Here is a 59,462-nt window from a genome sequence, read left to right on the forward strand (position 1 = left end):
CGCCGCCTCAGAGGTCTGTCCGAAATTAGTTTCTTGCGGTGCCTTGATGTGCAAACGCTGCCTGCAACAAGTCAGATGCCTAAGGTTTCGGACGCAGCCTACACAAGATCAAAGCTGGTTTCTGCTTCAGTGTGAAAAATAAAAACGTCATGAGGGTGAGTATAAATGATGAAAGAATTTAAGGGTGAACTATTCCTTTAAGTGGGCTTGCACCCCAATAATAAGCCTTATGCATTTTCTACATTTCCAGAATGATTCAGATCAACTAAATATCAATCTGCAGGGCTTAACCTGACTCCAGAGGGACTTGACAGAAAATCAAACCGCTTTCATTTGCGTCAGAGTGACTGTAAATCAATCATGCCATAATTTTACTAACTGTGATTTAAGAAGCATATGTAGATGCGCACAGTTGCACACACACACTCTCTGTGGCGTGTAAAGCTCATACCGGCGGACTGTAGAAGCATGTGAGGAATGATGACAGGGTCCACACTTTAATGGGCCCCTGTCCTCAGCCTGTTTTTCTAACTCATCTGGATCCCATTAAAGAGAGGCTGTCTGTCCGCTGCTGTCAGAGAGAAAGAGGGAGGAAAAATGAATGGAAGAAAGTGAAAAGCGTAGTGATAGGCTGAAAGAGAAAGGAGAGAGGGTGATAACGGAAAATAACAGACAAGAAAAGATCACCGGAGAACATGATTGCGGAGAGATTATTTAGGGAAAGAGGTCTTCCAGAAGGAGTCAAAGCGACAGAAAATCTTCTTATAATGGCTTTACACTGAATGAAAGACTAAAAATAAAGCTGTTCATAATGCTTCTGATCAGAAGGATCACACTGATGAAAGTGGACAGTGAAAGCTGGCGCTTTCCTCCGCAGAGAGCGTCTGCCAGGCATTGGTTCTTCTTGGCTCAGTAACTCAGCACTCATGCCATGGCACCAGGGTGAGTGGAAATTTCTCCCAGCTCATCCAAAATCTGCACACTCCCAACAAATCATTTCAAGATGGATGTTTCAGAGATTATAGACGGAATGAAGAGAGCAGGACAGTGAAAGAGAGATAGAAACAGAGCAGCATTTCACTGAATGCTCACTCAGGACGTTTCAATAGGGTTTCTTCTCTTATTGCCAGTTCTGAGTTTAAGAAGAACCTAATTCCCAATTCATAATTCCAACTCATTCTTCTGATCTGTTTTTATTGTATTTTACCTTTAAACAACAGTTAGATCACATTTTTAAATTGGTTTGCCTGAGCCGTGTTCCTAGAGTATTAATATTACTTGCACATGTAGAAAAAAAAAACATGCTTTGATAAATCATGATTATGGCATTATCTAAATTATGAGATATAAGACATAATTACAAGATAAAAAAGTCAGTCAAAATTATGAGATAGAAAGTATTAGTCATGACTTAAAAATATGAGATAAAAAATTGTTGACATCTCATAATTTTGACTTTATCTCATTTTATCTCACGATTATAACAGTCTAAATTATGAGATAAAAAGTAATACTTATAAGATTAACCTTAATAATTGACAAAGTCAAAACTTTTACAATCATTTCTTTAAATCGCACAATTTTATTTTATTTTTAAAATAATGAGATAAAAAGTAATAAATATGAAAAACATTTGTAATTATGACAAAAGTCGAAACGTATTATTTTTTATTATAAATCTCATAATTATAACAGTCTAAATTATGAGATAAAAAGTTGTAATCCTGAATTAAAATTGAGATAAAAATTCATAATTATGACTGATTATGTTCTGACTCCTCATAATTTTGACTTTTTCTCTCATAATTATGTCTAAATTATGAGATAAATAGTAATTATGACATGAACATTAATAATGACAGAAGTCGAAAAAATTTATAATTATGTCTTTAAATCTCTGTTTTATGATTCTTCATAAAATTCTTCGATTCTTCATTTGATTCTTCATCATAATTATGGCTTTTTATAAAAAATGATGACATACTCATAATTATGAGTTAAGAAGTTAAACTTTTTGGATAAAAGTCATAATCATCTTTTGGCAGTGCTGCATCGTGCAAGCTGTAATATTAATGCTTTGTTCATCTTGTTGCTGCTAGTTAAGAGATTATTAAAAAATCTACTCAAATGAATATGAACTCGTATTTGTGATTTTTTTTTTTTTTTTGATGAATAGCCATGTAATATAAAAAAAATGTATGCTCCGTTAGTAAAAATATTTGAAATTAAATGATTAAATCTAGTTCCATAAAATAATTGCGCACGTTCTGAAACTCATTCCAGTCATCAGTGATGTAAATGTGACTGCAAAGGCCCCCGGCTCTTTTACAGCTCTCAGAGTGTACATGTGTCACAGATGAGTGACAGCTAAACTCAAGCCAATTCTGGTTATGCGGGCTTCTTATGCACTGTTGCCAAGCCAACAGCTTTTATGGGTCAGGCTTAATTGGTGACCTAGACGTGCAAGACTGGATGAGTTGAGTGATGTCTGTGTGTGTGTGTGTGTGTGTGTGTGTGTGTGTGTGAAAAGGAGTTTTTAATCCTTGCCCTGATTCTTACTGAACTCCAAGCGCTATACGCATCTCTCAGCAAGTGTGTGTCTGTTTGCACATGTGTGTGTCTTCACAGTCTTCACGAACACTGTCCGGATATTCCACTCTTGCTCTTGTGTGGAAGTGGGTTCTGCATGAGAAATACAATTGAACAGCTTTTCCATGACTCTATGTTCTGGAAGTGTCATGTTTTATAATAAATTTCAAGCCTATGCCTTTGTTAAGATCCCGCATCTTTCTGAGCCCTCATGTTTAGTTTATTTTGTAATGTATGGAGGTGTTTCTGTTTGGATACTGGGTTTCACATTCGGACGAGTTTATACAATTTATCTGGGTTGAGAATTTTCTTTTTTTTTCTGAAAGGCATGCATGAGCACTTCCACCCCATCTTAAAGGGGTCCTATGCACTTTTACAAAGTCTTGGTTTTGTTTTTTGGGGTCTACCAGTATAGGTTTTCATGTTTGATAGTTCAAAAATGCATTATTTTTCACATATTTGACATTATTGCAGCACCTCTCTTCCCAGTCTGTCTCAAACACATTTAGTTCCTGTTTCGATGAAGCCCCTCAAAATACAAAATGTGCTCTGATTGGTTAGCTGGCCCAGTGTGTTGTGATTGGCGAACCACTTCGAGTGTGTTCCGGAAATGTCACGCCCCTTACCATAACCACGAGTTTCATCTGCTCAGGTGTAAATATTAACAATGCCATCAATTTTACCATACCAATTCCAGCCCGATTCAGACCCTGAGAATATTTAGGAACAAGAGGATCGTGCAATACCTTTGCGAGCACGGATTTTACAGGACGTTTCAGAGTGGTAAGTTCCTAAGGATCGGTGAGCAGTCTTATAAAAGCAAGAGCCCCATAGCTAAACACTACATCAACACTGTAATGAACTAAGATAATCGTAATAAACAGCGTCTCTTCGACAGGGCAACATCAACACACTACAGGTTTTCTTCTTCGTCTTCTCTAGCGCAGCTCAACCTCGTTTTTCGTATTCTGTGGGCGGGGATTATTTAAATGAATGACATTGTGACTTCACAAGATCTGGAAGAGGTGCATCGTAGTCCCATGTGTGTTGTAGTTCTTGAAAAGTGTGTTTCTGTTAAAGAGAATATCTCCCTTTGGTGTGTAACCGTACAAATCTTTTTTATGATCAAACAGCAACATTACACTAATTAAAATTGAAAAAGTGAAAACGCATAATAGGACCCCTTTAAACACTGAAAAAAATGATTAGTTGATTTTAATATTTTTTTTTTATCATCAACTAAATTTGATTAAGTTCAACTTAATGCATTTGTTTAAATGTAGCTAAAATCAAATGTGTGCACATTTTTTTTATTAAATTCAACTAATCATATTTTTTAGTGAATATTGTATAGTGTTTATTAGCATTCTGTGGTAGAAATGATAGTAGTGGAAATTACATTTAAAAATGTTTGGGGATAAAATGTAACAAATTACATTTTTACATATTATTTGTATATTTACTCTTTGTTAATTGGAAATTACCAAAAAATATTTTGTTCACAAGTGATATTTTCATTACCTTGATGTCACAACTGAGGGACAGTTTTAATCTTTGAAGAATCAATATTAATCATAATTTATATACATTTTCATATTTTAAGTTTGAAAATCGGAGTATGTGACATGGGTATAGACGGCATTTTATAAGTAGCAAAAATAATCAGGAAAGCATTATAAAACATTTCCATGTTTACTTTGAACTTCACATATATATATTTATTTAGAACTTTATATATATGTAATGTAATATATAATATAGATTTAAATCTTTTAAGTCATAAAAAAATACCCTAAGGTTGAAGCAGCACCCATGAATAAAGTTGTTTTTCTGCATGTTTAACTAATACTCATCACTAATCGTCTTATTTTATCTCACTTGTCTTATAGGTTGACATCCCTTCCTATTTAATTAAATATGAATTAAGCTTTTTAAGCCTTCCAGAGTGTGAATGTGTGTAAAAACAGCAAGACTTCAGCCTTTTAAATCCTCTCATTATTGTGCTCTCAGTGCCGATTTCCTATTCACAGTCACTCCGTAAGAAGTGAAAAGAGACAGAAAACCTTTTAATTAGAGGAGAGTCATGTGCAGGGAAGAAAGAGCTGGTCTGGAAGTCTATAGTAGAAAATAAGCAAACACATTTTGCATGATTAAAGGTTGTGAGGGGAAAAAATGAAATATTCTTCTCTTTTTAATTGGTCTCCTCTGTTTTTTCCTGCATTAAAGCGGTTATCTTCATCCTGCAGGTCGGCTGTGTGGTGTCTGAGAAATAGATTTCTATCAGAGAGGCTTTCGTAATTGTCACTGTCTAGAGTAACTTCTCCTGAGCAGAGCTGTGCTACCAGTCATTAATAATACTCAACGCTTGTCCTTGGGCATCTTGTCTTCCCCCACTCTCTTTTTCCTTTGCTCTTTTCCTTTTTCCTCCTTGCTTTTACCTTCTCCCCTTGGGAAATGTCAAAAGCAAAGAGAAATCATGTTTCTGCTCAAAAATGTCAGTACTGGCAGCCATATCTCAGTATGCAATCGCTCTGTGTGTATATGTGTGTGTGTGTGTGTGTGTGTGTGTGTGTGTGTGTTTACATTCCTCCTTGTCAAAATCTTTTCATCTCTACATGTTTGACAAAAGTAAATATGCCACATACAGCTTTTACGCATTCATCACCATCAACAGCCCAATATTTTTCAATGTTTTTTTAACCTTTCAGTAACATATATACAGCATACACTCACCTAAAGGATTATTAGGAACACCATACTAATACTGTGTTTGACCCCCTTTCGCCTTCAGATCTGCCTTAATTCTACGTGGCATTGATTCAACAAGGTGCTGAAAGCATTCTTTAGAAATGTTGGCCCATACTGATAGGATAGCATCTTGCAGTTGATGGAGAATTGTGGGATGCACATCCAGGGCACGAAGCTCCCGTTCCACCACATCCCAAATGCTCTATTGGGTTGAGATCTGGTGACTGTGGGGGCCATTTTAGTACAGTGAACTCATTGCCATGTTCAAGAAACCAATTTGAAACGATTCGAGCTTTGTGACATGGTGCATTTTCCTGCTGGAAGTAGCCATCAGAGGATGGGTACATGGTGGTCATAAAGGGATGGACATGGTCAGAAACAATGCTCAGGTAGGCTGTGGCATTTAAACGATGCCCAATTGGCACTAAGGGGCCTAAAGTGTGCCAAGAAAACATCCCCCACACCATTACACCACCACCACCAGCCTGCACAGTGGTAACAAGGCATGATGGATCCATGTTCTCATTCTGTTTATGCCAAATTCTGACTCTACCATCTGAATGTCTCAACAGAAATTGAGACTCATCAGACCAGGCAACATTTTTCTAGTCTTCAACTGTCCAATTTTGGTGAGCTCGTGCAAATTGTAGCCTCTTTTTCCTATTTGTAGTGGAGATGAGTGGTACCCGGTGGGGTCTTCTGCTGTTGTAGCCCATCCGCCTCAAGGTTGTGCGTGTTGTGGCTTCACAAATGCTTTGCTGCATACCTCGGTTGTAACAAGTGGTTATTTCAGTCAAAGTTGCTCTTCTATCAGCTTGAATCAGTCGGCCCATTCTCCTCTGACCTCTAGCATCAACAAGGCATTTTCGCCCACAGGACTGCCGCACACTGGATGTTTTTCCCTTTTCACACCATTCTTTGTAAACCCTAGAAATGGTTGTGCGTGAAAATCCCAGTAACTGAGCAGATTGTGAAATACTCAGACCGGCCCGTCCGGCAACAACAACCATGCCACGCTCAAAATTGCTTAAATCACCTTTCTTTCCCATTCTGACATTCAGTTTGGAGTTCAGGAGATTGTCTTGACCAGGACCACACCCCTAAATGCATTGAAGCAACTGCCATGTGATTGGTTGATTAGATAATTGCATTAATGAGAAATTGAACAGGTGTTCCTAATAATTCTTTAGGTGAGTGTATATCAGTAATGTATATAATATAGAGTGTGCATAAATATATTTAATATTAGTAATGTAAAAGCATGTATGTACACAAAACTGCCATTTATATGATGAGCCAAAACATGACCTGTCACAGGTGAAGTGAATATTGTTGATCATCTCCTAAGAAGGCCATATTAAGGTCTGGACAAGATTAGATGGGAAGTTCTCATAATCAGTGTGTTGGATGCAGGAATAAAGATCTACGTCTTTAGTGACTTTGACTAGGGATAAATTGTTATGACAAGGCAACTGGGTCCGAGCAAGGCTTGTGTATTGCTCTTGGTCAGCAGTGGTGAGAATTTCCCAACAGTGTCTGAGGAGGGACAAACCACAAACCACCATCAGGGTGTTGGGCGCCCAAGGCTTATTGATGCACGAGGGCAACAAAGGCTATCCCGTCTGGTCCGAGCCAGAAGGTGTTTTTTTTAATGATGGTTATGGGAGGAATGTGTCACGTCACACAGTTCAGTTCATCACACTCTGCTGCGTTTGGCTGCGTAGCTGCAGACCAATCCGAGTGTCTATGATGACCGATGTCCACCGTTGAATGCAATGGGCACACAAGCATCGGACCTGGACCTTAGAGCAGTGGAAGAAGGTTGCCTGGTCCAATGAGTCCAATTTTATTTTATTTTTTTTACATCATGTGAATGGCTGTGTACGTGTCTGCTGTTTACCTGGGGAAGTGACGGCATCAGGATCACTGTGGGACGACGACAAGCCACTGGAGGGAGTGTGAAGTTCTGCTGGGAAACCCTGAGTCCGGCCATTCATGTAGAGGTAAATTGACACGTCCCACATACCTAAACATTGATGCAGAGCAGGTATACCCCTTCGTGACAATGGTGTTCCCTGGTGGAAGTTCCCTCTTTCAGCAGGATAAAGCACCCTATCACACTTCACACATTGTTCAAGGGTTTGAGGAACATGATGAAGAGTTCAAGGTGTTGCCCTGGCCTCCAAATCTCCAATTAAGCATCTGTAGGAAGTGCTGGACCAACCAGTTCGATCCCCAGTGGCTCCACCTCACAACCTCCATGACTTGAAGGATCTGCTGCTAACGCCAGATACCACAGGACACCTTCAGGGGTCTTGTAGAGTCCATGCATCAGCGGGTCGGCGCTGTTTTGGCAGAATGCGGAGGACCAACAGTATATTAGGCAGGTGGTCATAATGTTTTGGCTGACAGGTCTTTACATGCAATCTGCTAGTAAACTCAATAATAATATACAATATACATATAATATAATACACACACACACACACACATTCTTGTACATCTATCTTTATGAGGACATTCATTGACACAATGCAATCTCTAGCCACTTACCCTAACCTTACCCATCACAACTAAGTGCCTAACCCGAACCCTTACCCTAAACCAACCCTTAACCTAATTATAACCTTATCCCTAAAACCAAGTCTTGACCCTCAAACAGGCCTTTAAAGGGCTCTCAGAAAGTGAGGACCGGCCAAAAATGTCCTCACTTTACTCTTTGTCCTCACTCCAATGGTCTAAAACTCAAACTGGTCCACACAAAGATAGTTGTACAAGTACACACGCGCACACACACACACACACATTATTGTATGGCATCATTGATAAGAGCTAATATTATATTCTGAGATAAATGTTTGTATTTCATCATAAATATGCATGCCTTGCATGTGTTTGGTGAGATACACATGTTGCTGGTATGGAATTTTTGCTTCCTTTGTTATGAGAACGCTCTGCGTCAGGAGCCATATAGCCCCGCTCTGACTGTGAACTCTCTGTTGTCATGGCGACAAGTATAGCCCTTAAACACAAGCTTACAGTACTGCTGTATCTTTATGAGTACAGAAACTGTGACTGTAAATATTAATATGGTTTTCGTAGCTGATATCGTTTTATTTTGATCTGCACTTCAAGTTATTTCAGTGTGTATGGATGCATGAAAGATGAAGCGTGTGTGCATATTTTAAAGAGCTGGTTAACCCCTTTTATAATTCTCCAGTCTTCCAGAAACACCCACTCTAGTGAAGCCTTTGTCACTTTGAATGCGCTGTTGATATTCTGCGCATTGATTCGCTATTGCACAATCCAGAACACATGATTACACTGAAACCTCTTTAACCTTTTCCGTTTCTGGGTTCTTTCTTTATCTGCTCACCGCAGAGCAGTTAAGAAACGTCTTGATATTTCAATCCAACAATCCTGAACAGATATCAAATGTTTCCAGGCACATTTTAGTCTTATTCCTTTGTGTTTGTCTGTTTTTTCACTTCATCTTCGCCACTTTCTCCTCCTTCATTTAGTCCTCCCTCAATACTTAAAAGTGTGTCACATTATTTAATAGGATTGTACAAAAAATAGGCTCTTCCTCATTTGTAGCCCTTTTAAATGGACTCGTGAAAATGAATTGGAGAAGATTTTTTTTTTTTGTGGAGTTAAGCAGCATGTCTTCCCATTTTTATTAATTGCTATTTTAAGCGGACTTGATAATCTATAAATGTCATGAATTAAAGTGGTTACATTGTCATGTGATCACAAGATTTTCACAGCAGACAGTAGAATCTGTCATTAGTTCAAAAGGAAATAAAATAACCACCGCCAGCGTTTTTGACCATTTTCACAAAAGTTTCATCCTACATTAATGGCAGAAGCACTTGAGCTGCACTGAACTCAAACCTTAGGCTATCATATTCTCCAGCATGATTTGTAATGATCCAAAAAAGCATCTTGAGCTTCAATTGGCGAAGAACGCCTAACTGCCTGAACAAAAATAAAAACAAATGAATCAAATTAAAACATGCCAGTCAACCCTCAGTTGTGTGTTCTCATTATTTCTATACCTGCCCCCTGTTGTCAATTGTACGTCAGAGTTATAAAACAGAGAAGAATGTACCGTGATTTGTTCCTGTTTTCAGGAACGAGAATCAGCAAGAGAGCGGGAAGTGCCTCAGTTATTAAGCAGGGCCCTGTGGCAGTACTTGTCCGTTAGTGAAAGCTGTAATTAACAGTGTGTTTTCGTCGGTGTACACCGCTTAATAAGAGGAAGGAAGTCTCAGCGGGAGCGTCAGATTAGAGGTGTGAGGTACAGATGCCCTCTTATAAAGCAGTTAAAATGAGCTCCTGTCTTTTATAGAGATCTGTGGACTGCAATTCTCATATTAACTCCATGTATTAGCTGCTACGCTTACTACATATAGGGAGCTGGATTCTAAGACAGCATCATTACTTTATATATATATATATATATATATAAAAGTCGCTGTTTGGAACTTTGGATTTAAATAGGCAAATGCTTAAGAGTCTATGATTGGATCATTTTTGGAGTGATTATCATGTTTCTATAATGTTATATGTTTGGCAACAGTTCTTCTAACCCCTAAGTGATGGAGTAGCTTTTCATTTCTTAAACAACCATGTAGGAAGACACATCATGGCCATATTCCAGGATGACAATGTCAAGATTCAACAGGCTCAAACTGTGAAAGAATGGTTGTGAGGAACATGAAGAATCATTTTCACACATGAACATGAGTCCAGACCTTAAATTCATTAGCCGCGTTTCCATTACCCTTCAAATTGCGCAAACTGAAACTGTGAATTGAAAATACGGCCAATGGAAACACGTCAATTTCGCAAAAACTCCCATTTATCCAAAAAAGTTTTTACGCTCGCGTGAGGTGGTGTTTCAGGCAATTCGAAAAAGAAATATTTCGCAAATCTGCAATGGAAACAGTTTTTGCGCATTTCCAGGTCACCTGACGTTGATGACGCGGTGTGTTTGGACAGAATACGAGACAGAGTTCTTAATTAAATTCATATAAGACAAAATAATTACAGGAATAATGGATTCTAAACCTCAAAGAAATGCCACAATCAAGACCTCGAAGCCAGCCTAGAAATCTAGACGCACCTTAGCGGCAGCAAAATGTATTTTGCAGCCAGGGCAGTCTAGCAACTCTCCATAGACTTTCGAGCTGCAAAAACCTAAATTGGGTCAGGCCAATCACGTCGCGTATAGAGTATACGGGGCGGGCTTAACATATGACGACAGAGTTGCGACGGTTCCCTGGCTGCTACTTGAAAACAAAGAATGACGGCTGCTCATCGGCTTTGGCCGCGACTCTGGAGGACTTGGAGTTAAGTTTTTCTTTGAGAAAAGAGCCAAGAACGGCACTTAAGTCATTCTTAAAAAAAGGAAGATGTGTTCGTAGTTTTGCCGGCCAGATATGGCAAAAGTTGAATCTATCAACTAGCTCCGCTGGTGGGAAAACGCTCTGGTTGGTTGAAGCGCTGTCCTATTGCGTGCAGAGGGAATTTGAAAGACAGCCGTTTATCCCGCCCCTCGGATTGAGCGTGTCTATGGTGAGTTGCCAAACCAAACATCTTGATGTAGGTCTGGCTTCATTTGCCAGGCTACCTCGAAGCAGACATGAGGGAGAAACACCCAGAAACAGCTCATATGTGCCGCTCACAAGTATAATAAGGGTCGTTCCTTACCATTAATGCTTGGAAAACACACATAACGTTACGTCTCCTTCGATTAATAATAATGGCTAGTGCAGTGGATGGGATATACATAAACCTACCAACGTCCGTTGCGATGGTTTTTGGAATGATTTTAGTTTTAGTCGCATAACATCGGTTAAAGGGATACTCCATTTTTTTCGGAAATATGCTCATTTTACATCTCCCCCAGAGGTAAACAGTTGAGTTTTACCGTTTTAGAATCCATTCAGCCGATCTCCGGGTCTGACGGTACCACTTTTAGCATAGCTTAGCATAGATCATTGATTCAGACGAGTCCAGTAGCATTTCTTTCAAAATGACCAAAGAGTTTCTATATTTTTCCTATTTAAAACTTGACTCTTCTGTAGTTAAACCGTGTACTAAGATCGACGGAAAATGAAAAGTTGCGATTTTCTAAGCTTATATGGCTAGGAACTATATACTCTCATTCCGGCGTAATAATCAAGGAACTGTGCGGCTGTACCATGAGTGCAGCAGGCGTAGTGATATGACGCAGCGCCTGAAAATAGGTCTAATAGGTTAGACAAACTTAGTCCCGGTCACGTTGGAAGAAGTTACCGAGCTGGGGACTATTTTCAGGTGCTGCATCATATCATTACGCCTGCTGCACCCATGGTACGGCCACACAGTTCCTTGATTATTACGCTGGAATGAGAGTAGTTCCTAGCCATATAGGCTTAGAAAATCGCAACTTTTCATTTTCCGTCGATCTTGGTACACGGTTTAACTACAGAAGAGTCAAGTTTTAAATAGGAAAAATATTGAAACTCTTTGGTCATTTTGAAAGAAATGCTACTGGACTCATCAGATTCAATGATCTATGCTAAGCTATGCTAAAAGTGGTACCGTCAGACCCGGAGATCGGCTGAATGGATTCGAAAACGGTAAAACTCAACTGTTTAACTCTGGGGGAGTTGTAAAATGAGCATATTTCCGAAAAAAGTGGAGTATCCCTTTAATGGAAACGCCGTCATTTCGCAATAGTTTTTTGTCGACATTTAGAAAAAATCGCAAACGTTTTGCGCAAATCTGTAATGGAAACGCGCCTACTGAAAGTCTTTGGGATGTGCTGGAGGAGACTTTACAGAGTGCTGGACTCTTGCATTGTCAATACAAGATCTTGAGCAAAATTGATGCACCTTTTGATGGAAATAGCCTACAAATGCTGTACTTTTGAACATTTATCGAAGAATATTTTGAACATTTATCAAAGAATCTTGAAAAAAAAAAAGGGTATGGAAGCCATTAGGCAGCACAAATATTGAATATAATAAGAAATGTTTCTTCAAATCAGCATATTAGAATGATTTCTGAAGGATCTTGTGACTGAAGACTGGAGTAATTATGCATGTATTTTCTCTGTTGTTGAATGGTGAGAAAGAAAGGCAGCTCGCAAGCCCAGGAATGAAATGACCCATGCACCTACTCATCTCAAAAGTCAATATATCTGTTGTCTTGCAGAATTATTTGTTCGGCTCCAAATTATTGATCGTTGTCTTTGCAATTTACCGTAAGCCTGAGTCGTCTCTGTAGATAAGCGGGAGTCTAGAGAGCTGAAATGTCTGTCTCTGTCTCTCACTAACACACTCTCACACACAGGAGCTGCCATAATGAATCATATTACAGAAATTTCGCAATTTTATTTTGGCTCGGTGCATGACAAATGTTGTTTGGGCATTCCCCTTAGAGGCTGTTATTATTATAATGACTCGTATTAGTTTCAGCCTGAAACCCTTCAGGGCTTGAGCTGAAACACAGTCCAACAATACTGGAGCGGCGTCTGAACAGGAAAGAAGAAACATGTCCAAGTGTTCGCTGTTTCCAAAAAACCCAACATGTGTTTATGTACTTTTATGGATCATTTTTTATGTCACCATTGTCTTAGCTGATGTTAACTGCTGTTGTCTTGTGTTTTCCAGGTTGCTTATTTCCACATCCACATGGCTGTTCCCAAACCTTCCCATTACACGGCAGTACAGTGTAAAAAAATATTTTTCGAAGTTGTAAATATAAAATATTATTGAGTATGTTTTACAAGAAAATCAGTCTTTCTACTTCAAAATTTCATGTTTAATTAAATCTTTGCAATTACCTGTGAAATTTACGAGCAATTTCTGAGTGAAACTAGTTTCGAAGTAAAACCTACACCAATCTTTTTTTGTGTGTGTGGATATGTCGTCAAACGCCATGAAATCAAAATTGACAATCCTTATTTTCTTTATTTAATATTGCAGTATTTATTATAAATGATTTGTCCGGGCACATCATTTTTTTTCAAATTCACGTGTCCTTGTAATCTTTGATCACAATAACTTCCCCTTCCACGTCTCTTCTCTGATGATGCGTTTACTGGCGCAAGGGCGGGGCAACCTGTCAATCACGCGAGATCCACCAATAGAAAACCACAACCATCCAATCAATTCCCCATGCACAAAATCAAGTCCCACCCTACATTTGTTCTTGTTCGAGAAGCTGTTTCACTCACATATGTCACAATAGACAAAAAAGACTATTTCAACTTCCATTTCATGACGACTTTGATGTCAAAACCATGCGCATTAATACAGTTTGCTCTCTTTGCTCTCTCTGTTACAGTATACAGCTTTTACTATAGTAGATGTTGGAACATGGCTGCATTGAATTTGCTCCCATTCAACCACAAAAGCATCAATGAGGTCAAGCACCAATGCTGACTTTCCAACTCTCAATCCCGAAGATTCGGGACTGGGTTCACATTAGACCCATGCTGGCATCCTGTGACACACTAAGCACTTAAGTAAGCCTCATTCGACTGAAAATGTTTGTCTAATGAGATTGCATGGCCTGATTGATTTCATTTAAGGGTGTATCTGGAACAGGCAAACCCATCCATTAAAACGGGGTGTCCACATATATTTGGGCCATATGGCAGCATGTATTTTCTTTATGCTTGATTGACTGAAAGCACAGCGGGGCAGTGCATAGATGAGCTCAGGAGTGTAGAGTTGTAATGAACAGTGAGACAGCTCTCCTCCACTGACACTGACAGCTGTATCCAGCTGTGCACACCTCTACCAGATGTAGCCGTCGGCCATGTTGTTGCTAAGGAAATGCTATATTTAAGCATTAAATAGCAAGGTAACATCCTCAGCATATTTTGCTCTATTAATTAGTTGTGAGTGAAGACATAATCAGATATTCTCCTTATGCATTAAAAATGATTCGATTGAGCAATCTTCTCTATGGAGCTGTATTAGGATGTAAAGGTGCATCTGCTGTTTAAAAATCTTCAACTTTAATAAAAATAAATTATGAAAATTTATAGAAATATATCACCCAACAAGTAATACGATAAATAAATACAAATTCTGTAATGATTAAATAATATAATACATTACTAAAATTAATTGATAATAAATAAATGAATAAATAAAAAATATTGTATCACCCTCTGCTCATATATTACATATACTGCTTATACAGTATGAGTCAAAAGACACTTTCTAACCCTCTGGTGCTGTTAGGTCATTTTTTACTTTTTTTTTTTTTGTTAGCATTTTTTACTTCATCAGAATGGTATGAAACTTGATAAAGGCTTTGGCACTTACTGTATGAACAAAAATAAATAAAAATCATAGTCGCGGTCATACAAAAATGACAGAATTGGAAATTAATGGGAGTCGAATTTCATGTATTGTTAACTGCACCCAAATGAAATCTTACTGAAAGCTAATTTGTGGAGATATCAACTTTAAATTTAGAACACAACTTCTTAAGAGTAAAACATGTTTTGGAAAATATATATTTCATATAAAAATTGAAAATGGTATTTTTGGATTTTTCATAACAATAAAAATTGAAAATTTTATACCTTTTTTTCAAGTTCACTTAAAAAAAAAAAAAAAAACTTTTTTTACATTTTTCAAAAATCTGCCAAATCTTAAGTCTGTGATCCAAAGCATTCAGACCGTTTCAGATGGACATTCCATTTTCAGGTCCATGCTCAAAAAGTGGATAAATGGATTATTACTGCATAAATGTAATTTAATACCATAAATCCCCTAAAAATACAAAATATTAAATAAAAAATATTATTGAACTAAAATATAGTATCATTTAAAAAAAAAAAAAAAAATTCTGTCATTTTGACCGACACACGAGCAGCACCGGCGGGTTCAAATGTTTTTGAAAAAAGTCTCTTGTGCTCACTAATGCTGCATTTATTTGATCAGCAAAAAGAGTAATATTATGAAATGATTACAATTTTATATTTTAATATATTTTAATGTAATTTATTCCTGTGATGCAAAGTTGAATTTTCAGCATCATTACTCCAGTCTTCAATGTCACATGATCCTTCAGAAATCATTCTAATATGCTGATTTGATGCTCAATTAGTATTAGTTCACAGTTATTAGTAATGGTTCTTATTATTATCAATAGTTTTTTTTACAGGATTCTGTGATGAATAGCAATTTCAAAAGAACAGCATTTATTTGAAACAGAAAACTTTTGTAACATTATAAATGTCCTCTGTTTCCTTCTATTGCTGAATAAAAGTATTACTATATATTTTTTTATCTTATCCAAACATTTGAATGGTGTTGGTTCAGTTTCTACAAAAATGTGTTCAACATTGATAATAATAATAAATGTTTCTTGAGCGCCAAATCAGCATGTTAGAATGATTTCTGACAAAACATTTACTGTGTACAAAGTGTCAAGTCTTCTGAAACTACACTCTGCGTGCGTGAACAGACACACAAGACAAGACATTGTTAAAAATTCATTCCCAAATGAGAAAAATACAGAAAATAACTGGTCCTTTTTGGTCTCGCCTAACACTAAATGCAAACTGCAGGGTGTAAATCACAGTTAAAGTGGACGAATTGCTCATATTCTCATTACGTCTGGCAACATCGAGCAGTAAACCACACATAAAACTCTGGAAAGTTCATTTAATTGAACTTGAAATCTATGACGAATGGATTTAAAATAGAAATGCAATGCAAGCATATCGTCAAAGCAAGCAAAATGAATTTGCTCTGACAGAAATAATTGATAGTTGCCTTGCAGTGAATCAGAAGACTTGCCCTTAAGAAGGGGACGAGCCATGCTATTCGTGCCCTACTTTCCTCCCATCACCATCCAGGCAGCTCTTGTGAACTGAACGCTGGAGGTATATAGAGCCTTTCTGGCACGCTTGGCCTGTCACAGAGGGTGAAGCACAATGCAGACATGCGAAAAGGGAGGGGTGCTGCTAACATTGTTAAATGAGATGCTTTTCTTATTCAGTTCCCCTTCACACTGTCCCTCACTGTCCCATCATGTCTCTGGAACTGTCATCATTGTCTTAATGATGTGCGTGTCTATCACTTGTCAATCTGAAAGTGTCTTTGTCAGCACAGTGTGACAGTTCGGTTGGTGAGCTAAAGGCAAGCGCTGGAAGTGCTGAGATGAGCTATCTGCTCACAGAGGTGTGCTGTTGCACAAATTGTTATAGTGGAGGTTTAATTTTTAATTTTATTTTTCAAACGAAAAGTGACAGCTTTGAATCATGCTATGCATGAGAGACTTTTCCTGTCGTCTACACTGTAATTTTTCTTAAAAATAATGATATTTCCATAAATGTCTTTTTGTCCATACAGTTGTTATTTTGGACCCCATTGACTTTCCTTATACAGACAACAACACTTGTGGCAGTGTTTCGATTTTGAGATGTCCGAAATTGCAACCGTTGTGAAATTTGCATACATATTATGGTTATGTTTGCGGGTCAATTTGATGCATTTAGCCAAAGAAACTTACATTACATTGAAAGCATACATTTTAATCAGTTCATGCATGTTCACTTGTTTTTTTTGTTACCAGATTTTTGTTGTTGTTGGTTTGTTTGTTTTCATGATGTGAATTGGTGGACTGTATTTAATCCAATTAGGGTTAGTTTGAAATCCCTCATAATCATAATCAGATTTTTAACCAAATACATGGTTTAAAATAATCTTCAAAATATCTTCCCTTGCGTTCCACAGACGAAAGAAAGTCATAAAAGAAAAGATGACAGAATTTTCAGTCTAACACTTTAAAAACCATAATTGATCACTCTTCTTCCCCTATTTACCACAAAAATATCATATCAGATGCAATTCAATACTTACAGTGCTATGCATAAGTTTAGACACCCATGGTAAAGTTGACTAAAAAGAGGAATAAAAAATCATCTTTTGGAAATTGAACTTAATGCCTTAATTAAAAAAATTAGGAAAAATCCAACCTTTAAGGACACCAATTTTCTTTGTGAATGAATAATGTATCATAAATAAATGTTCTTCCTTAAAATACAGGGTGCATAAGTCTGGACACCCCTATGTTAAATTCCCATAGAGGCAGGCAGATTTTTATTTTTAAAGGCCAGTTACTTCATGGATCCAGGATACTATGCATCCTGATAAAGTTCCCTTGGCCTTTGGGATTAAAATAGCCCCACATCATCACATAGCCTTCACCATACCTAGAGATTGGCATGGTTTTATTTCAGTTAGCCTAATAGCTGGTTTGATTTGCATTGAGAGATGATCTTATGGAAAGTACTCCATGCCAATCTCTAGGTATGGTGAAGGCTATGTGATGATGTGGGGCTATTTTAATCCCAAAGGCCAAGGGAACTTTATCAGGATGTAACTGGCCTTTAAAAATAAAAATCTGCCTGCCTCTATGGGAATTTAACATAGGGGGTGTCCTGACTTATGCACCATGTATTTTAAGGAAGAACATTTATTTATTTACGATACATTATTCATTCACAAAGAAAATTGGTGTCCTTAAAGGTTGGATTTTTCCTAATTTTTTTTTTAATAAGGCATTAAGTTCAATTTCCAAAAGAGGATTTTTTATTCCTCTTTTTAGTCAACTTTAGCATGGCTGTCTAAACTTATGCATAGCACTGTATCTCTTTACTCTTCCCAACTCTTAGAAGATGCTGTATTCGCTGTGATGAAAATATGTTCATCATGGTACAAGCTGTTAGCAGGCAGTATTTGTCATAAGTTCCAGTATGCTGAAGTCTTGTCCAGTGGGTATTCTGTTCTCTTTTCCCTATGGGACTCTCAGATCCCAGTGCAGTCAATTATGATATGTCCGCAGGCTCCGGTCTGCATCCAACTGATACGGAGCCTGGCTCATTCAGTCCCACTTTGTCTCAAACTGCCATTACTCACCCAAACTGTGGGCTGGTAGACAGTGAGAAGAGATCAAATTAATAGCACGAGACATGTTAGAAGCTTTATTGTCAAATCAATCTATGCTAATAAGCTGATGAATCACAGGTTCAAAATGGAGGATGAAGCAACTTCAGGGTAAAGTTAGTAGGTGTAGGTGGTGTTCCTCCTATGTACACTACAGAGATTTGTTTCTATTATTATATTTTCCACAGAAGAAAGTCAGTCATATATGGTTTGAGGTTGAGTAGATGATGAATTTTCGTATTTGGGTGAACATCCCTTGTAGATAATATGGCTGGTTATAATTTTTCCCATCTCACTGCACTTAAAGTTGGTGTTTTTTGGCATAGAGAAACTGATCCTAGACCAGAAGTGTTCTTTTCTAAGCAGCAATGTTTTATACAACTATACACACATCATGCCTGTGACCAAATAATAGGCTATAGTAAATATAAGCACTCCAACCATAACCCAAATTTTTATTAACAATAACAAAAATATGATTATTTCCAAAACTCATTTCCCATGCTGTTCTGAACACGGTTGCTAAGAAACAGGTAAACATAAGTACTCATCTCCAAAAGAAGAGTAGTTATTTGTAGAGCTCTTCAGCAATCATCAACAGTGGCACATCCATCTCAATCAGATGGGCAAAGCTAGCTCTCCTAAACAAAACAGGATACATATTTGAGAGCATTAGTGGTTATGCACAATTAGGTTGTCTCATAATAAATATCTTTCAAAGTCTGAATATAATGTAGCCTGGTATACAACATAGATGATGTCCATTACCTGATTCTTGTATATTTGTAAATTGATTATCATTCTTGCTGCCGATTTGATCCTTCTTTGGACACCATAATATGGCTATGCAACATGCAATTATAGAATAAATGTATGTCTCCCACATGCAATTATAGAATAAATGTAGAGTTGTGAAAAATGTATCAGTGATAAACAGCAATAGTTAACTATGTTTACACTCTTAAAACAAAAGGTTACTGGTATCAGTGGTTCCATGAAGAACCTTTAACATTCCTTGAACCTTTCCATTGCTTTATAGTGGAAAAGGGTACTTTAGATTATTCAAATTTTACACTAAGAAAGAAAAGGTTATTTTAAAAACTGCTCACTACAAGTTCTTTGCGGAACCTAAAATGGAATTTAATTCCCCCAAAAGACGTGCGGTGCGGTGTGTTAACGCAAATAATAGGAACAATGAACACGTTCTTCCGGTGCAAAATTATTGTGGTAACTTTTGGAACCTTTATTTTTAACAGTGTAGTTTTTACTAAAAAAAAATTAGTGCACAAAAAATGCAATTAACCATCTCAAATGCTATGGAAGCATTCAGGAATAAAATTTCTTAAAATCAACTGCAACCTTGCAACATTCTTCCTTTTTCAAAGTGGGAATGCATGAGGAACTTGCTTGCTCTTCCGTCCTTTCAGAGGAAGAGAGAGTTTTGACATTTTGATTAAAGGACAAATTTCTTTCATTTAGAATAACATAACCGAATAGCTCACAATAAGTCAAATAGCATGCGTTAAGAAAATAAAAAGGTCAATTTGATTTTTTAAGTTGACTCTGCATACAAATGTTCTGTCTTTCATTGGTGGAAACACACTTTGGTATTGTGTAAATGAAAAATCTCTTTTTGTATTATACATCAGTTTTGCTAGGCAGTTTGGGACAACAAAGCACGATGTATGGTGCTTGTCCTTGTACAAAGCCTGATGGCCCCTGACAGAATGAGGCTGTCTGGAGTGAGTAGAGTATGGAGTATGCAGTATGGAGTATGCAGTATGGATTATGCAGTATGGAGTATGCAGTATGGAGTATGCAGTATGGGGTGGGCTATAGGGAGGGGGTCTAGTTTCCTGTCAGTTTCTACATGTCGTGACCATGTTGAACATTGTTTTCTGCAATAGCGTGCAATTTTATGGGGTGGTGACAGATGGGATCTTTTAGCTGTGAATAATAATTTAGCATATAAACTGCAATAAACAGAGTACAAAAAAGGCTTCTGCTCTCAATTTGTCCAATTTTACTTTCTTTCTTCAAAGGAAAACAAAAGGAGAAATGTTCAGAGCTTTCAAACACTTCAAGACCATGATTGTGAATGAATCATTCAGACTAGTTTGTGAACTGGATCAAATGATTCACTGAAAAGAACTAACTCAAAAGTTATTTTCCAACAAATAATGATTGTTTCGTTCGTCTCACACAGTCACTATCATATGTCTCCAGAAGACTTATGGACCACTTGTTTAAGGTTTGTTTTGGAGCTTGAGAGCCCCAATCCTCATTCACTTTCTGAAACGAGTTACCTGGATATTCAAAAATGCACGAAGAAAGTCATTCAGGTTTGGCACCACATGAAGATTCTGTCATAATTTACTCATCTTCGTTTTCAGGGATGGCTGTGTGGTGGAATGTCTCATGTCTTTTCTTAAGAAAGCACAGACGTCTGAAGTATCCTTTACTGTCCACCCCCACCAGCCATAGACCTCCTACCTACTTGAGCAGTTCAAATCACCAGAGAGCTGACATTTCAATTACATGCAGACGACACATGCACACACACACACACACACACATGCTCAGAGATGTCTCAGAGATGGACTGTCACATGTCACAGTTAAACAACACAGACTTTAAGAGGCACCATCCCTTTGAAGAAATTGTGAGTGTGTACCACGCACCTTACACACTATTCCAGTAATTGACAGATTACTCATATTTCCCAAACCAGTTTTTTTTCCAAGTCAATTTCTTAAAAATAAAACGTCAAAACGGGGGTTTCCGCAGCGATGCCATAGAAGACCCATTTTGGGTTCGCCGAAGAACATTCACTAAACAGTTCTTAAAAAAATAGTTCTACAAAAGTCGCATTGAATGGAATTTTATCACATCTATTTTTGTGATAGGTCTAATTGTGAAAAATTCCTCCATCCAACAGTTCATTTTTTTTCCCTCTTAATGTAAATTTAATCAAAATTGAATCACTGGAACGTCCAGCGAAAAAGATCTTTTGCTATAGTGCTTCAGTTTCATCGCGACTTTAAAGAGTGAATTCATGTTAATAATCTAAAGAACCTTTTTTTTTCAATATAAAGAACCTTTTGTGCAATGGAAACCTTTATTTTTAAGACCACATTCCTAAAAGTTGCATCTACAAAAAAAAAAAAAAAAGCTCTGAACATTTCCACCATTATTGGCCCGGGAGAAAAAATGCATAAATGCTGACCTTTTGACCCAGTAGTGGGGCAAGTTGGAACATGCCCTGAAAACATATGTAAAACATGTGTTTTTAGGGCATGCTAATATATATATATACATATGTATGTATATATCGTGGCATGTGCACTTTAGAGGGGGTTCTGTTATGACAGAAGTTGTGGTCTAGATGTGAATTGGGGTGGGATATCATGTATGCCACAGGGAATGTCAGTGTCACGACCTTTGAGGGCATGTAGTAGACAAAGGGATCGTGATACTTTTCTTATCTGACTCGCCATCTGTGGTGGTGTTGAGGGGGGCCAGCAGGGAAGTGAAAACAATTTGACCATTAAATCTCCGCCCACGAGTAGAAAGAAGCGCTAAATTTGTGTCCTGGGAGGAGTTAGAGAGAATCCTTGAACGCAATATATCATTTCTAATAGCATATCTATTGATTAACAGCAGCAGAACGCTAATAGAGTGAAATAAGTAAACTGGGCGTTGAAGTTGTAGCAGAGAGAGAGTGTCCCTCCCTCCAGGCTGAACTGTATACAGGCTCCGGCGCGCGAGAGGGACGCGAGATTAGGGCAGCAGCAGTTTGGGGGTCTCTGGAATTTATTAGCTGACGCTTGAAGCTCGTTGTTTTTTTCCTGGATTCGGAGCAGATCTACAGGTCCACCAGTTTTTCAGTCGGCATTCATTCACGCAGACTTACAACCATCATATTTGACCTCGTTTCATCTCTGGAGAGCTCAGGACAGCGAAGAAGGACGCGTGTTGTTCCGGATTTTGAGGTGAGATTCTCGGTAAACTGAACTCCGCTGGTGTTTACATGAATGCAAACTTATAATGGCTAGTCACTGAGATACGAAGCTCTCTTTAGAGATTCATTAAATTCAAATCAACTAGAAAACATTAATGTTTCATTCTGTGCCATATATGGTTATCTCTTAAGCAGGGCAGAAAAACACTCATGTGTTTTGATTTGACAGTTAGATGCGAGGGTTCACTCTTTTTGCGCGGTGTACATTTTAATTTTAGTGTAGCCTAACTACTGTTTTGAGACGCTTGAAGGCAGAAAACACTCAGAATTTAAAAAGAAAATACTAGTTTATGTATTCCACATAGCGCTTCTCTTACCCACAAACAAATAGTTTCCTCCCGTTGCTCGCTCGTATTTCACCGATGACGGCGCGTGTCACTATCCGGCGGTTTCTATTAAATCTAATCAGTTGAGTAAAGCTCGGGGAAAGTCTGGGTGGGATGAGGAGGGAAGAGGAGACATCAGGCTGGCGGTTTTCCCACGGGGTGTGACAGCAGGCAGCGTGTGTTGTCCAGGAGGTCCCGTCATAACTGTAGTGTATCCCCCAGATGGAGGTCAGCAGTCCTGCCGACGGGCATGAGTTCAGTGCCAGTCTAAATCAATCAAACCGAGATTCTTATCTTATCTTATGTCTTCAGTTTGTGAGAGAGATAACATGTTCATGTCTTCAGTTTGTGAATGATTTGATCTATCTATCTATCTATCTATCTATCTATCTATCTATCTATCTATCTATCTATCTATCTATCTATCTATCTATCTATCTATCTATCTAATTTAAAGTGTAGCCAATTTCTTCTTTCAGCCAAACACAATCTGAGTTATATTCAAAAATATCCTGGCTCTTCCAAGCTTTATAATGGGAGTGAATGATACCATAGATTTTGAAGCCCAAAACTGAACTTCCACTTTAACATTCCTTTTAACAAAATCCCCATGCTTTGAAACAATGCTTGTGTTAGACATGAATTATGGGGAGTTTCCTTTAAACTAAAAGATGTATGAGTGTTATCTTTGGCCATTTTCCAGAAGTAAAAAACAAACATTGCCGGGTTAGGTTAATGCACAATATAGCTGAATTCTTTTAATCGTGAAATGCACTTTAACCACCAATGTTAATTTTTGCTGTACCTTCAGAAAATTGTCTTTTTTTTCAGCCACATGCTCTTAAAAAAAAAAAAAGACAGGACTTCACAGCCTGTCAAACTACATCAAATATGGTGATATGCCATGCAATCAGATCTCATCTAATCACGAGTCATTGAGAAGAACTTGGAAACCTTTTGAATACATTCTTGTTGTTGAAACAGAAATTCATGATCTCTTTGAGATGGAGGATATTCTTTCAAACAAAGTCCTGCCTTATATTCTCAAGTGGCTATTGAAAGATTTGCAAGTACACAGGCCTTAAATCTTACATTCCAACTGTCTAACTTCATGTGCACTGTAACTTTATATCCATTAGAGGGTTTCTGCGAATTTGTCCACCTATTTCTGGACCCTATTTTTGTAGACTGACATAAATGTTTGCTGCACTTGTTCCTCAAAGCAGACTCAGACCAGTTTTCAATTAGTCAAGCACTTGTGCGTGAAGATATTGGCTCTGAGGGATCCATTAATGCCGGCCTTAGTTGTGGCTTGTAGTTTAGCTAAATGCTGATGTCAGAACTCAGACTTCACACACACACACACACACACACACACACACACACACACACACACACACACACACACAACTCAACACAGGCTTAGAGGTAAGACTAGAGCCTTAACCTTTACATTCCTCTGAGCCATTGCGAGGCATTTTAGGAAAAGCCTTTAAAATGTGGACATTAGAGGCCTAGAAATGATAGATTGACAGATCAATGTGACACCTAATTTGCCCACTATTTACATACTCCTTTTTACATATTCATGGTGTATTGATAAAGAAATTAATCACAATTATTCATAAATTATTAATAGTCACTATTGTGGTGTTTGGTAACTAATTATCCAATGAAAATTCATTTTACAGACATGAAAATGAACCTTTTTTATTGATTATTTGAATGTGTATCAAACTATGCTGAAAAAATCTGGTGTAGTATTTACTTTGAAAACCATTTTCACTCAGAAATTGCTTGTACATTTCACAAACAATTACATAGTAATGGCAAGTTGCGCATTGAATTAAATGTGAAATTTTGAAGTAGAAAGACTGAAAAAGTATTTTCTTGTAAAACATACTCCAATAATAAAAAAAAATGGTGTAGTGAGTGAACTAAAGTGGTTGACTGATGCAGATATGGAAGAGGGAGACTGTTTTGTTCTGCTTGAGCAGACACAGAATCGTTCAGTCGCTAAACCATTAAGCTACTGGAAATGAATATTTGGTTCTTCGTGGTGGGAAGTCTCGGTCGAGAGCAAGAGGCTCGTCTCCAGGCTGTTATATTAATATCAGTTGACATGGCGGCAAATGAACTGGTCGTCAGGGCTGGTTTGATCTCAACCGCAGTTGCTAGATCTCTAATCGGTGCAGGTGATTCATTCCACCCTGAGCTCTTATCCAGCCTCCAGTGAAATGCCCTTATTGACAGCAGAGCTAAGGCCCTGGGAAAAAAGGAGGTCAAGTCATCACTTTCTTCCGAGTTTCAGGCATCAGAGCTACACGAGCTGGGAGTTTGTAGTCTGCAGAGGATCTGGAATGAGATAGAGTATCTATTGCCTTGAAAAGAAAATTGCTTTTCCCCACCATTTGCTGGAGGACTCTCATCTAATGCGTGTGACATGGGGCGATTCACCCAGTAATGGGTTTTGGGGCCTTGTTGCCTCTGAGACGTATGAAATTTGCAAAGGAGCCGTGTAGATTAATTACCATGAAGAATATGTGTTCTTTGCTCATAGATACTTCAGAAAATGAGAGGCTTGTCAAGTATGACCTGCAGAACTTTGAACAAGAACAATTATGAATGCATCGATTTTTTTCCTTATGATTTTGTCCTGTAGACGGCTTTGAGAAACTTTAAAGGATGCAGCTGAGGGTTCCAAAGTTCATTCAGGGATGTCCAGTGACCCTGGTGACTAACAGGACCTCTTTATCAGGAGGAAACAGACTGCTTGTTTGTGCTTGGCATAAGGAGAACTAATTCTTATCTATTATTCAGGAAATTTCCTTCAATATTGGTGTGTCAGGGATATAATGAGGTGAAAGTATGCATATTGCAAGCTGGGTCCTACAGATAGCTGAGGGTCTCACAGTCATTATTTAATCTTTATCCACAATAAAATGCAGATTTGAGATGTATAATGATGAAATTGATTTCTCCACACTCCACTTCTTGAAATGTAGGTTGTATATAGAAGGAGCCCATGTTGCTGGTGTCTCTTTAAAATGTTTCATTTTAGTTGCAGATATAAAAAGGTACAACGATTAAAATGAATAGGAATAGGGAAGTTTGGAATCGAAACATCCTTAAGCTGCTTAAATTTAGAGATTAAGGTAGCTTACTTTTATTTGAAGAGTCTGTATAATGTAGTGAAAGCATAGACGTTGGTAGTGGGCTTAATTTTTGGTTTGAGTATTTGAGAGGATTGAGGAATGACATCTTTTTTCAACTCGCAAACAACATGCTTGCTGATAATTTAGCTGAAATCCCATTAAGCCCATTGCCAGAAACCCACTATATGGAGATTATGGGATGTCTTTTTTGTGCCTTGGTCTATATATTGAACGGGCAATATTTACAGCGCTGCTGGATGGATTACTTGCAAATTCCAGTCAGTTACTGATTCCAAATTACATGACAAAAATTGTAGTTAGTAATGTAATCCATTGTATATTTAAGGTAATGTAATCGGACTACTTTTTGATTACTTTTAGACTACTTCTGATCTTATCACATTGATTTTAATAGGATAATCTTGTACTATATTTTGATATAAAAATACAAAGAGAAAGAAAACATATTCCATACTTTATCAACAATATGAAGTGCATTATGTAAGGGTTTCCTGGTTTGTAAAGGAACTGCAGGGGATTCGGGAGTTTAATGAAAAGCTATTAAGTAATTAAATCATAAAATATTTTAATTAAAATAAGTAAAAACAGTCAAAATAAAACACTAAAAAAGATATATATAAAAAAATGTGTACAGTACGGTACAGTCAAATTATATGTATGGTTTTATTAAATGTAATACTAGTTTTCACTCTATAAGGTAAGGGAATTTAGCCTACATCTGATTACCAGTTTTTACTGTAGCATTAAAAAAATGACATTAAAATTATGAACATATTTACTGTGATAATAACACTGCATTTTGCTGAAAACCATGGCCTGTTTATAATAGCAGCACACACAGTTACCCTTGTGTATCCTGAACTATTGAGGAAAAGGGCTCTGTTGATTCGAGTTGCTCTTTTTATGGCATTTTTGTGGCTTAAACTTTCTCTCTGTATGGGCTCACATTGTCTATGTAGCAAAGGCCTGATTTCCCTTTGACACAGTTAAACTCCTCACTACTCCTGACTCAGGCATATTTGGTGTGCTTCTGATCTCACTCTTTTTCTCTCTCTCTCTCTCTCTCTCTCTCTCTCTCTCTCTCTCTCTCTCTCTCTCTCTCTCTCTCTCTCTCTCTCTCTCTCTCTCTCTCTCTCTCTCTCTCTCTCTCTCTCTCTCTCTCTCTCTCTCTCTCTCTCATTCCAGTAGAAGTTTATTCCCCAGATTTTTTTCCCTATACTCCCCACCTCTGTTTTCCCCGTCCTCTGGGTTTTTGGTTTTGGTAACAGTTCTGCGGTCGCTCCTGTGTATTCAAGTGCACGTAGCAAACTCAGAAGCCATTACTCTACAGACAGACATTCCTTGGTGGAAAGCGCTTGGTAGGTTTTAGTCTTTCTCTGTGTTCAGAGGTGTTTAGACGTTCACTACAGTTTTGTGCTCTTTTGAAATGATCAAGAAACACGTTGTTTTGTCTTTGAAGACCACCCACACATACAAGGACATTAGCATGCGTTCACACAAACACACACTCACATCAGAGTGGAATGAGCACAGCTGGATCAAGTCCATTAGCTCAGTGTGTTTAAGGTCTTTGCCCTCTGTTACAATTTTAATTCAGGATCTTGAATTCTGGACATTGTACGAATGACCTGTAATTTATATACCTAAAGCTGAAAGAAGGTTACAGGTACAATGTTTCCATGAAGTGTGGCTGTATTTGGAGATGATGCTAAAATCACACAAAAACGTTTAGTTTTTTTCCCTCAATATGCTGAGATATGCTATCCTTTCAATACAAACATGATGATGAGCGCTACAGTATGAACCATTTAGACATAAATGGGTTATATACTGTTTTCCCCTAGATTTTATCACCATTATGCGCTTTTATGCATTATGCATTAGGGCATTATAATATTATGCCTCTGCATAACCAAAATGTTTCTGCGTTAGAATTTATTCATGCTTGTAATCATGTTTTCCTGTAATTTCACAAAACATTAGGTCGATGCAAAAAAATAGCTAACAATACAAGCCTAATAGAAAGAGGTTCAACAGACTGCTGAGTGCATTTTATATACATGTACACATCACCAATCAAATGTCTGGACACACTTGATTTATATAGCATATTTAAAAAGAGCTGCGGTTGGATGAGGTCCGGTTCCGCTAAAATGAACTTCTCCATGTGCACTCCACTCACTGACTTCACTCCTATTGGTTGTCGCTCCCGAAAGTCGCTCCTCATTTGCATAAAGTTAAATCACGTCTCTGGACACGCCCACGTCCTGTCGCCAACGATCACTGTCGCTCCTGTCACCGTAAATCGGCTGCTGAAAAAGTGTCCAAGCTTATGACTAGTAGTGTGTAAAAATACATTCCTGTGAACTAGACAAAGAACCACAATGCTTTCAATTAAACTGACAAATCCACAATTGAATTGAGAAAAACATTTGTATGTCAGTGTTCATGTCAGTTATAAAATACATGCCCGATCGTAAAGAACATTTCCCCAGTCTCCTCATAATGTATTTGACAACTTCCTCCTACAAGTCTGCCACATCAGATGCCACTTTAGGCCTGGTGTTTAACAGCAGATTAAGTTGACATGTTCTGTACTTTTTCCGGTACTTTTCCTCATGATTTTTTTATGAGCTGCTATAAATTTTTCAGACAGGCTTCTTTACTCATATGTGGCTTTCAACAGATTTGGTGGGTCACTAACGTTGAAGTCATCTTGTGGCTTTTAGGGGCGTGTTGTGAAGCCCCAGGCGTCATCCTGCAAGACAGCAGTGGCCAGTCAGCTTCAGTTCAATGCAGGACCATGAAGAAGACTGTCCTCTTTAATCACGAGATAACGTGATCACAGGATTGTCTCATTGTGTGGTCAATAAGAGGAAACTGCACGTTTCTACATTCAAGCTGGTGAGGAAATATTTAGGGCAATGATATCATTCCCCACTGATTAGGCTGGAGAATGGATGAAATAGACCATGAAGTCTAATCTCTTCCTTTCCTAATCTCTGCTCGTATTTGAAAACTGCCGGAGGATAAGACTGAGCACTCTTCAAAGGTAGTAAATGCTTTGTGTGAGCATCATTTGCATGTTACTGATTATTTTAACATAAATTGAATGTGCCAGCTTGCGTTTTTGAGGATGGAGAGAACAGGATCGTTCGAGACTGAGGGTTACAAGGTGCTTATTTTGAATTTTGGGCTATGATTGGCAACTTAAATCCTCGTGCAGGTCAAAGCCAGGGAGCTTCAGGAAATAATAAACCTGGGCTTGTGTCCCAATAATTAGTCACATGTTCTTCTGCCAGCGAGTGGCCACATTGCACTGACTTAATTACAACCACCTGCTTGAGACGGTAAGACTGAAAACATCAGACCCTGCGGTTGAGGCAAGTCTCCAGCTGTTTGCGCTTTCGTGATAATCTTTTGATTGGCAAGTTGTGATGTTTTTCTTGGGTCCTGCGAGACCATGGCATCTGAGATGGTGTAAATCAACTGAAAAAGGATAGTTTAGTGCTGTGCTTTTATAGACTTGCCAGCCAACATCTCTTTGAGTCGAATATGAGATGTGCCCTCAAATAAGCTCCATTAAAATAGAACAATAGAAATGGAACCCAGTGGCTTCATTGTTTGTCTAACATTTGGAAAAATGAAGAGGAAATAAACAGAGTTGTAATTAATATTTGGGAAAGTGAACGATTTCTGTTTGCTGTTTGCTAAATGGTTGATTTCTTTATGGAAAAATGCATCCAATATTAGTCTTGAAGTATTGTCTGCCTGTTAAGCTGTGAAAACTTTTAATAAATTTAATATATTTTTGTTTTTTTTCATTCAAATATTGTCTTTCTTTTTCAATGCATGTCAAGACATGATGGGCCTAAACCTAGAATATGGTTTCGGGCCTTTCGTCCCATCCAGCTGTCACCTACAACATTTTTATTCTCATATTTAATTTATTTTTTTATACAGTGTTTTCTTCCATTTTAGTACCTATCCTTGAAACACATTCATCAAAATTGTATTTAAATCATTTTAGTTTATTTATTTATTTAATAAACATTCTAGCACTGAGCAGGACATGCATAACTCATATCTCATTATTCACTCATATCTTTGTCACACCACACTGATCAAAGCTCAATTTTATAGTTTGAAGTTGATGGAATGATAAAGACCCTTTTCAGTTCTGTTCCATAAGCCCTTAACTATTGTGCCCGAATAACTTACCTGGCCTTTGAAGATTGAACACATTCAGTGTCTTTTAAAATACCTTATGAAATGTGATTTGCAGCATTTAAAAGTGCATATCTTGCCTGCTCAGCCTCATTGTGAAGAATATCCAGTAACACTTTCTTTTAATGATCCACTTTAGACATTCTGCTAACTATAAGTAACTTTGCAACTACATGTCAACTAACTCTCATTAGAGTATTATTAGTCTGTCTGCGTAATATCTGCTAACACTTCATTTTAAAGCTCCCAACAGACATTCTACTGACTATAAGTAACTTTGCAACTGATACTAACCCGAACCCTAACACCTAACCCTATTATAATACTCTAATGAGAGTTAGTTGACATGTAGTTTCAAAGTTACTTATAGTTAGTAATGGATCATCAAAATAAAGTGTAAATTTGGGAGCTTGGACAGTGGGCAAGTTTTCCAGTGAATTCTGACTAACTTTGGTTCTGGAGTATTTGGAATATACTGTATTGCATGAGTTGTATAGACTATACCTTTATGATACATTTATGGTCCCTATTAATTTTCCTAAAATGCCATTGTCTTTCTTTCACATTCCAAAGCTTAAAAAAAGACGTAGATGAGTAAATGATGACAGATCTTAAAATTTTAGGGTAACTACTACCTTTTTAAGATTTCATGTTTGAGCATTAATCATAGTTTTTATACAACTATGCAAATTTGGAGAGTAGGAAACTCTAGGAAACTTTTTCCCATGCACCATGCATGATCATTGAGCTCAATGAGAAGCGTCAGTCAGCAGAATGCAGTCCAAAAAGATATTTGGACTGAGTCAAAATGAGTCAGATAATCTGTGTGGCCCTATTTATGCTTTTGGAGGGCAGACACTGAATTTCGAGACTTGGCTAGAGGCTTTCAGAGGCAATTGAAGACATGTGGAACAAGCATCAGCCTACAAGATCAGTTGTAAACAGCATTTTCTTAATGAACAACTGCGGCAGCGTAACACCCAGAATTACACTACAATAGAAAACCAGCTTTAAACCAGCCTTTGCATATTAAATGCAGACAAAAATAAGATTATAAATAAATTGACTATGTAATATATCCTGTTGGTTTCAAGGTACAACTCTGGAATCCTGTTTCAACTTTTTTGACCTGTTTCATCGACATAAAGTTTGATTAATTAATTTGATACCCGTCCAAATACAGAAACTGATATTTTGGAATTACGGATGCCATTTCCTTAAAAGCGAAGAGTAATGTGTGTTGTGATACAGTGAGATGTGTTCTCTTAACTTTCTCAGCACGTTCATTTGTTGTCCCGCTGCTGATCCATCATCTCTTGTGGTGGAAACCAATTGACTTGTGTTCCTATCGAGACCACTTATTGGATGCCCTCCAAATGATCTCATGTTCCATGGTTTCTCTGGCTCTTCCTTATGTGCCATAAATCATTGTGATGTAATCTTTCTCACTGCCGTTCCCACAGCTGGTGAGCTGAAGTGCTTTTTCTCAGAGAGAGTGTTGCGTAGTGACCAGTTAACCTCGGGTTTTACATCCCAGAGCAGAAATGACTGCGTTGACCTCTCATATTCCTCAGATGTGCACACACTGTCTTTATTTCTGAAATGTCCCTTTATTCCACCTGGGGTCTTTAAAGTTATGGACTTTAAAGTAAAAAGACTGAACACATTTTGAGAATTGTAAAATCTCTCAGAGTGTTTATGTCTGGGTTTTGCATTTGGGCCTGAAGATTCCATCTGATTTTCTGAGAGTATTTGTGTTTGTGTTGAGTGTGATCCCTCCTGACGTCTCTGCGCTTGTGCTCCCAAGGCCAGGGGGGAGGAATGTTTCTAAAAGCACTGAGAGATTTTTTTTTTTACGAGACCTTACTGTGGAAAAATGTCTGGTCGTTTTGCCACCTACTCCTCCCGGATAGCCTCCTCCTGAGATCCTGTAAAAAGCAGGATATCTGTACCCTGGGATGTCATGTTCTGTGCATCCTGAGGGTAATGGGATTTGGGGAAATTGCAAAGCAGAAACATTTTATGAACATATTATAGGAAAAATACAAGAGCCCGAGTGAATCCCATTTAGCCCTTAGTTCATCATCTCGTATCAAAGGCTTTGCTTTGAACGGCTAAGTATGTGATTTTCTGTGAAATTAGAGAAGTTAAATAGGTGGAATTAATGTCTTGAATTTTGAAACACCAGATTTATTATAAAGATAGAAAAGCTACGTTTTTTTCAGCTTTTGGATGCAGCCATAGCTTTAGAAAACCACACAGAGGTGTAGGGGTTAAACAAAATGTGCCTGTTTACGAGGAGGTCCCGCTGTTGAGCTTCTGCCTGATGAGGCAAATGATCCTGTTCTAAGGGTTGACGTGCTTATATCCCAGCACGGCTTCTGCTCTCTTTTTTCCTCCGGTCGTGCCCGTGAAATCGGCGCAGTGCAGCATTACCATTCAAGCCTCCAGCTGTGTCAAATCTCAGTCTAGATCAATTATAACATCCAGCTTCTCTTCCAAATCTCTGTCTGACAGATTCTGCGGTTTTATTTGCATGTATCAAAATCTCATATTCATACACGTGAAATCCACTGATTAGGTGTCTTGAGAGGAGGATGTGGGCGGAGAGGGGATTTCGGTCTGGTGTTTTTGTCATTTTTGGTGTATGTTGAGGTGAAAAAATAGATACTGTACATATAAATACTCTACTATTCAAACTTTTCAGGTCTGTAAGGTTTTTTAAAGATAATCAGAAAAGATGCATTTAGTTGATCAAAGGTGACAGTACTTAGATGTAAGTCTTTTACATTGTTACGAAATAAATGCTCTTCTTTTGAACTTTCTATTCATCAAAGAATCCTTAAAAAATGGTCACAACTGTTTTCAATATTGATAATAATAAGAAATGTTGCTTGAGCACAAAACAAGCATATTAGAATGATTTCTGAAGGATTGTGTGATACGTTTCATATAATGAAATTATATGCAGTTCAAATGGGTGCCACCTTATAAGTTGCCGTGTTAAATGTTTAACCATGTTTAATGTGATCTTTTGCAAATCTCAACATGAATATCCATTTTTCATTCTGTAGATTAGACTGTTTGATGCCTACATTCACTTGTAGCTATTAAACTGATTGATTGAACTAAAATGAGTCCATTTTAAGTCAAGTTACAAAGGGAACCGTCAACCCGTGATTTAAATTGGTATCTTGTTGCCCCTTTTCGGTCATATCCCACTCTCATTCTGTTGTCGTGAACTGCCGTGCTGTTTTCCCATGGTGAATGGGATTACACTGACAGCAGAGAATGTTTGGTGTTGACACAGCATGCAGCTTGGATAGTCCTCCAAATCCCCCGCTGTTCCTGAGACCAAACAGCAAAATCTGCTCATTTTTCAGACCAATTGCTCTGGGAATATGAACTGGCTAGAGGAAAGTCCTGTATTTGTGTAAGGAACTAATAGTTTTTCCTCTGGTTTTAATTAAGAAAGACTCAGGGAACCAAGTGCTTCCTGTCCAACAGATTGTGCTTTGAATTTTTACGACAGGTTTTTTCAGCACAACAAAATAAACAATGTACACAAGAGAAGGTTTAACACTGGACTACGTCTTCTCACCAAAGTCACATGCTGCTGCTTTTGACTATTAACATGTATTATTTTCATTTATAATGAAAGAAGGTGGAATAAAGGGACAGTATATGCAACATCCCCAATAATGTTTGGCACATCTTTAAGCAAAGACCTGAAATTGACAACAGATGTATGCACATACTTAAGAAGCTTGTCTGATGCAGAGCTGAATAAATGTGGCGGACCGTGATTAAAATATTTGTTTGCTTAAGAACAGGCAGCAGTTCAGGATTAAATGAATAGATTAATTATATCGCTAACCAAAGGTATTCTATATGAGGCAGGAGCTTATTTGATGATAAAAGGTCATAGGTAATCAATAAGTAATTGATATTGGATTGTTTCTTGGTTGTCCTGTGTTGTTGAGGACTAGTCTCGCATAATCAGAGTTTTCATTGGCCAAGGACCGACCAAGCTGACCAACGTAAAGCAATCAATCATGTTTAGGGGTGTGAAAATGTAGGCCAATATCGATGTCCCTACAATAACAGACCGGTGAACAATTCATTCAAGAATGTCATGCACGTTTACTGCAACAATGGTACTGTGAACTTCACATACTTCACATAAACTCATCGTAAAAAATAGGGGTGTAATAAAATATAGATACCGGTGATGAATATCGTGATGTGTTTGGCGATACTGTATCGATTCTCAAAAAACTGTATCAATATTTATTTGTTTGATCCCTATATTTGATCACGTTATTCCAGAATTCCAGCTATGATATTCATTTTATTACAATGAATGCAGGAAATTGGTAGGGGTGTGCATCATCACTGGTCTCACGATTCGATTCGATATCACAATGCGTTGCATCCTCACTTTTCAATATTACTGCACATGCCTACATTTTTATCAACGAATACAAGCAGTCAGATGTATGAAGTAGTACACTTCCTGAATGTACTGTTGCAAACATCAAATACAACTTAAGTCTGAACACAGCAGACGACAGTACCATTTAGAACAAACACTAGTAAAAGCGCATGAAACTGTCAAGTGTACTTAAGTTACAATAACGCTCACACACACTCGCAAGCACACACTCGCACTTGACTCGCGCACACACACTCGCATACAGCCTCGCGCACACACATACTTGCATGCACACGCTTGTACGCATGCACACACACACTCACATGCACACACTCGAGCTAACATGCTGCAAATTTTTAATTAGTGGGTGCATTTTTTTTATTATTCACTTTTGTGTTTCGCCTCCCTCCACCATTTTACACTTGGCGAAAACACGTAGGCTATGTGGCGAATGACGTCAGAGAAACGTAAGTAGGCAATAATCGGTTATGATTATGATAATGCAACAATTAATTTCAACAACCCTAGAAAGGGGTATACAGCTCAATTTGTAACAGTGCAGTGTCTTTATGGTTATTTTACAGTGATTCAAGATCAAATTGACTTAAATGAAAAAAATGTCATCAATCATTAACTCTTTATTGACATGATCAGATCATTTATCCTGTCTGAATGCTGTTTGCATAACCCTTTCTGAGTGAAAACAGAGGTTCACGGACCTCTTAGCTCGCATGTTAACAACCTTTCTTGTGCCTAATTGGAGAACCCGACCCCCCCACACCTTTAAGCCCTTTTGGCCCGTTCCTACAGGTCTCCTCCCTTTTAGTCGTTGGCTTCAAAGGCTTGTTTTGATGCCCTGAACCTCGTCTCTCCCCAGAGACTGAGGTCTGCTTGGCCTTGGGGCCTGGAAAGGGCAAGAGAAGTTTTAATGAAAGACAAGAACAGACTGCGTAGAGAAAACACTAAGAAAGTGTGTACAGAGCTGGTCATTATCACAGCACTGAGTGTTGTGCCATGGAGTTGTACCATATGACTCTCTCGACACTTTGACAGCCTCCATTTTCTCAAGGGATCGCGATTGCCCTTGTCAGACACCTGTCGCCAGGTCAGAGGACACCTGGATGAGGGAACGTCTCAATCAAATGTATTGATCAGTTGTCTGAAGCAAAGAAGTGGGTTAAATCTGTTTTGAGTTGATACCTGATTGGTTTTTATCAGTATAATTCAGATATTTGGGGCTCAGTCCAGACATCTGTGAATGCCCATCGTTTGATGAAATATTGGAATACACTTGATTAAGTGTTGAAACATTATATCTGCGGTGTGTCATTGTTTTTAAAGTAAATCTCTCAATGTTACTGGAGCTAAACCTAAAAAGACCCCACTAACCTTAGTCTCAGCCTCAGGCATTGCAAAAAATCAGGAATCACATATGTATTTGTTAAACTATGTTTTTTTAACCTTTCGGCTTTCTATAGTCCAATACGCACTTTACACTCAACAGTTTTGTCATTGACTCCCCAAGTGTTTTTAAGTTTGGTTATATGTGCAACGAGTGCTGCTAAGAAACATTAGTCAAGTTTATGGCAAATGTTTGACACTGTAACATTTAGATGGAGAGAAACTGACCACAGTCAACAACTATTACTAATACTAATACTTTTATTCAGCAAGGATGCATTAAATTAATCAAAATTAATGGTAAAGACATTTATATGTTCATGTTTTCCAACAACAACAAAAAATTAAGCAGCACAACTGTTTTCAACATTGATAATAATAAGAAATGTTTCTTGAGCAGCAAATCAGCATATTAGAATGATTTCTGAAGGATCATGTGACACTTTTCATGCTGAAAATTCATTGAATATAATTACAGTTCAAACTGAATGTGATACCCAATTAATAGACCAATAATAACAGACATAAAAACTCAGTGTTTATAAATAATGGTTTAGTTTTGATGAGCTGGACACATCTCTATTAGAGGAAGAACTTGAGAAAAAGCGGCATATGCCTCCAATGACTGGACAGTTGATGAGCCTGGACATCACGTCCTTCCAGAGGGATGGATGTCCTGTAGGATGTGTCACTCATCGCGTATGGGAATAATGTAGCATGATCATAAACTGAGAGGAGAAGAGTGTAGGGAGTGTATAATGACAAATAACAAGCATATCCTTTATTGCCCATCCCTCTATGATCTTCTATTAGCGTTGAACTTTACATCATCCTGCATTGTTCAAATGTTCTTCAGACTGAAAAGGGACCTTTAGCTTGGAGGTAGATAAGCATAATGCAGATGCCCTTTGAGATCTATTGTTTAAACCCCTTGTTGATTCTAGATGGAGAAAACAATGTTTGCAAGTGTAGAGAACACAATCAAAGAGCCAACGGTCCCCTCAGACTTTAGGGTCAGAAGAAACAAATCAATTTACCAGGGAATGATCAATCAATGTATTCTGGTCGATATTAAATGCCATTGAATGCCACTGATTTGGGAGTAAAAGAGGTTTGTGTAAAGGAAGCCTATAGAGTAGATGCTTTGTTTTGTTTTTTCCATAGATTAAAAACAAGATATCTAGACCAAGGCAACCAGCTTTTAGATTATTTCTCAGACTGTTTAAAAAAAAAGACAAAGGTGCAAGATATTTTAAAGAGGAAACACTAACTACTCGTCTCATGAAGCATTGAGAATGACGTAATCGAAGAAGCAACAACAAGAGAATATAGAAATATTAAGTATAATTCATTGTATAGAAGTATAAAAGATGATATATTAGAAGTTTATTGCAGAATATTCAAATGTATACCAATATAAAAGTTGGTTGAGAGTGATGAGATACCGATTCATTCAAAATGGGGTCGGTAAGATTTCTTTATGTATTTAAAAGTCTCTTATGCTCACAAAGGCTACATTTATGTGGTATAGTAAAACAGTAATATTGTGAAATATTGTTTCAATTTAAATTTCAAAACTTTTCAACTTTTATTTTTAATTCACCCTAACTAATTTTTGTTTTATGTTTTAAATATCACTGACCCCAAAACTTTGAATGGTATTAAGTGCATTTTTTTTGCTGTGCAATCTTTGTAAGTGCAATCTCGTTTCAGGATTGTGAGTATTTTATAGTTAAATTCATTTATCTGGTGCACTTTAAGAGTTCAAAATGAAGAGCTCCACCCTATGTTTAGTGTGCAAATTGATCAAAGAAAAAAGTTGGTGAATTGATTTGGACTTGAACTTTGAAAAAGGGTAAACCTCTTTTTAGTTGTTACATATAGTCTCAGTCTACATTACATTTACACTGGTGTTTTAAAAATCCAAACAAATAGTTATTAATAATAATAATACATTTTTATATTATTATTATTCATATGACAGTAACTAACGTCTCATGAAATGCTCTCACAAAAATGTTGGTAAATTATGCAAATGTGAAAATAATGCGTAACTGGTGTCCTCTACGTTTTCCAAATGCACGCTAGTAATGGAGTTCACTGCATTCATTCACTGTAAACTGAGCCTTTCTGAGATGCAAACACACTGAAAAGAAATCTTATGTCAAACTGTTTTCTACCTTTCACCATGAGGGTGTCCTCCTTTGAGCTGTGGCCACAGTCCTGGTAATTAATGTGAAACACTGTGGCTGTTGCATTGTTTTACGGCTTTACTTTCTCCTTCTGTGTGTCTATAGAAACTGAACATAGATGGATGTCCTTACCGCAACAATGTTTGTATGAACTAACTTTTTTTTTTGAGGGAGGCTGTTAGTGGTGGTTGGAGAACAAGGGAATTCTGGTCTACCAGGTCATAGTGGAAACCACACAGAATTTGTCTACAAAACACTTGCCTTCTTAAAATCAGATAAAACATGAACATCCTGGATTTTATTATGTCTCTTTTATGTCATCTTTCTCCCTACATTCATCTATCCTTATTTAGGAGAAATCTGCTAGAGTTTCTGCAAAGCTTTCAGTGCAACTATGTATAATGCTTTTGTGGCTATGCCAGGAACATCACTATTTTAATTGGCCAGTAGCTTATTGCAACTGGGAGACACTTGTGTGCAAAACAAAATGAATAGCAGGAAGTTAAAGCATTTAGGCCTGTTAGCTGCACACGGTTGGTGATCGTCTCCAACAGAGAGAATCAGCTACAGGTAATTACCAAGGAATGCTGTTTCTAATAAATTATTCATGACCTCAGACACTAATCAAGATTAGTAGCACCGAGCATAACAGGCAAAATGCAATCAGTTTGGCGTCGAACAATAAAGAGCAATTAACCAAGCAACGGATCTGATAAGTTACAACAGCCATTAATATTTCACCTGCTTCAGTAGTGGATTTAGTTTGATTAAAGCTAGTGTGATGCTCATTCTGTCCCAGTTCATTTCTTTACTGAAGCTGCAAAGTGAAAAATTCACGCACATGCTGTTTCAGAGTAGTGCACCACAGGGAATGCCATCAATAATGAATCCTCAATCTCGTCGCACTCCAAGATTCGTACTTACAACTTGCCCTGTGCCAAGCTCTCCTCTGAGTCTTCAGTGTGGAGGAGTGCTGCTTTTTCTCTGTCTTGCATGTTTTATTGTGCTTTTGTGGATATGGATTCTCTTAGCTGTTTGTTTGGTGCCTTTAAATATGTGCCATGACCCCTGGTTGTGTTTCTTTTCAACAGTAACAGACGGAAAGAGGGAGCATAGACGCATTATCGTTTGACCTGAATCCTGAACTACATCAAAGAACTCATGGTAGGTGCTTTTGCTTATTAACATAGACAGTCTGTGTGTTCTTAAAGGGATAGTTCAAGACCCATGGCATTATACACATTTGTGTCCTCATAAACCCTGTCTACAAGCGCACACACACACACATAGTGTATCACACAAAGTACCATAAATGCTGTCGATAGAACTTGTGAACTAAATGACACGTCTTCTGAAATCATTCCATATCTCTGTGTAAAGAAAAGACTGAAATGTAGCTTATAATTCACTGAAAATATTTCCAGTTTTCTACAACGCTTAGATTTCACTCTCTGTATATTCAAACACAAAGGTATTTGATGTCAAAGAAAAATTTTAAGTGAATAACAACTTTTTCTTCACACACACATGACATACGACTTCAAAAGACTCTTACGATCTATATTTATGGTTCTTTTATGATGTGTTTTTTTTATCATTTTTTGAGTTTGACAGATATTGGCAAATTGTATAGGAAAAATGCGAATAAAGATTCTTGAGAATTTCTTGTTCCTTTAACTATTCCTTTTAACCGTGCCTCCAAATGCACATTTAGTTTGTGTATTCTGCATTATGTACATACTCTCTTTGTGCTTAGGAATGTGTTTTCTCTTCACCACTATGATAATCATAATCAATACCTCTGGCATGTTATCTGTATAGATAAGATTTGGCCATACATATTAATTGCTTTGTAAATTCATCAGTCAATACAACATGAATCCACACATGCAAGTCATTTTCCAGCCTTATCCACACAGTACACTTTTCTCGCAGCATATCCAGCAGATAGCTTCATTAAAAAAGATATGCTTCGCAAAAATGAAGTGAGTGGAAATGCAGTGAAATCATCTTGTTGACAGCGTTGTTTGGCTGGCGGAGAGCTGTTGGTGCACAAAGCCATTGTGACACTGTCAGCAGCAGGGAGGTGATTGTCTTATACTGAAGCAGAATCTATTATTTCTCTCTGTCATGGCTGGGAGCCGGTCTTTGTGGGGAACTGATTTGCATAAAAATTCAGTGCATTAAGATTCCACACACATACCAGCAACACACATACGCGGTGCTCAAAGTTAAAGGTCCCGCTGACAGAGATGCATCAACCGCTCCGTTCACCCCATGAAAGCCCAGCCTCAAATGCCAAATAAGCAAAATGTTGATGAAGATTTGTGGTTTGACTTTTATTTATGCCCTTTGTGCCGTTTAAGTTGCTTTGGTAAAGAAAGCACCTGCAAAGATGGAAATGAATATCGGCTATCTTGTGCTTACTGCAATTTGTAGATGCGACAAACACAGTTTCTCAAGTTAAACTGATGGTGCTTTATAACAGATGGTTTTTATAACTCTCCATAATAATCATCTGCACACCCTCCATCTATAACAATGCTTTCTGGAGATTGGAGCTCTCAAGTGTCCACTTTTTGCGCCTGTAATTTGAGCATCAATATTTTCACTTTAATCATGTGTTCACTGAAGGAGCTCAAAATACATTTAATTCTGTTCATTTATGATTCTCTGAGATACTTGTCAGGGGAAAAGCAAGGGGAAGTTATGCTGTATATTATAGGCACTTTTCCACTGCGTGGGATGACTCGGCTCGACTCGACTCGCTTTACTTTGGCTCGGTTTGCTTTTCCACTGCAGTTTAGTACAGCTTCAAAGTGGGTGGGATTATAGACTGGTCATTACAGTTACCACGATACAGCCATTTCTTTTTTCAAGTTGTGCGAACAAATGATGATGCTGCAGTGGCTGGTGCTGCCTATCTAAATCTAGCGGGTTTGGTGTCTCGTGTCACAAATCCAATGGCGCTGGTTGTGACGATTCTCTCTGACCAATCAGTGATCTGCAGTGTTTTCACGTCACATTTTAGTATCGGTACGGCTCGCTTGGTGTCTCAACTGAGGTGGTACTAAAAAAAAGTAGCAGGTACTAGGTACTGTACACAGTGAAAAAAAAAAAAAAAGTGAGCCGTACCAAGCCGTACAATGCAGTGGAAAAGCGGCATATGTGTATATATACACTCACCTAAAGGGTTATTAGGAACACCTGTTCAATTTCTCATTAATGCAATTATCTAATCAACCAATCACATGGCAGTTGCTTCAATGCATTTAGGGGTGTGGTCCTGGTCAAGACAATCTCCTGAACTCCAAACTGAATGTCAGAATGGGAAAGAAAGGTGATTTAAGCAATTTTGAGCGTGGCATGGTTGTTGGTGCCAGACGGGCCGGTCTGAGTATTTCACAATCTGCTCAGTTACTGGGATTTTCACGCACAACCATTTCTAGGGTTTACAAAGAATGGTGTGAAAAAGGAAAAACATCCAGTATGCGGCAGTCCTGTGGGCGAAAATGCCTTGTTGATGCTAGAGGTCAGAGGAGAATGGGCCGACTGATTCAAGCTAATAGAAGAGCAACTTTGACTGAAATAACCACTCGTTACAACCGAGGTATGCAGCAAAGCATTTGTGAAGCCACAACACGCACAACCTTGAGGCGGATGGGCTACAACAGCAGAAGACCCCACCGGGTACCACTCATCTCCACTACAAATAGGAAAAAGAGGCTACAATTTGCACAAGCTCACCAAAATTGGACAGTTGAAAACTGGAAAAATGTTGCCTGGTCTGATGAGTCTCGATTTCTGTTGAGACATTCAGATGGTAGAGTCAGAATTTGGCGTAAACAGAATGAGAACATGGATCCATCATGCCTTGTTACCACTGTGCAGGCTGGTGGTGGTGGTGTAATGGTGTGGGGGATGTTTTCTTGGCACACTTTAGGCCCCTTAGTGCCAATTGGGCATCGTTTAAATGCCACGGCCTACCTGAGCATTGTTTCTGACCATGTCCATCCCTTTATGACCACCATGTACCCATCCTCTGATTGCTACTTCCAGCAGGATAATGCACCATGTCACAAAGCTCGAATCATTTCAAATTGGTTTCTTGAACATGACAATGAGTTCACTGTACTAAAATGGCCCCCACAGTCACCAGATCTCAACCCAATAGAGCATCTTTGGGATGTGGTGGAACGGGAGCTTCGTGCCCTGGATGTGCATCCCACAAATCTCCATCAACTGCAAGATGCTATCCTATCAATATGGGCCAACATTTCTAAAGAATGCTTTCAGCACCTTGTTGAATCAATGCTACGTAGAATTAAGGCAATTCTGAAGGCGAAAGGGGGTCAAACACAGTATTAGTATGGTGTTCCTAATAATCCTTTAGGTGAGTGTATATGTTCAAGAGGAAAATGATGTCAGTGGATTAAAAACCGAACAAGACATTTTTATCCTTTTTATTGTGTGCACTGGAGATTCTGGGAGCTTTTTGCTATTTAGAACATCTTTCATCATACAGTAAGTCTGTATGATGAAAAGTCTTCTCTGTGAGCTCTTTGTCTCCTGAGAAGCACATGATTTGAGTTAAGATGTTTATTGTGGCACAAATGCTTCAGAAATGTAATGTTTCTTAAAGGAATGCTTCCTCCTAATAGAGTAATTGTACATTACCATACCATAATGCATACCAAGACTAAATTCCCCTGTATTTTCTAATAACTATATCACTGTCATCTTCTGTCTGCAATTATGTTTATGGCTGTCATCACCAAACATATGCACTAAGGGACTGATTCAACACGGAGCGTCAACAAACTCCATATTTCACGGCAGACCAGAGGTCCTCCTCCAGATGGCATGTTTGACAGGCCTGTGAGTGATCACTCATTAGACAAACGCTAGTCCAAGCTGTGCTCCATCTGCAGAAGGCTGCTGCTTTCCGTGTTTGCTCTGACAGGAACTGGTGTTAAGTGGGAACGCCAGACACCCGTCTAGAAACAAAGAGCTGTCCACCTATCCCAACCCCCACCATTTCAACTTAGATTGGGGAATCTATCATAAAAATATGCTGAAATCCCTCCGAGTTTGAAGTCGTATTTATTCATATTTATGTCCCAGCTAACAGGGAACGTTCTCAGGACTTTGGCTAACATTCTGGCAAGGTTCTTTCAAAGTTGTGAACACACATTCTTCCAGTAACATTAAATCGAATGTTCATTCAAATATATCTGGTCTTTAATGTTCTCAAAATATTAGCACAAAAACATTATTCATCTTTCAGGGAAAGTTTTGTTTTTTTTCTATAAAAGGTTTTAAATTTTTAAATGTTACTACCGGTACTTGTTTTAGAATGTTTAGAAAACATTCAAAAGTAACGTTCCCGGAATGTTTGTAAAATGATCAAATGGAATATTCCATTAACATTGAAAACACATATATATATAAAAACTGGATGTTTTGACCATTCAGGGAATATTCACAAATAACTTTTTCATAGCTTAACGGGAATGTTAACGAAATGTTCTTAGAACATATTTTTTTGTTAGTTGTGGTATTTCTCTCTCTTTAGGTTTTTTGCTGCTTCCAAAATCAGCCAAGACATGAACTTCAGAGCTTAAGTGTGGGGGAGTGTATTGGAACTGTACGTTCTTGAGTTTGTGAGACGTTTGAGAAGAGGTGAGAAGGAGGGGAGAAGATATTTACCCTGTAGGAGATCTTGTGGACTTTTGATTATTTTGTGTTGACATGCCGAACACAGTGTTTGTGGTCAAACTGTCCATATGTGTTTCTCCCTTCACATAACAATTCAGCACTAATGCCAACCTTACTCTATAGGTCAGGTCAGCTTGACCGTCAATGTTTATAGGAAACAAGCTGACCTACACTAAATCACGGGTAACTGTTCTCACTGAAGTCACCATGTGTGTACTGTTGGTTTCTGGAAGCCATTTATAATTGGTTGAGGTATAATGTGGCGAATCACTGTCTGCATTCCCACACGTTGTTACTCATTTGCATACCGTTAAACACTTTTTTTGCATCACCAACAATTGCTTTTGTGTCACCAAAGTTGTCAGTCGCAAACAGTCAGTGAAATGTTCTCTATTCCTGTGCTTGTAAACATGCTGTATCTTTAGCCAGTTGATGAAGACAGAGATCCATTGTAATGGGATTTTAGTTGTGTAAAATGTTTTCTTCCATTTTATTTGAGGTTTTGAGGTTCAAAGTTCCTGGGAACATTCCCTAAATGGAAATTCATTCACTTTTGGACATTTATTGCTCGGCTTATATCAGATTCTTATGCACTGGGGGATGTTTTTGATTTACCAAGGAAATGATTGTGCAACTTCTCTTTCAAGACCAAAAATATGACGTTCTACTTAAAGGGTAAGAACACAAAATAAACGTTTTAAAAGCACGCAACTTGGCAGATTTATTAATAATAATAATAATAAATGGTAAGAAAGAATAAGAGTGTTAGCTAAATAACCACTTACTCTGTACTAGTGACTTAAGGTTTAATTTAATAAAAAGGGAAAGTCCAGTGCCATGGGAAATCCCTAACTAGTGTTGATATGATCACACTCACCGTGTGATGAGGAATCCACACTGTTGAAAGACAGAAAGAGGCTCTGAAGACAAAGACGAAGGACTTCAACCGATCAATGTCTCATCGATCTTGCAGAGATAATGATCTTCTCCATCTGGGATTGATAACTTCACCAGAGAAGCAGATACAAGTATATGGATTGCAGAAGCATTTAAACAGTGTTATTTTATTTAACAACAAAGATTTTTTTCTCGCTTAGTATGTATGTGAAATTAAGTTTTGTATCGACCTCATTCGGCATTGGAATAGTAAATTCATTATATTGAATTGCTTGGCATTCATAACTCATAGAAGAAGTTGCTGGTTGGCAATTTTCTATAGTTTTCCTCGTTAATTTTCTTTACTTGGCCGGCACTGACCGTTTCCCAATTCCACTGGGTTTCTCTCCTCAGTGAATGCAGCATTCACTGACCTACTGACAAAGATGAAGTGGCTTTATTCATCTGAAACCTGCACCTGCATCTTAACAATGATCTCTGTAATGAACTCCATTCCTCACTGCAGAACATTTCAGAAAGCTTATTACACACAATCTCATATGAGATGCTCAGTAACCAGTATCATTGTAAATGTAGTTCACTTGAATAATAATTATTGTTATGCAACAGTCTGTAGGTGACAACTGACTGTCTTTTGAGTGAGTCAGTGAGTTAATCATTCAACCAGTTTGTTCAAAAATGCTTTTAGGAATGAAATAAGTCTTTATGAGTGAGTCATTGCATCGTTCATTCAACCAACCAATTTGTAAAAAAAAAAACACTAGACTGTCTAAATGTATGATTCATTTTAGGGCTGTCACAATATCAGATTTTTCACTACACTATAATCGTGGCCAAAATAATTCAGGATGACGAAATATCACAATATCTATAGAAATCTTTAAAAAAAAATAATGCTATCAGTCATGTTCATCTTTATTTTCTTTATTTTCTTTTCTTTTTTCTGAAGAATCACACCATTGCATACAAAAGGAACAATTACTTAATGGCAACCTGTTTGAAATAACTTCCTTCTGTGAACTGATTTGGCTTCTTATCACAGATAAGAATGTGGCAGAAATTATATTATTTTATAGTATTCTCTGTGATAAAAGCTATGTTGATTCCCATTGCATTATTAATACATTACCCTTATGAAAATACCCGAGATGGCTTGAAGAACACAGTTAAACCATATACTGTCGCAATGGTGTAATTACCTTCATGTTTAATTTGTCAAAATATCTGTATCTGCTAGGGATGCACCGAAATGAAAATTCTTGGCCGAAACCGAAAACCGAAAAAGAGGAAACCAAGGCCGAAAACCGAAAACTGAAACACCGAAAGAAATTATGCCAATTATTAGTACGATTGCATTTATGGCTATGACTTTATAACTATAACTTGACTATAACTTTACTAAAATCAAGGCATTGCAATTGCATAAATTAATATTAAAGTTTCAAAGAATAAATCAATTAAAATTTTATGCAAATATTTATTTAGCACATTGCAAAGTATAAAATTAAATGTTTAACTAGACCCCACTCATGTGTACATTAAATAATAATGTAAAAGCCTACTGGCCTGCAGAAAGGTTTAAAAATGAAATGTTCTCTCATAAAAACAAACTGCATTTAGGTCAATACTGCCATAGCCCATAATAATATCTGCACCTATATGCTCATGCACGTGAGTTGCAAAAATCATAAACAGCTAAGGTAAACACACACACCACTGAGAAATGACGGCTGCTCTGCACACACACACAAGGTCTCTCACTCCCTCTCTTTGCCGCGCGCGCTACGTATGCGCGCTCATGCTCGCTCGCGATTCCGGGAGATTTAAACTAATTTGCGGGCATCAGGGAGCCGCTATCAATACGCGGGAGACTCCCGGAACTTCCGGAAGACTTGGGATGTCTGTGTTTTGAAAATCGCTGTCCGTGGGTCACTCTCAGATATATTGAAATACGTCCACACCGCAGATATGTTGCTTCAGACAAGCACGTGCAGGTCGCGGTATCTGCTGTTTGCCTCATCACAACATTTCGGCCGTATTGTTTCGGTGATAAAAGTATTTCGGCCGAAAACCGAAAATGCACTTTTGGGCCATTTTCGGCCGAAAATTTTCGGTGGCCGAATATTCGGTGCATCCCTAGTATCTGCATGTGGTAGTATCATATGTGAACTATTTATTTTAAATATTAGTTATCGTCAATACCGGTATATCGCAGCACCCCAATTCATTCTTTCAACAATTAGTCCTAGTTAAAAAAAAGCAGAGTAGTTCAGGAACTAAACAGGTGACAGGCTGCATTCAAAATTCACATACTATACAATATGTGAAAAGAGTATTCATAGTATTCATAAAACAGTAGGTATGCGGATGACACACTACTTCTGGCGAGATTCTGAAGTGTGCATCAATGGACGGTTTACTATCCCATGAGGCCATGGGAGCGGAGTTGTGAGTGGCAGTGAAGCAACGCAAATTACGTTGATAGGTCACGAGGTACGTACTTATTAAAAAAAGTACCTACTCAGAGAGTATGTGATTTTTTTAGATGCAGATATGCTCTTTATGAGTGAGTCATTGAATCATTCATTCAGCCAATTTATTCACAAATGACAATTAATTCAGGAACTGTGTGTTGCTTAGTGGTGCTTTGTTTGGATTTGCGTTGGCTGAGCAAAAACAAAGTAACGGGCGACATTGTGCTCAAGTTAACTGCTTCTTGTTTATTGAATTTTTGTATAAAAGTAACATTACACTGGCGATTGTGCTGTTTTCTGAATCTCATCAAGAAGTCATTTTTCTGTTTCACTGGAGGCTTTCTCTAAATCTAAATCAGGTCATTGTTTATGAGTCAGCTGGTCTGGTGAGTGAGCTTTGGCACTGCAGGCCTTTTGTGCCCAATTCAACATTTAAATTCTCCTTCAAAGGACAAGAAATCCATTGGTGCTTATCACTTGTCCTATCCAAATGATCACTGATGAACCACTAAAAGCTTTAGGCTCATTATAGACTACAGTTTTCATTAATTATACAGCCAAATATGGCAATTAGTCATTACTATGTTCCCTTATATATGTGGGGTAACTGTCTTCATGGACATATTGTAGCTACATTAGCTTTTGCAGACTCTAAAGCTGAGAAGCATGTGACTTATTCTGCCCAAATTGGAGGTTCATTAAGGTACTTTATATGCCTGCTGGGTTGACCATGCTGTCATGCCCCTTCCCCGGCACTGTATTCAGTCTCAGCTAGCATGTTATCCAGTTCCACATGTATTATAAAAATGCCTACATGGACAATTAGATTTGCTAAATTCCCTTAAATGGTGCAGTATTGATGTACGCACACACAGACTCACATAGACATAGTGTAGTTGTGACTAGCTATTCAAGCTGTGCATTGAATAGAACAATTAGGAGTCATCTTATTCATTGAGGGTGAAGAAGTTCAGTGTTCTTGTGAATCCTGTGTTTCATGCTTTATTGCTCTTTATGTATGCAAGCTCATGGCTGATGGGGGAAGGCTGACCAGCACACAGTGTCCTTGTCCTTGAGCTAATGATCTTGTCCCAGTTAGCAGGGTAAGAATGACTAAAGCGGACAGTGGATTAATCAAGTTAGAAGTGTCATCCCCAAAGCGAGTCTCTTCAACCTGTTTGTTAAAGTATGGTTTTCAAAAAGAAACCTCAGAGAGAATAAGTGACTTCATTTTTTGTTTTAATTTTCTGATAGATATGGAAGTGGTAATTTCCTTTGAACGCTCAGCAACGATGCTAGGATGTTGTGGGTGTTACTGTGCAGTTGCTAAGGTGTTCTCGGTGCTCGCTAGTTTCTAGACCATTGCTAGGATGTTTTTATTTGTGTGTGGGTGAGTGGCTTTATATGAACGTATCTCTGAAAACAAATAACTGTATCCATGGCATTTTCTTTTCACCTTATCTCTGTATAATGCATAATAATGTGGTGACGCTTTGTGTAACCACAGTAACTGCTGTATTTCGGCTTTTCTGTAAGCGCCACCTACTGTCAGAGAGTGAATTTGCATTTTCAATCAGCCTGTCTGGCATTTTTGTTGAGACCTATTATAGGGCCAGTTCACACTGCACCGGTCCAACGGACGGCAACAGACACTTTGTCAGGTTTTATCGGATCAGTGTGTTACCCTCGTCGGAATCTGTTGTTTTCGCCGATTGAACATGATGAATTTGCGTTTGTTGGTCTTGGAAGTTGGAAGTGCTTGTTCTGGTCTTTGCTGTTCTGGTGACCTTCGCTGTTGGTCTGCGTCTGTCGTTTCAGTGTGAATTGGTCTTTATATGAAAAAAATAATTATTTATAATTTTAACTTTTCCCTTTTCTTTAAAACTGTTTTAAAGGCTGAAATGTAAGGTTTACATTTCTGTCAAAACGGAATTATTTTAACTGTAAAGTTGTTCAAATCAGTCCACCAAAAAAGACTACTTGATTACGTAAGTAATAGCACACCTCTTCCGACTCAATACTAGAAAAGCATGCGTATTAAATATATATTTAAATACGAAACCTTCAAAGTATTGTAATGTACCATTGTCTTATTTTAGAAAATATTCTTAGCAGAAATAGAACTGGTTTGCATAAGTACTCTCTGTATATCTCTGAATTGCAGAAATGCAAAGTTTGCAGAATAAAAACAGAAATGTTCTTAATGCAAAAAAAACCCCACCTGATTTGCATAAGCATTCAATCTCTGCACTGCAGAAATGAAAAGTTTACACGGATGAAAAACAATAGCACTAATGAGCGCCTTACAATTGACCTCTACTTGTGAATCGTTATAGTAACTACCAACATTTCCTGGATAGAAACCGTACAGTGAAGGGATTATTATTGAGGTTGTGAATCTAAAACATTCATGAAAATATTTCCCTTCCAAATGTAAGCTTCTTATCTACATTTTTGCTGTTCATTTGAGATGGTATGTGTGCGGTTTTTCCCAGTCTGAAAAAGTCAAACAGGAAATATTAGCAACTGGAATTATTTTCGCTCTAGATTGTAGGTCAGTAAAGCAAAAATAGAAGATTTTGTGATGTTAGCTATGAGTGTATCACATGAAAAGAGTTGTATGGGTTTAGTCTCATGCGATAGTGGGGGTAGGGAATGTTTGTTTCTTTCTGTGGATGCTGCTGACTGTGTACGTGTCAACTAATGCATGAGAGCAACAAGCAACTGTCTCTTTTCACATCCACACATGCTATTGATCTGCCCTCATGCACTTTTGCTTTGCTTTAGATATTTGATGGATGTGTTTCTGTTTTCGTTGTGTGTGAGACTACAAAGACGAGTCTTGGAACCTAAACAACCAAACTGTGCGTTTGGTCTCATTATTAGAGACCCCATGCTTTGGAATAATGAGCTGAACTCAAATCAGTCTTGATCATGTTGTTGGCTTTGTGTGTATCACCACTGAAGCTCTTTGGACTGCATAAATGTGCCGCAACGAGCATGTACTGTAGTTTCACTGCGGACCTTTCTGTTATATGTAGCTATGTATGTTTGATTGATGATGACTGCAGTGCTGTGGGAGTCTTGGGAAAATTCCCTGTTTATTCTGCACTTTCTCCACAGCCAGCCCCGATCCGCAGGCAGTTTGATTTATACTGGCATCCAAGATGCTTTACACCAGTGCGCTCCAACTGGGAGTGTGTTGGTCTCTCGCACTCAGCAAGCAAGTTTTTACACATAACCAGAGAAACGGCTTCTCAGATGTGGATCCAAATTTTGCAGGCCCACGTTTTTAAAGCTTTTACGCAGTTCTCTGCCCGCGCTCCCCCGTCCAGCTGCTAATGGTTGTGCAAGTCGACCTGCAAAGAACAATCGAATTACGCAATAGGGGTCATCAGATGCTACTAATGAAAGCTTTAATCTATGCAAACCCTAATTAAAACCCTGTGGTTTGGCCTTTATAAGGAATGAGGGTAATTAAAACACTAATTGCCCTCAGGGTGCTATAAGCACTTTTCTGACACGTTTGAAACTAGGGCCCTTAGTTTAATTGAAAGGATTTATTAAACGCAGGCTGCATCTTTCTATATTTCTTTGGGAAGTGAAGGAGTATAAATATTAAGAGTCATATTACAAAGACATTATTTATTTCCTTTATAAACTTTACTAAATACCTTTTTTAATAAACAAACCAACATACTCTGGTCCCATAGCAGGGGAGATACAGGAACACATAGTCACACTAAGCTAAGACAATAAGCGAAAAAGACAACTAAAAAAACACAGGGCTATATATACAAACACAAGCAATTAAACAAGACACAGGTGTAAATCATAGGTAACCATAGTAACGAACAAGGATCTCATAAGTAACAAAGGAAACAGAACTAAACTGCAATGAAGCATAGAAATGGAAAGACAACTAAACCAAACATAACCCTGACAAGTATAGTGTATGTATATACTGTACATTTGTATAAATGTCTCTATATATTCCTCTACATTTTTTCTCTGTTCCCCTTCTAGTCATTAATTTTTTTTGTGGTTGCCAGACACAGAACTAACTCCTCAATAAAGATCTATAGAGCTCTAGGAAACCACATTGGGTGAGACCAGGTGAGCCAAAAAACAACACAGGGTGAGCCAAACCAAAGTCTTTTGAGAAAGTTCAAAGCATAATAGGATTGCTTCTGACAAGATAGGATAGGAAAATACAAAGAAAACAAGATGGAAGTGGGGAAAACAAAAAGAAAGGTCACGGTTAGTGTACTTGTCATCAAGCCACATTCTATTTCTGGCTCCAAGTCAACACGAGTGATTTTTCCCAGCCTTTCTCCTCCACAGATTTCTCACTGCTATGATTGCTATATCTGTTAATAACACTTGTGATCCATCATGTATTGTTGGTTGCAACAAGACTTGTGGTATTAGCACTGCACAGTGAGATACGGTTGCACTCAAACATATATTTAAGGATGGCACCCTAATGTAATACACCCTCCTAGTGTTGTCTGAGTAATGGTAGGGTTTTTCTGCTAGTGCTGGCTGTTCGCACTCTCCGAGAACTAATGAAAAAGGCCCCATTTCATTTAAGGAAAGTGGCACCGTAATAGGCCTTCATCCTAGAGAGTGCTTTTTCAGGTAGAGGGATGGTCGGCTGAAACACAAGAGCCTCTCATCATTAATTACACTAAAAGGGAGGCTGTGCCTTTAAAAAAGAAAAGTATGGCCATTTTAGTATGCACATGGGAACCCTGAATTTATTTAGTTTGAATGCACTTAAAATACAGGTTTTTACTGAAAAGCTCTTTTTGATGCTTTATTCAGAGCTGTAACAACTGTGTGAACCTTTTAAGTTTGAAGAGAGCGCTTTAGTGTGCCGAGTGTCAATATGTGTAGATGAAAGGCTGGATTGTGAATGTTTCAGATTAAGTTCAGAGATGACGCTATGTTTGTTTCTCTTCCAAGGGGCTCGGGGAGGCTTCAGCGAGGGGGACGAGCATGGAAGGAGACTGCCTCAGCTGCATCAAGTACCTCATGTTCGTCTTCAACTTCCTTATCTTTGTGAGTATTTATCTGTATGGCTTTGATATACACTTTTCATTTGATCTTCCAGAGAAGTATAAAGGGAACGAGAAACCGCAACGGAATGGAAGTCTTGCCTTTCAGTTAAACAGCCCATCACCTTTTTGATAGTGTTTGTTGTCTCTTGAATGCACATTAGCATAGCTGGACCGGTAACAGCTTGCGAGTGTTGACAAGATGGCCGCCAAAATAATTCAGTTAGTTTAAGCTTTTTATGTTTGAGCTCTCGTATACTGTACAGGACCGTTCAAGAGTTTAGGGTCAATTTGATTTTTAAAGACATACTTTAATTCAGCAAGGATGCATTAAATTGATTTTGACGTCACAAAATATGTATATTTGTTCTTTTGAACATTCTATCAGATTCCTGAAACCATTTATCACATTTTCCACACAAAAAATCATAAGAATGATTTCTGAAGGATTATGTGACACTAAAGACTAGAGTTATGATGCTGAAAATTCAGCTTGTGGCTTGATATTTTAAAGTTTATTATTCATAATTAGCGCTCCTTTTAAAAATATGCTTCTTTTTCCACAAGTGTGTAATTTGAATTTTATATTCATACGGTATATTTCCCCCAACATTCCTCCTGTAGACTGTTATGATTCACAGGTTTATAGCAGAACAACTACTTGTATAAGCATGTTAAAGCAACATAGGGGAAGAGACGGAGAGAGAGAAAGGGGAAGAGACAGAAAGCGCTTCTTTGATCATCTATCTAGGTTGACGACGTAAATGCCCACTGTGGGATTGGCATAGACAGAGGAAGATTTGGACTCATTTCGTTTTCGACTGAATTCATTATTTCCCCAACAGCGAGAATGATGTGATGTACACACGTAAGTGCAACGCTAACAATAAAATATCTTGTTTTAGTTCAAATAAATGCTAATATAATTCTCTGAAATCCATTTAATATGCTAAAAACAGCTGCTCATATTTATTCAACCCTAAAAACTATTACAAAAGCAATTTAGTGATACTGTCAAGCTGTTTATTGGATCTGTTTATGACAAAAATAGCTGCTGTGACAGGACTCCGCTTGACAGACACATTGCTAATGCCATCCATGAAAAGAATTCCAGGTTTGACTCACAGGAGAGAGAGAGAGAGAGAGAGAGAGAGAGAGAGAGAGAGAGAGAGAGAGACTGAGGAACATGTTTTTGTGCGAGGCTCTTATCTCAAAACCCACCATACACACACACACACACACCTTGAGAGATGCTTAATCACCAGTCTGGTGTCTGCTCAAACCTTCATCTGTGTGTGTTTGTGACCGACGGGATGGTGGAAGGGTATCACTTTGACAGGTAGAGGATTGTGGGAAGCTGCAAAAGAAACAGCCGTGTTTCCCAGCCCCCACTCGGCTGTCTTTGAGTCGCCTGTTAAAACTCCGTATGCTCCTCTATCCATTCACCTTCCCCCTCCTCCCGGGAAGCGTTCACTTTCAGTAGCCGTTTACTCAAAAATGATTTATTTTCAGCAGTAGAGCCCATTAGTTCTCTCTCTGCTCGCTGGCACGTTAACCTTTGTGTTCACTTTACCAAGTAATGTGCGAACATCTCAGCAATTTGCGGTGCACAATAATTTTTCATATTTATCACGATCATTAATCCCGCACTGCAAAAGAATCCGTTTTTCAGGGGTTTTTTTTTATTAGAGGACGTTAAGTGGATATTATTGGACATTGGTTTCAGAGAATGTGTCTTTTGTTTTGTGCCCTTGGTAGAATTATTTTGCTGTTTTTAAGCATTTACTAAGAAACAAAATGCCAAAGACATGTTTTTTTCTGGATCCATACCATTGTAATACCATGCTTTTTGGGTATTTATGGTGAAAACACCATGGTATTCATTGTGTATCAAAGTATCATGTATAAGTATCATGATAATACTAGTATGGGACATGAATATGATCAAAGTATCATGTATAAGTATCATGTAAATACTAGTATGGGACATGAATATGATTATAACAAAACACTAAAAGGAATTTTTATGAAACATTAAGGACATCTTGAACCGGAAGTTGCAGCCGACTTTACTTCAGTATAGTGATGTGTTTTCCGAGTGAAACAGATTACTGAATGAGAAAAATGGAGGCCATGGTGGATTGTTTTTTCCCGCTGGGAATTGATTGGATATAGAAAAGTTGATTCAGACTGACAGTTGGATGGGATGTTCTATCCAAGCAGTCAAACTGATGTCATCAGAGAGGAAGCCCATTCTAGAGAGGAAGTACATTTTCAGATTTTGATCAAAGATTACAAAGACCAAAAAAATTAATAAATTGTGAATCAACTTGCACGGATGAATTGCTCACCAAACCTCAAAGCAGTAAATAGGGTCAATTTTGATTTCGTGCCGACTTTAAGGCCAGTTATATTATTTTAAGGTTTATATTTATAAGGTTTTTCATTTACTGCCGATTAAGTAAAAAGATATTTGAAATCATACTGTTTTGAAAAAAGGCTTAACCCCCATGAAAAGACCGACTGTGGCCAAAAACAGTTGGCTGGCAGGTGGGGAAGATGCAGAATGTCTGAACTGTAATAAATAGTTTTCCGTAATTGGTAAGGAGTTGATTGCAGTGTGAAGGGTGTGTGAAGTGGCCCTGTGTTAACTGCTCCAATCACAATGAAGATTCATTTGAGACTCATATGCCTGGACCAACGATAGTTATTGAACTAGTGTTTATCTATAGGTAAATGGATACTTCACCCAAAACTTAAAATTCTGTCAACGTTTACTCATTCCAAACCTGTATGACTTCCTTTCTTCAGTGGAACACAAAAGAAAGGTACTTTTGAAGAATGATGGTAACCAAAAAGTTTTGGTTTCCATTGACTTCTTCCATAGCATTTTGAGACATTTTTCACAATATCTTTTAATATTCCACAGAAGAAAAAGTCATACAGGTTTAGAACTACATGAGGGTGAGTAATTTTTTTTGCCTGAACTTATACAGTATACTCCCAAAATGTTTTGATGGGTCAAACTATTTGCATATGTTGCCATATTACTGTTGCCCTTTTATCTATCCTAGGTAACCCTCACTTATTTTACTGTATATACTGTAAAAAGTTTATTCAAAATGGAATATTGCTTATGCAAATGAGAAGTTTGTGTGTGTGTATGTATTGTATGTATATGTGTGTGAGTGGCAAAGTGAAAAATGACGCAAACTTGACTGTCGTAATCTTAAGTGTCTTCTGTCTGTCTCTATCTCCTCAGCTGGGCGGCTCCTTCCTCCTTGGTGTCGGGGTGTGGGTGGTGGTGGACCCCACAGGTTTTCGGGAGATAGTGGCAGCCAACCCCCTTCTCTTCACAGGCGTCTACATCATCCTGGCCATGGGGGGCATGCTCTTCCTGCTGGGGTTCCTGGGCTGCTGCGGAGCCATACGAGAAAACAAGTGTCTGCTGCTTTTTGTAAGTCACAGTATATTTGAGAGGACGATATATTTCAATAACACTGCACCAATAAAGTTGGTGCCACTATACAGCTGCAGAATCCGGTTGCCAGTCCTGTTTTAAAGTAACTTCTACTTTCTACATTTCCGTGGTTGTCAATCCCAAAATCTGACAGTGTGAAGGTAGCCTAACCGAAGATAACCGTGTTTTATCTTCGGTTAGGCTACCTTCACACTGTCAGATTTTGGGATTGACAACCACGGAAATGTCCCGTTCAAACACAAACTCGAATACTGTCTGTATGAACGTGCAACGGGAGTCAAGCAATCATAGCGACAGTGACCAAACTAGTATCAAAGATGGCGACGTCCATAAAACTGAAAAGTCATCACTTTTGATACGACAAGAGTCCAATCGAGCAGCGTATTCATCTGTCAAATGTTCATTAACCGACAGCTGCGTTTATATCTGGGTGAAGACCCAAACACTGACTGTGGCACAATCTTCCTCTCTCTGCAGTTCTTCATGCTGATCCTCATTATATTCCTGGCAGAGCTGGCGGCAGCCATTCTCGCCTTCGTCTTCCGGGAACATGTGAGTGACCATGTCCGTCATGTTGGGACAGATTTATGTTTTCAGTGTTGGTGTGCTGCTAATATCTCTGATATTTTTTAATTGTGCATGTTTACAGCTGACCAGAGAATACTTTACTAAGGAACTGAAGAGGCACTACCAAGGCTACAACAACACTGATGTCTTCACATCAACATGGAACGCCATTATGAACACAGTATGTCTTGTTTGTTCCTTAAACATCCACTGCTGTACATCAGCATTTACCAAACTTATTAATAATTTTCAGGAGCCCCTTCATTGACACCATGAGCACGTTTTAACTGGAATTTGCCTTCCCTCTAGTTTGACTGCTGTGGAGTGAACAGTCCAGAAGACTTCGAGGACAGCATCTTTAGGTTTATTAACCCCGGTGAAGTGGTGCCCGAGTCCTGCTGCCGTAGGAATAGTCATCTTGGAGAAGTGGGCTTCAGTAACCGAGAGGAATGCCTGTCAGGCAGCATGCTGTACCGGAACAACAAGGTGAGCTCTCACACCACTGTATACGTCACATCCCTTCTGCCTGGTCTGAAGCTCATAGCTCAGGTTTAACTAGAGCAGAAAAACAGGAAGAGGGGGAATAGTGTTACCACTCTCACTGCTGACTAGTGCTTTTCCATGTTCTCAGTGTCTGGGGAATGTGAGCGTGTGCGAGGGTTTTTGTGAAAGCGAGCAGGGACAGGAAAACTTAAGTAATAGTCATTTAGATCAGTATTAAAAAGTGGACTTTCAGCTGCAGTTCTGATTCTTGTGTTGTGGACTCAACAATGTATTTACTCACCTAGTTCCAAACCCACATGAGTATGAGCAGTATGTATGATATATATAATTCGATATAGTTATATACAGTTCATAGTGACCACAACTATTTAGCTTCAAAAATGAAGCAAAAATCACTCTATAAAAATGGTCCATTTGACTAATGAGTCATTATTATTGTGTGAAGAACAGGCTAAAATTGTAATCAATGTTCACTGATAATCTTCTCATTCAGTGAGCTGTTCATTCCAGAAAATCACAGCTGACCTGCCGCCAGTTGCAGAAACAGCCACACTAGATAGTAGATAATGGCATAATTTGACCAAATTGTATAAACCATGATGTTTTTCTTATGTGTGTGTGTGTTTGGATCGGCAGGGCTGCTATTCAGCGGTTGTAGACTACTTTGAGATGTACATCTATGTTGCTGGTGCCCTGGCTATTGTTGTACTCACAATTGAGGTACAGTATTACATTATATCCGTTTCATTGATATTATCTCAGAGAATTAGAGTAAAACTGTTGCAGATGGGACAGATCTTGAAGGAATGGCCACAGATACATGAGTTTGAGATTGAATGGCTGCTGCCCTCATGTGGTAATGTGCTGGAGGTAGACATCTTGAAATCATCATTCTGTGTACAATACAAATTTAAAAGAACCATATTAATTTAGCAGAAAAGCCAAATGTTTTTTAACGTGAGGGGCACAAAGTAATTCACATGCTTTGAATCAAGCTTTCCCTTAAGATTGAATCTGTCAAGCAAAACTGTTTAAATGATTCCTAATTGTTGGTTTACTTTCCTATGAATGTTCATAAGAGGTTTGTGTTTCTTTTCTCAACAGCTTTTTGCCATGGTGTTTGCCATGTGTCTGTTCAGGGGAATCCAATAGATCAAGTTCACCGAAAGACTTTTTCAAAAAGGAGAACACCTCAAAAGAAAACTGAACCACTTTTCAAAGAATGTTTTACTCCATTTTATGTCTCTAAAATTAAGGAACAAAAAAAAAAAAAAAAAAAAAATGATTCATTGACCTGTACTTCACAGCTGGACCTTTGAGGTACAAGGTAACAAAAATAAAACATTGACAAAAAAAAGAACATTCTTTGAATACTGAGAAGATTTAATGGGCTTTTTGTCAGAAAGCCCATGCGTAATTTTGACCAGGTGTTAAATAGACCAGATAAAGCCTGAAAAACAGATGAAGAAGGTGCTGCACTGATTTTGGATGAAGAATATTTATACTGAGTAATGCTGGCTTGTTTGTATAGGCATTTGTGCTTTTAGTAAAAAACAAAATAAATTAAAAAAAACAATTTCCTCTCACCATCACATTACCACAGTCATTGAATGCAAGCTTTCACAAGCACATTATATTAGTGTTATATAGTTATGTGAATTTCCATTTTTATCTATTCCTGTTTGAGTGCTGGAGATCTCTCTCTCTCTCTGTGCGTTTGTGTGTGTGTGTGTGCGCGCGCGTGTGTGTGTGTGTACCTCTTCCCTGCTTGAAGACCAGCATTTTTTTTTTTTTCGTATTGTGATGTTTATTGCAATAGTAATTTTATGTGATTTTAGCTGAAATTGATGTGTATGCATTTGTATTGAAGACTAACATTAAAGGAATCTCTGATGAACCTTCTGTTCAGATTCTTTTCTTAACTAAAACTAAAACTTGGACTCCCAAAGGTCCGATTTATTTAATGGTTTCCACAACCAAAAAAAAAGAAAGGAAAAAGAAAAGTGTTGTTACTGTAGCATGCACATACATCATGAAATGTTTCTCTCTACTTCACGAATTTGCCTAATTTTTTGAGCATGTATTTGTTTGAAACTTTTACAGTCTAAGAAGAAATGCGGTAACATGGCACATAATGCAGTGGCTGAGGGTGAGACCAACAAAAAAAATGTGATATACAGCAATAGATATATGGATATAAGTCACTTAAAATGTATGAATGTCATTACATTATATACAAAATATCAAACCAAGTAGCATTTGAAAACTAGGTGTTAGTCTCGGCCAAGTTCTAAAACTTTTGCGTCTACATTATGAACATGTTTAACGTTTGACAATCAGAATGTGTCCATTTGGAACAGTAGGTTATCATTTGAAACATAAAAAAAGTGTTTGTTGTTGTTGTTAACTGTATATTCTTTTTATGCCAGTGGTGTTTATTTCGTAAAGACGTTCATAAACTTTTAAGTGTGGCTTAAGTATGCTATTTGGTTTACTGTAATAATGACAAGCATAAGAAGGCTAACCATTTGTCATCTCAGATCATATGGCATACATTTAATTCAGTTTAACAATACTTTATTTTCATTATTGTACTGTCAATACATCTTGACGGATGTGTCGAAGTGCTGGTTGACAGTGAACCAGTAACAGTCATTCAAAACAACTAGAACAGTACG

At 38.0% G+C, this 59,462-nt stretch overlaps 1 protein-coding gene and 1 long non-coding RNA gene across 2 annotated transcripts in view; both read left to right on the forward strand.

Moving 5' to 3' along the window:
• Positions 1 to 305, forward strand: part of LOC311290844 — a 2,947-nt gene extending 2,642 nt beyond the window's left edge. Inside the window, exons 2-3 of the long non-coding RNA XR_014627461.1 lie at positions 1 to 155; positions 251 to 305. The exon at positions 1 to 155 is cut by the window's left edge and continues 15 nt beyond it. This is a non-coding gene — a long non-coding RNA (uncharacterized lncRNA). The remainder of the gene's footprint in view (positions 156 to 250) is intronic.
• Positions 306 to 21,868: 21,563 nt separating this feature from the next.
• tspan18b (tetraspanin 18b) lies at positions 21,869 to 58,681 on the forward strand. The gene is made up of 9 exons (XM_084409904.1): positions 21,869 to 22,297; positions 39,175 to 39,247; positions 52,141 to 52,236; positions 55,495 to 55,689; positions 56,191 to 56,265; positions 56,363 to 56,461; positions 56,590 to 56,766; positions 57,421 to 57,504; positions 57,889 to 58,681. The coding sequence occupies exons 2-9, from the start codon at positions 39,245 to 39,247 to the stop codon at positions 57,934 to 57,936; spliced, it is 777 nt and encodes a 258-aa protein (XP_084266030.1). The 5' UTR covers positions 21,869 to 22,297; positions 39,175 to 39,244; the 3' UTR covers positions 57,937 to 58,681.
• Positions 58,682 to 59,462: the final 781 nt, after the last annotated feature.

The sequence above is a fragment of the Rutilus rutilus genome (assembly GCF_951802725.1).
Source record: "Rutilus rutilus genome assembly, chromosome: 5".
NCBI classification, from domain to species: domain Eukaryota; kingdom Metazoa; phylum Chordata; class Actinopteri; order Cypriniformes; family Leuciscidae; genus Rutilus; species Rutilus rutilus.

Coding starts and splice junctions, on each gene's coding strand:
- tspan18b (XM_084409904.1), top strand. Junction 56,266..56,362: donor CCTTCGTCTTCCGGGAACAT/GTGAGTGACCAT, acceptor GCATGTTTACAG/CTGACCAGAGAATACTTTAC. Junction 56,462..56,589: donor GGAACGCCATTATGAACACA/GTATGTCTTGTT, acceptor CCTTCCCTCTAG/TTTGACTGCTGTGGAGTGAA.